The sequence below is a fragment of the Tursiops truncatus genome, chromosome 13 (genome assembly GCF_011762595.2).
Source record: "Tursiops truncatus isolate mTurTru1 chromosome 13, mTurTru1.mat.Y, whole genome shotgun sequence".
Classification (NCBI taxonomy): Eukaryota; Metazoa; Chordata; class Mammalia; order Artiodactyla; family Delphinidae; genus Tursiops; species Tursiops truncatus.
The window spans coordinates 78800051-78872139 of record NC_047046.1 but is presented as its reverse complement, the minus strand read 5'-3'; positions in this window follow the sequence as shown (position 1 = coordinate 78872139).

The following is a 72089-nucleotide window of genomic DNA, read 5'->3' as shown; positions in this document are numbered from 1 at the left end:
AAATATATACTCAGCCATAAAAAAAGATGGAAATTCTGCCATTTCGATAATGTGGCTAGACTTTGATGGCATTATGCTAAGTGAAATAAGTCAGACAGAGAAAGACGAATACTAATCTCACTTAGTGGAATCTTAAAAAAAACAAAACTCAGAGGAACATAGAGTAGCTTGGTGGTTACCAGGGGCTAGGGTCGGGGAAATGAGGAAATGTCAGTCAAAGGGTATAAACTTCCAGTTATAAAATGAATAAATTCTTGGGATCTAATATTCAGCATGGTGATGATAGTAAACAATACTGTATTATATACTTGAAAGTTGCTAAGAGATGAATCTTAAATGTTCTCACCACAAATAAAGTTATAATTATGTGATTATGTAACTATGCACGTGTTAACTAATCTTATTGTGATAGTCATTTCACAACATATACATGTATCAAGTCATCACGTTGTATACCTTAAACTTACAAAATGTTATACATCAGTTATATCCTCAATAAAGCTGGAAAAAACAATGAATATATTTCTGCTTGTAGTTAATCCATAGTGCCTCCAAGCAGATGAAATGACTGCAACCCAAATCTGTGGCCACTTTGTTCATACTTTGTTGTTTTACTTCTCACAGCCTGTTGCTTTGTCAGCTTGCATACTTGTCCCTTCTAGGAGCTTGTCTCTTTTCTGAGGCTGCGTGTTCTCGTCTCCACATCTTTGATTCTTGTGTGCCTAGCACGGTATCTAGCTCATAACAAGGATTCAGTAAGTATTTGCAGATAGCACTGAATGATTCTGTAGCTAAACTCCCAGATTGCATTGAATGATTCTCTAACTAAGCTCCCAGCATAAGAGATAGAGTCTGTTGTGATTAAGTGATTGATAAGCCGAGCAGATGTAGGGAAAGAAAAGGGGATTCCAGAATCACCACCATGTGTACTATGCCACATTATTTCCTCTCACTGGGTTGCCTGGAAGGTTGTTTTACTTGGTGATAGAGTTTGATTCTTTATCCAACTTAGATCTTCTAAATATACACGTTGTGATTATCGTTGAGGTATTAAAAAAAACAAAATCCAAAATAAATAAAGCTTAACTTGGGAGTGCTAAGTCAATTCAAATTAGTATTGCATCTGCAGACAGGGAGTGATAAAGTAAATTCTGAGTACCAACAGAATGTTCTCTGTTTTGTGTCTTTCAACTTCATGTATCCTCTGTTCATCCACTGTGATTTCAAGTATCCTGTCTCTTCAAACAAATCTCCACTGTTTTCCACTCTGATGTTAAATTCAGTTCTAGATTTTTGCATATGTGCTCCATGTTTGAATTTAGTTTAAAAGCGAACTATTAGTTTTGCTTTTTTTTTTTTTCTATGTTGATATGTAAAACTCACCTGACAGGGCTATACCCATTCATGCAAAACCAAAGCATCCACTCTACACCATAAATATTTGGGCGGATTTCTTAAATATGTTATTTTATCTTTACATTTGGAGGCTTTATTTAATCTCTTAATTGGAAAAGTAAATGAAAATGTCATTTTGTAATGTTGATCAGTATAACACTGATTTATTAAGCTAATTTTACAAGTTGTATTTTCTTTTACCCTTTGCTCCTTGGTGACTGAGAATTGAGATACACTGAAGTGTACAAGACAGAAAAACTAAGGTGTAAATCTAAGTGCATTTTGAAGCAGCAATAGAGATAATTCTGCAAGTGTGATGTGCATTGAAATAGTAAAGGCCTCAATTATGTTCAGAGCTACTTCATCAAGCGAATACATTTACAAAGCATTGGAGCCAGCAGGTTGGCTCCTTCTATATGAGATGTCTGAATTATGTTGACAATCTAATAATGCGGCTGAGTAGCTAAAGGCTGATGCAGGCCTTCAGGAGTTAGTAATGTCGCTGCAACATTTTACAACATTAATGGCATCATGGAGATAAATGAGACTAATATAGTTTGAAAATCATCATCTCTCTTGTTTTAAAGAAAGATTTAAGATGTATAAATATTATATATTTATATGCTATGCTTCATCATTCACATTATGTGTCCTAGCAAACTGAGCATTGCATATAAAGTAGAAGAAACCAACTGTGGTAGAAAGTCTTTGTGAAATTCAACTCTTGGAGAGGCTAATTAATGTATAATAAATAGTAAAGATTGATTTCAAATTTGAAGATGATTTTTAAGAGAGAAGAGCATGCACATTTCTTCATTTTCCCCAAACATTGGCTATATCCTTATAAAAACCCATAAAATGATACATGAGAAAGTAATGAAGTGTGGGTGAACACATCCACAGAGATGATTGTACACAATAAGATGCTTATAACTATACGTGATGGTGATTTAAATACAGTCAAAATACTGCTCTATACAGTACCTCAAACGAATGGCTGGTGATTTTATTTCATTCAATTTTAAACAGTAACATATTAAACCAAAGGAGACTTGGTATAACAGAAGTTAAAGACCATTTATTGTGAAGTGCTTTGTATTCAATATTATTTTCTTAACATAATTTTAATACGTATTAAGAAAAAATTCAGTTAGAAGTAATATGATAAATATTATATTTGTCACTTAATCCATTTTAACTAATTACTTATATATTCATTTGCAGAAATAGGCATTTGCTCTGAATAATTACTTTAACAATGCATTGGCTGCAAGTGAAAGATTCTAAGAAAAACAAATACAGAAAAACATTGTCTAGGCATGAGATAAAGTGACATTTTTGCCTTTCAGTTGATACTAAAGAAAGGGTTAATGTGACCATTCATTTTCAGGATCTCATGTTTCTTTGTTTCAGAGGCTGGAAAAAATATATGTCCAAGGGAAAATAAAAAAATGAAAGTAATGAGCCCCAATGGACATCACCAAGGTGATTTGATACTGGGGAAGGAAGTCTGCACAGAAAGGGAGGGATTCACACGATAGCTTGAGCTCTGAAACCTGTACACGGCAAGAGTCGGGAAGCAGTTTGTAGCACCTAGAACTCCTTGGGCATTTTGTGAAAACTTTGCCACAACAGCAAGAGAATTATGATTTATTCTGGAACAACAGAAGGCCACTCACAGTTATCTGGTTCAGAGAGCACTGTCTTATTATTCACGTATTCAGCCATTCAAATAGTTATTGTGCACCTCTTATTTTGGAAGCATTTTTGATCAGATACAGTGAGGAATACAAGGTGAATAATTTTATAAAGTCTGTATTTGAGAGGGACCATATGAACACCAGTCAGTTCTTTAAGTCCAGCCCAATCACCAAGTCTTTGTCATTTCATGAAACAAACTAAAACCAAATTAGTGATTTTTTTTTCACATCAATCCCTCCACCCTTTGCTTCTGATTCACATCTTCTTGTCCTCATTTCCTTGGCATAGGACTTCTAATTTCCATGCTCCTTTTAAATGTACCGACAATGTGGTTTACCCACCTTCCTTGGGAGACTCAGCATACTTGCATGCTTTTTGACTTTGTGTGAACCTTTGTGTTTTTTGGTGTCCTCTGTCTATTTTCAGTTGACAATATCGACAATACTCTGTTTGGACTCTTTTTCAGCACCTGGTAACTAGCCTGTCCCCAGCTAGTTAAAATAACCCTATCAGCTACTTGTATCATAATAGAGGGAATTTGATATTTTATTTCAGATAGAATGAAAAGTGGATTAAAATACAATTTGAGGACACAGATGAAAGAAAAACACAAATGCATATGCACTAAAAGAATAAAATGAAGCCCACAAAAGCATAAACTATGTTTATTTATTTAAATTGAATTACATGTATTTGCTATGCCATGAATTTTTATTCTTTACCTTTTCTTAACCCTGGTTTCCTCTACATTAATTTGGTCATATGGGAAACTTAATATTTCATATGGATATAAAAGCAACTGAGAAGTAAGTGCTGATTAAAAACAGAGTTGAATGTGTTTTGGGAAACATATTTGAGGATTGACATTAAATATTCCAGACTTTTGGGCAGTTTCCCATAACCATAGACAATTTTTGGTTTTAGCATGCAAACTGGAAGAACAAATCCAGCAAAATACATATTTGGATCTTCCTAATTCTTTGGGGGATGGAGTTGTTTTTGAAATCTATAAAACCTTAAATAATCACCCATAGTTACAGAATTTTCCACATTTATTTTTAATTTCTAGCTCTTAATTTTTCCCCCCTGAATGTTAACCATTTCCTGGTACCTTGATTCCTGGTATTATTGTTAACATGCCTTTGTGTTAGTGACAGATTTTTATGGTGATAACTTGAGGCCATAGAAAAAGACCATCTCTATTTCCTGTGAAATTTTTAATCAGCATTTTAAATTTGCTCTGATATAGAGAAAAGGGGCACAGTTATATGATTCATATAATAATCACATTGTAATTAGTTATGAATACATGACTCATGTGGAGAAATATGTATATTAATGTTTAATATATGCTTTTATTTATGAGAGCATCTTGGCTGGTCTTATTTTTCTTGGTAGAAAATATGACTTGGAACAGTGTCATTTATCTCAGTAACAAGACCACACTTTCTACCTGTACCCTATCTTTCTGTTACGGGTAATGAAAACTGGCCTTAAGCAAAATAGGTAAAGAAGAGTAAGTGAAAGCAACAAAGGCAGTCAACTGTCCATTTCCCTCTTAGTTTCCAGGCCCCAAGTGGCTGCCAGGTGCACAGTAGTTGTCCCACGGTGGTGCCTCTCTCAAAGTTGACAGACTGTCCTCCTCCCACATGAATGTACATTAAAGGTTTTTAGTGTTACACCCACAAGTAAAAGTGTAGTTGCCTCAATTTTCACTTCCCATCTATTGATGTCATGGCTTTAGGTACAAAGAAACAGAAGGAGAAGAAAATACAGTTAATACAGGAAGGATTTAATCTCTCTGGAGTCCAGAAATGTCTACGTTTCATTTCTTCCCTTTACTTCTCGATTCACATTTGAATGTTTTTATTATCAGTAAGTCTGCTGATGCAGTAAATATAAAGTCTATTAAGAAATATCTATGTACAAAATCTAGGAAGAATTTCTTCCCTGTTTTTTCTTGTTGGATGTAAACAATGTTCTAAGATATAGAAGTTATGCTTTTCTGATGCCATTGTGCTGAACTTCAGCCTGGGCATCAAGTTTCTTACGGTGTGAAATGTATCAATCCTGTCTACTTTCAACAGGAGAATAAGAAGTATCTAGCATTTGTAGAGATGTGGATGGACCTAGAGACTTTCATACAGAGTGAAGTAAGTCAGAAAGAGAAAAACAAATATTGTATATTAATGCATATATGTAGAATCTAGAAAAATGGTATAGAGGATCTTATTTGCAAAGCAGAAGTAGAGACAAACATAGAGAACAAATGTATAGATACTAAGGGGGAAAGGGTGGGGTGGGAGGAATTGGGAGATTGGGATTGATATATATACACTACTGATACTATGTATAAAATAGGTAACTAATGAGAACCTACTGTATAGCACAGGGAACTCTACTCAATACACTGCAATGGCCTATATGGGAAAAGAATCTAAAAAAAGAGTGGATATATGTATATGTATAACTGGTTCACTTTGCTGTACAGTAGAAACTAACACAACATTGTAAAGCAACTATACTCCAATAAAAATTAATTATAACAATGATATATTGGAAAAAAATGGTCCTTCATAAAACCAGCATTTAAATTCTTACCTAGTGCAGGGAAATTTGATTTACTACAATTTATGTACCTTGATTGCTGTAGGAAAATGTTTACAGAGGTTTTGCTGTATTAAAATTTCATCAAATTTCTTTGAATTTAACTGTAAGGAGAATGTAGTGAATGACGATCACTGACTGACTAATGTCAGAAGGTTCTATATTTGTAAACATATGACACACTGATAAGCCTGTGATGTCATTAATCTACTTGATTCATGTGTAAGTATTAACTTTCTATGTTTCTGATGATACATAAAGGAAATTATTATAATAGTAGGGAAGGTTTTTTGACATCAATCCTAATGCTCAAACAATAGTGAGCTCGCTGGGACAGGGAAAGCTGTTACTGAAACATCATAGATCAATATTAAATATGAAAACAATAAAGAAACACTACTTTGCTTTTTCTTTGTAATCAAAAAAAAAGAAATATCTAGCAATTTTAGGAAGATAAGCAAAAAATCATTTACTATTTGCTATACATGCAAAGGGTAATTTGAATAGTTACATAAGCTACTTTTTAACTTTGATTACTTTACTGATCAGTGATGCTCAGTTTGGAAATTTGAATTTCATAAAAACACATCCTAGACATACTATATATTTTATTTGCTACCTATTCTTTTAAATTTTAATAAAAATGGAAGGAAGGAAGGGAGGGAGGGAGGGAAGGAAAAGATAGTTTGGGCACTTCTTTTTTAAAAATCCTAACTCTATTTCTACTTATAACTCAATAGGATTTACAACATCCAAGAAGACTTTCGCCTTTTTCTGCAATAATGCTATACAGAAAGCAACAATAAATCTCATTGTCTTTTAATAACAAATATTGTATTGATTGACTGATTGATCTTCATGGGGGCAAATGGAGTGGATAGGCTTTATGAGCCATGGCTGGTTAGGTTCAGGTCTACTCCGTATTTCTTTGTGATCTGGGACCACAGGCCCTCACTCATCTACAGGAAGTCAGAGAGTGAGCAAAAACATGTGCTGTCTTCTAAGACCTATGCTGAGAACGGATATAGTTCTGCCCTTATTGTCTGGGCAAAACACAGTCATCAGGCAGCCCAACATCAAAGGGATGAGAGATAACATTCTGTCTCTTGTGGGAGGAAATACAAAGCCAAATGTCAAAGAGCACAGATGGATAATTCCAAAAGAGTGAAGGTATGAAAACTTGCGAACAAGCATCCAATTCACCACTGATTTTTAGGGATATCAGAAAGGCCATCGTCATAGTGAGGTAAATCCAAGCTGAAGTTATTCAACAAATACCAATCGACAAACTTTTCTTAAACACCTGTCTGAGTTAAGGGTTTTGTAATGTGTAGATGTTAGAGTTAGGAAGAGGTATACACCTAAGTTTATTTTGAAAGGCTTATTTTTGGTTGCTTTTGAAAGTTAATATTTAGCTCCTTCCTAGGATCATCTGAAAGGCTTATGGGCTCATCATTCAAACCAAATTCTTGGATTGAGCAGACAAGAACTAAGTTGTTTTCTGTATGTTGAAAGGAGTTTGTTGTCATTAATCAATATGCTTAAATGTTCCAGATAGATGAACACTTAATCTTTCAATCAAAAGAATTATCTTTTAGTTCTTTTTGTATGTGTAACATTTATAATGAAATGCCCTATACATAGCAGTTGCTTAATAAATGTTTATTAGATACAACTATCTTCTTGCAGCAGATCAATACATATTAATTTATACTGCAATGTGTATTATAGTATATTTGAATTTAAATAGATGACATTTTATCGTGCAAAAAAAGCTTATGTATATTTTCTTTTCAAATTATTTTCAAGCACAAAGTTATATTTGTGGGTCGTTACATTGCATACCATATAACTAAATATTATATTTGTATATATATTTACTGTGAAGAAATAATATATATCGTATATACAATATGTATAAGTACTTGTGGGTTTTATATATACATATATATTTTTTAGGTGAAGAAAAAAACTTGGCTTGATTTCTAACACTGATTATTTCAATTGCAAAGTAATATAGAATGGTAATTAAAAGAGAAAAATATTTGTCTTTGTGTTTCCCTTTTTGAATACCATGACTAAAACTACTAAAGTTTATTAAATCATGTATTTTACTATTATCATCAGCGTTTTACAATTATGTGTAATTTTATGTATTTAAACCTTATATTATTTGCATATTTTTGGTTTGATGTCTAACTTAACAGGCTAAGAAAATTTACTGTCATGTAACTGTATTGTAATTGAAATACTCTCCTATGCATCAATAAAACTATTATTTAGCTTTTTTTTTTTTAACATCTTCATTGGGGTATAATTGCTTTACAATGGTGTGTTAGTTTTTGCTTTATAACAAAGTGAATCAGTTATACTATTATTTAGTTTTTACCTTCACTACGCTCCACAACTGCAAAAGATTTCAGAGTAAATAAAACAGTGAAAATTGTCTCTTTTTTTTTTTTTTTGTACACAATGTTAATTTATTTACCACTAGGCAAACATGAATATCCCACAAAGAGCTTTATACGGCAAAACATTTAGCTACTTGTTAGGGTAAGATACTATAATCAAATTTAGAATGAAATATTTGTATATATCTTTTATGAAATGGTAATGTTCTACTAGCCAAGAAAACACACATGGCCAACCTAGATTTAAGAGTTTAATAACAGATCCACTTTTGATGAAAGGAGAAGAATTTAAAATTAATTTTGAAATCTACCCTAGTCTTTGTTGCATTCCTCATGTGTAAAATATCACTTCCATCCAAAGACTTCCAAAATTATCATCCAATTATGATATCAAAATCCCAGATTATGATTTACATTACACACATTATATATATGAAGTTCAGACGGAAAGGAGATGCTTCCAGTGCAGTCTTTCAAGTGTGCTACCTCTTAATTCCCAGTCCTAATAAACTAAGAAACAAATGATCTTTTCACACTTGTAAATATCATGGTGAGACAGTTGGTGGATAACTGTAGTAAACCCTCATGTTTTAAGACATGAAGAATGAGAGGTACATGGAGTCACTGGTCCACAAACAATATGAAATTCCAGTGGCACCTGGTGCCAGGCCCACCTGCTGAAGCAGTAGTAGTGTATGTCACTTCACCTAGTTCTAATCTGTGGGAAGCCATCCCTAGTTCATTGTTCTACACGTCTTTTGACTCTACCATGTGGGATCTTTACTCTGCCTCCTGAAACATCCCATTTTTTCCTTAAGAAATTGCCAACATTTGTAGTTTAATAGCTTTCTCAACAAACTTCCTGCTTGTAGAAAGTTGGCAATCCTGAGGGCCTTTTGAGATTTGATCAATTTCAATTCCTTTTGGTCAAAGCCACCATGTTTCCCTTAAAAACTTTTGTGAGGATATTACCTTTAAGTTTATAATCCATTTATAGCAAAAAAGAAAACAAAAAAAACTACAGTTCTTTTGGAGACCTCTCTCTACTTTGCATGTTTCAACTTTGTGTAATGCCTCTTATTGTAGCTGAGAGGGTGTATTAGGTATTGTATTAAATCTTTTGAAGATATTAATACAGATAGCCATAACTTTGATATTAACTATGGCATTAGTCCTTCTTTTACTTCAAGAATCTTTTACTGACTTGGAGACTAGAGGTGAATGAGAGTTTATTTTCCAGCCCAATAATTTATGCCTCTTCTGTAACTGTTTTAAATTTTTCTTGCAATCTTAACAGTTTCTTCCCTCTCTCCTAAAGTTCTTTATCATATGTAGTTAGGAACATCCAGCTGACACTTTCAATATTCTGCCTGGAGATCTCTTTGGAAAAATCCATGTTTATGAGGTAGATTTTCTATCTGCCAAGCTATTGCAGGTTACAGTTCTGCCAATTGTCTCATGATGACATAAATAAGTTGTCATTTTTTTCCACCCTTCAGTAATAATTTCTGCACCATTTCTCCAGCCTTCTTCAACAGTGTGCTTGGTGATTTTTCATTTTCTGACTATCACCCAGTTCCAAAGCCAATGCCATATGCTTTAGGATTTACAAAGACAACACCCATTTCTAGATAACAATTTGTTCCATGTAGGTTTTCTCTTTGTAAAAAAAAATCTCATAAGTTAGTTACAACAGCAACGTTATATCACAATTATTTATGGAAAAACAACCTGTGACTGCTCTGGCTCATCTGCTTTGTTGCTCTCTGCTGGGTTCGCTCATGCCTCCAAGGTGAGAGAGTGAGCTGGAAGCTGCTGTCTGGTGTTTGGCAGACTTTGGTTTAACTGGGACAGCTTGTTATTTGTTCCACATGGTCTCTCAGTATCTAAAAGTCTAGTCTGGACTTATTAATGTGTTTGTCTTAGGGTTTGACAGAGCAGCAACTGAGTGAGCTCTCATGTCCAAACACTTGTCAAGCCTCTGTGTGATCGCAGTTGGAAAAGTTCTAACTGGCCTTTGAAAGTCATTGCATGCAAGTCATTCCATCGCCAACCTAGACTCAAAGAGTGGAGATGTAGGTTACATATTTTGATGGGAGGGGAAGAATTCATGATAAGTGATAATTTTTAACTCTGCCAATGCATACTTCTGCTACTCTTTTGTTTTTCTGCCCTCAGGAGGAGAAAAGCTTCTCCCAGATATTGGCTGGCCTGACGGGGCAGTGGCAGTGCGCCATTTCCCCAGCTCACCCTAAAAGGGATTGTGTGCTTCCATTTGACTTCTTGCACTTCTTCTATCATGAAGAAAAGCTTTCTTCTGGTAGTTTCTGCCCCCTTAGCTTGGACTCCACAATTTAAAATATGGGAGTGCTAACTACAAATGGGCACCTGCCATCAGCCTCTATAAGGATTAGCTCATGAGCAGCTGCAGCTGCTGACCTTCAACACCCCATGCAAGGAGTTCAGGGTGGAGACCAGGAACGAGGCCCTCTGTGCTCTGGGACAAACTGGAAGAACAGGTCTTTAGACAGATATTTTCAGAAGAAGATTTTTATGAGCCCAACTCTTGCATTTCCTCGTATCTATAAAAGCACTAAAAATCATTAATGGTGACAATCTGCTCCTCGTGACTGGCAGCAAAGTCTCTGCCAACATGTGTGCTTGAGTGCACGTCCCACCCTCACTGACATCATATATAACACTGACCTTTGCCGCTACCTCTTTGGAGCAGTTCCTCAGAGCCATATGAAATGCTGTCTCCCAGGCTATAGTTCTCATTTTGCCCCAAATAAATCTTAACTCACGACTCTCATATTGTGCTCTTTTTTTTAGCTGACAAGAGTTATGCTTTATCCAAATGCAGTGGGAATCAGTTCAGCTAGTTCTGCAACTATCTGAAGTAGACATACCCATTGTACCTCAGCCAACCACAACACATGTGTTGGCTGAGGTCCAGTGGGTATATCTCACATATGTATGAGTAAAAATAAATGTAATGTTATTCTATGCCACTGAGTTTGGAGTGTCTTCTAATGAAACAATAGATGACTAATACATGCACTTTCACTTTGATGACCAGGAAGATACACTGAAGCTTTGACCTGTACTAGTGGATTTATTTCCTTAGATAAGCTGAGAATGTTCATGATGCTTACCTAATTATTTATCTATATGAAACAATACATTTTCTTTTTCATTGATAAGAACTATGTGTTATGTTATTGACAAATGCAGTCAACCTGTTTTCATTGCCATGACTCCGCATATTCATCATGGAACCTGTGGCCAAATCAGTTTTTTTTTTTCTTTTACTGATGAGAGGAATATCACCAATGAATTCTAAAAATATTAGCTTAATATATCTACACTCAGACACCTGTTAATGAAGGCAAGGTCACTTCTAAATAACAAATGGGCAAATTTGGGCCTAATTTTAAGAAGCTTTTATTTCTTATGCAATGTGTGCTTGATGCTTTCGCCTAAATAGTTGCTTCAGTCTTCCAGTTTGGGTATCTGTTAACACTAGTTTATAGCAATCTTTGAAATCAGGACTTTTTTTGACACAATGAAAGTTTTGTTGAGAAAAATTTAATGGAGACTATAGAATGAATAATGATGGCTTCAAGAATTACCTTCAGGGCTTCCCTGGTGGCACAGTGGTTGAGAATCTGCCTGCTAATGCAGGGGACACGGGTTCGAGCCCTGGTCTGGGAGGATCCCACATGCCACGGAGCAACTAGGCCCGTGAGCCACAACTACTGAGCCTGCGCGTCTGGAGCCTGTGCTCCGCAACAAGAGAGGCCACGATAGTGAGAGGCCCGCGCACCGCGATGAAGAGTGGCCCCCGCTTGCCACAACTAGAGAAAGCCCTCGCACAGAAACAAAGACCCAACACAGCAAAAATAAATGAATAAAATTAATAAAAGGCAGAATAGGTGATAATGTGCCCCGAGCACACTATTAAAAAAAAAAAAAAAAAAGAATTACCTTCAGCACATGCTAAACAACCCTCCCCCCCCCCCCACCCCCATGCACTCACACACCAAGACATTCTCACTGGGACAATGTTTAACCCCCAGGAATTAGAAAACGGATAAGCATCTACAACAGTTCTTATATTATTAGCTTTACAATCTGCTGATTCATGTCTACAGTACATGATTTTTCAATTGCATTTTCCTATATCAAGACACAAAAAAACTGATTACTTCCTTGATTCAGTTGTTATATTTATTCAGAGCTCTCTATCTTTATATCTACATTTTCTCCAGATATGATCATTAAAACTTAGAGAATCTATTATTTGAAATAATTACCTCCCTATTTCCTACTGTAAGGGCTGGTATGATATTGAAGGCCCAGGGGTGAAAACTTTTTCCACTTTAAATGAATTCCACTAACACATCCTACAAAAGCTGTTATACAAATTATACTAGACCATATTTTTTGCGTTTGGAGTGATGAGACAGAGTCTATAGAAGTTGATGGCGTCGGAACAGAAATGATTCTTTGGGGGTTTGAACATTGCTTGAGGAATTCCCCACCCGCTCAGAATCAGGTTCTTCAGCTGCTATTTACAGCAAAGCTTATGGATTATCTGGCTATCTCAGCCAAATGGATGGCGACCTTTTAAATATTTCATGGACGTATCACGTTTATGAGAATCCTGAAAAATTATCCTAGCTTCTGTCATTTGCTTTGGTAGGAAATCCAGAGATTGATAGGGCACTGGGTACATTTTATTTTCTTTGGGTGTTTTATTTCTATTCCTTATTTTATTCTGTAGGTCTTACTCAAGCATTTATTTATGAAACAGGGGAGGTAGGAGGCAAGGCTAAGAAGGGCAAGTTTCTGAAGTTTTCTAGGCAGTCCAGCATCTCTGCTGCATCTTGTTATTCTTGCCTTCGTGTAACTGCAGGTGCAGGTTCCCTTTGATACAGTAATTGGATTCGGGAAACTCTCAGGCATGAACATATAATTATTGCTCCTGTTTTCTTTTTGCTCCTCGGACCCACAAAAAGACATCTGGCTCAACTGTACCATTAGGAATAAAGGAAAAAAACATAGAACAATTGATTCAAATTGTAGTTTTTAAATTCCTTATGAATCTTCTTTTCAACCAAGAAGAAACAAAGGAATCTGCTCTTGACAGCCCTTAAGAAACATAACAGGAGACCTAAAATAGAGAATGTACCAATTCAAAACATTTTAATTTTCGAAGTAAAACCATTACACACTTTCATAAGAAATAAAATGGCACTTTAGTTTGTGTGATCAACATGGAATAGAGGGAAATATCTAAAAATGAAATGAAATATTGAAGAATAATCATAGAGCTGGCAATGCTTTTCTGCTTTCTTCTCCAAAATTGTTGTTAGAACTGTTATATCAGCATTTTCAATTTTAAAAAGAAAAATGCATTCTTAAAACGCCACTACTTTGAGGTTTGTTGAGCTGTTCATTCTGTCTTCATGTCAGTGGTAAAACACAGCTAACTGAGGAGGCAGGTGATATTTTCTGATGTTTTCACATGTTCCATTTTTATTATTAAAATGGCACTTTTTAATGTGATAACTAACGGTTAATATAAGCAGATGGAAAATCATGTTTGTTTTTCAACTGGTTACTAGGAAGGATTTTTTTTTTCCTTTTTTTTTAAACCTCTTTATTGGAGTATAATTGCTTTACAATGGTGTTAGTTTCTGCTTTATAACAAAGTGAATCAGTTATACATATACATATGTTCCCATACCAGGAAGGATTTTAATCGCAGATCTAGCATCCAGCAATTAGATATTGAATATCATTTCCATGCTTTAAAAATGTGCATCAACCTGTGTTTACATGACTGGATGTCACGCGGCAGGTTACACACACAGCTTATTGCTTGCTACTGACAGGATTTCAATGATCTATTTGTTTTGAAGTTTTTTAAACATCGCAATGCCTTCCCCACTTTACTCCACTCTTATTATATAACATACCCATTTAAACAATGTCATTTTGGACTTTTAGAGACTATTTTAGAATATTAGGACAAAAGTAATAAGATAATGAAGGAATGAGAAGCAGTATTTTGATATCCTACACTCTGTAACTCATTTTTCCATCTAACCTCAGGTAGAATATAATGGTTATTTCTGGAGGACTGTCAAGGGTTAAGAAGCAAATTACAAATGATAACTTGATTATAAAGTTTTTTAGAGCAAGAACATTATTGCTATAAAGTCTTAGTGAAAAATTTAGTTTTACTTATAATTTTGTAAAGAAAAAATACACACACACAAACCCAAATGACTTTATTCCTACATTTGAATGGAACTATTTATCAAGGCGAGAATTCAGTAGGCTTCTGCCATTGTGGTAAGATGAATGATGAATCAGATGCAAGGCAGGATTCCTTAATAATTTATTGGGTCAGAAGTTATGGTTTTGTTCAATTGAAAATTATTAGATGGGTTTGCCTCAGGCGAAAAGCATAGCGTATGCAAAAGGAAAATACATTAAGCAAACATTCCATGAGTTTAAGCATTTCAAACAGTGTACTGGATAAAGGCCCTGATGCAGTTGTCATTAATTCAGGGGACAATTTTACCTCCACACAACATAATCACAAGATGGGAATTGTCAGCACAGTTCTGTAAATGAGATGTTCATAATGAATAGTCAGTATAAGTCATTACTTTATCCAATGTTCTTCCTCGTGAATGAGGATAAGGAACAGTGCAGAAGTCAAAGCTTGACTTTTTTTTTTTTTTTTTTTTTTTTTTTTTTGGGTACGCGGTCCTCTTACTGTTGTGGCCTCTCCTGTTGTGGAGCACAGGCTCCGGACGCGCAGGCTTAGCGGCCATGGCTCACGGGCCCAGCCGCTCCGCGGCACGTGGATCTTCCCGGACCGGGGCACGAACCCGCGTCCCCTGCATTGGCAGGCGGACTCTCAACCACTGCGCCACCAGGGAAGCCCTGGACTGTAGTATTCGATTCTGAGAACCATGATAATGTGGATTGCATTTTAGAGAAAAGTTAAATAAAAATGTTAGGTAAACTTTTAAAGTAGTCACTAGTACTAAGGGACAAAATATATAGTCCCGACTTACAATGTTTTGATATATAGTTTTTTGACTTTATGATTGTGTGAAAGTGATGTGCACTCAGTAGTGGCCATGCTTTGAACTTTGAGTTTTGCTCCCTTCCTGGGCTACAATCCTCTCGGTGAGTGCTGTGCCCAGCCTGTCACGTGACCACGAAGGTAAACAACCGATACACTGACAGCCATGCTGTACCCAGACAACCATTCTGTTTTTCACTTTCAGTACAATACTCAGTAAACTACATGAGATATCCAACATTTTATTATAAAATACGTTTTGTGTTGTTAGTTTTGCCCAACTGTAGGCTCATGTAGTAAGTTATGTAAGTAAGGTGTTCTGAGCACATTTAAGGTAGGCTAGGCTAAGCTATGATGGTCGGTAGGTTAGGTGTATAGTCACCCCTGAGTATCCAAGAGAGATTGGTTCCAGAGCCACCCTGGATACCAAAATCCACAGATGCTCAAGTCCCTTATATAAAATGGCATAGTATTTGCATATAACCTATGCTCATCCTTCAGTGTATTTTAAATCATCTCTAGGTTACTTCTAACACCTAATACAACGTAAATACTGTGTAATTAGTAGTAAAATACAAATGTAAATTATGTAAATAGTTGCCAAAATCATGCTGGAAATTCGAGTTTTGCTTTTTAAAACTTCCTGGAATTGTTTTCTGAAATATTTTTGATTCACTTGTTGGTTGAATCTGCAGATGTATACCCATGGATACAGAGGGCCAGTGTATTAAGTTCGTTTTCAATTTACGATATTTTCAATTTATGATGGATTTAACAGTACGTATCTGGGGAGTTAATGAAGAAATTCAAGAAGGAAAAAACCTAAGAACAGTAAAGATGCAAAGTTGTCCTTAGAAAGTTGACTTGGGGAAACAGTCTGTTCTCCAGAAGTTTCTTATTTTAAAGTTACCTGTATCTGTGGATACGGGAAAGGAAAAACCAATAAAATTGCAGACTCAGAGTTGACATTTTTCTCAGAAAGTAAACATAGGAAAAGCAGGGCAGATTTTAAATTAACATTTAATGTAATATAGGTAATCAGTAGTAGATACAGCCAATATTGATGTGGGGAAAAATACACTAAAGGACCAGATACATGCAGGTCATCACTCTTTCTTTTTTTTTTTGACGTAAAAATCTTTAATCCAAGAAACAATATTGTGGAAAATGCCTTAGAGAGTCTTAATTAGAGACAATAGCGAATGGAGCACAGTGGCTAAAATAGGGAAGAGCAGAGTATAAAAAAATAACCGAAATATTCCCAGGAACTAATTTTATTCTTAAGCTGTTGTAGCTCTAAAGCCTTTTCAGTGTCTAGAACATAGTTGCTGTGAATCGCTGAATGAATGAGTAAATATCCACTGACAGACGTGGGGAAAGTGCCTGGCAAGCCAATGGCATATGCATGTAAGAGAGTGTGGAAAGGAGTTAGGCAACGTGAGCTGGGTGATTAACTGCAACAGTTTGTAACTCAGGAACAAGAACAACAAAAAAAGCAGAGAAAATCGAGCATTATTGTAGAGTTAGGATATTCTAGTTGGCTAGGGTTTCACAGAAAATACTATGCAAGAGAAATTTAATTAAATATTTTCTTTATAGGATGACATAATAAAAACGTTTGCTGCAAATCTGTCAAATCAGAGGTATTAGAAAAGCTTGGAAAATGTTTTTTAAAATAAATCTTCTGCAGAAAATGGACAAAACCAGAAGCTGCTCTGTTGAAGTGGAGGTGTGGGTTCCATAGCCCTGGTGGGGCTCCTGTTCCTTTCTCACAAGTAGTGGCGATTAATCAGACTCTCACTTAGAATGTTCTAGAACCCTCTTGATCACAGCTGGCATCTCTGCAATCTCATATGAACAAATTTAATCCTCCATCAAGAGTCCCCTTAACCTCTTACCAAACAACAAAAGCCACAGATGTTGAAAGTATGTTTGAAATGCTGAGCTCTTTAGAACTCTCTATATCTACAGACAGAGCAGACATTGTGCACCAGTTTACCTGTATTCGTTTCATGGCCAACATATAGACCTAAGAACCAAGTGTGAATCACAATCAGCAAGATGAGTAAGTCATCATAAACAAGAGAACACTGTCCCCAGTCTAAAGGGTTTAACATCTGTGCATGTTTTGTATAAATTAGGCATTTCATAGAAACTTGGAGTTCAGTGAAACAATTCTCTGCTATGTAAGAACCCAGACAGGGTGAATTCTAGGTTAGGTTTTTATATTTTCATGACTGATGCAAAGTGAACTACATATATAGATTATAGAAACATTTCTTCCAGTTCTGAGACCATAATTCAGAGACTTAATAGCCTATTGCTATATATTACAATTATACATATAGCATTAATATAATATTAGCTAAAAGGCTTGCCATGTAGCCATGAAGTTAAGGGAAATTTTTCATCTGTATTTTAATTTTAGCTTTAAACAAACAACTCTGGGAATATTATTCAATCTATATTAACTAAGACTAATAACCAAGGCCTTCCTTTAAACAAATACTAACGCATGCAGCAGAATTAAATCCAACGACTTTGATTTTTTTCCCTGGAGCTATTGTGAAATTATTTGATCCATCTTTCTTAACATTTTGAATCTGGTCCGTTAAGACTTTGAAAAGGCAGAGAAATGCTGCATTAAGATTAAAGCTTATATATCGAGAAGCAGCTAGCTAAACTTTGAGACGTTAATGCCTAGATGTAATATTTTTATTGTACATGAAGGGAAATAAGCTTCTGTTGTTTCTGACCTTCAGAAGTTGTGCTTTATGTGTAGTTAAAATTAATAAACTCCCATTTGCTGATCAACAAGCGAGGCTGTTTGTGGGAGTCAGTAGAAATAATTATGTGTATACATGAAATTGTAGGAAGGTCTAAACTTTGTACCCTACAGCTAGCTATTCAGCTCTATCCATTACTATTCTACCTTATTCAAATACAGTCAATTATTTATGCACTTTTATCCATCTAAACTAATTAATTTCTGCCCTGTTTTTTTAGCTTACAAATTTGCTTGACCAGTAGAAAAAAAATTTGTTGCTTTAGGTACTGGTGAATTATATTCTTTATTAAAATAAAATTATTTGATGCAGATATTTCTCTCACTCTTCTCAGGTTGTGTCATATTTTAATGATTATCCTTACATACTTTAACATATCATGTCTACGGTCCTTCCAGAGGTGTCATTTTCAGTCTAGACTTTTAGGATATGATGATGCTTGATTGCATTTACTTATAATGAGCATCTAGAAATAGATTTCCACTTCAGTCTTGTAGACCTTGCCAACCAATTAGAAATGAAAAGCCAGAAACCCTGTTACAATTAGTGAACTTACACTTTAGCTAAGTCATTCCTACACACCTTTTATATAATTATCATTATTTTTAGTCTGTCCTTTTCATTCCTTAAGGTGGGGTATCTCAATTTACAATGTAGAAAGTTCAGTGTTTTTTTAAACAATACTGAAAACCATCAAAAATTAACTTAACAGTTTAATAAACAAATATACTCTACTATGTCATTCCATTTGAAAATATTTCTTTCCTAAGCAATTCTTCATTTATTATTATAGTTTGAGGATAATATACTGGTAAGATAATGTTTCAAATGTAAGCATAATTTAACTCATATTTTTAGAAGTTTTAATTGGTTTTGACACTTCTCTGAAGATTCACAGAGATTTCTTAGATATTAAATATCATGTAAATATTAAGTAATGATTATGGCTAATGTGGTATTTTCTAAATGAGGAATATCAAGGTATCTAAGTAATTGATAGTCACTCTGGAAACATGGGCAAAAGCTAAAGGACAGGATACACAATATCATTTTAGCCCTATACATAATTAAAAAAGAATAAAACTGAATATAAAATGTTTCACTCCACCACTCTATCATAGAAGGAATTTGTACTTAGGTTTTTAATGTTTGTTTTAAGAATCAAACGTCTAAAAAAAAAAAAATCAAAAGTCTATTACAATCAATAATGAGTTTTTATGAGAATGAACAGACACATATTTTTCATAGGTCTATGTTTAGCTATGAACTTATTTGAGACCCAACAATCCCAAGACTAGATTCTTCATATCTTATGAAGGATAAACTGCTGTCTTGGCATCCTTCAAACTATAGTTCAAGCTGGAGTGGCCTGCCATTTCTTTCTCCTCTTACAATTAATTCATCCCCAAAATAAAGCTAGAGTCATCACAATGATTTGTCACAATCTATATGGAAAGGGATATAAGAAAGTGGCCTCTGGGATCACATTGCTAAAATTTGAATCCTGGATTTGTGACCTCAGGCATTTAGCCTCTATGATCTGTTTCTTCACGTTAGAAATGGGAAAACAGATACTATACCTATTTTATAGTGTTGCTGTGAGTTCTAAATGAGTTACAATGGGAAAACTCTTAGAACTCTATTTCACACATAAATATGACCTCTTTTTAATATCATCCAAACTCAGTAATAATATATTTACATAGAATTTCACATTTAAACTATTCCAGAGGCTCTGGTCAGAAGTTAATATGAAAATTATATACCAGTCCCTTGTAGATTTTATATACAATTCACACACTCTACATTCCACAGTAATAAACACTGTTCCATCTATTTTTTAAAAGATCTTCTGACAAGTGTTTTGCAGAAAATATTGTAGATTGGGAATAAAATTTTCTTGAATCCTACAAGTCCCTTCAATGTTGATAACATCCTTGTTTCTAGTCAAATAATTCCAAAGAGATCCACATTTAACTTACTTTCTTCTCACACAATTGTGCTATATTGTCTTATTATATATTTATATATGGTCACTGATTGCAAGTCGATACCAAAAATACCAAATAATCTTACTCTATATATTTTTACGGAATTTTTGTTTCCTTCATTAGAAGAGACTGTTTTATTTCTCCCTAAACTTTCCATGCTGCCTACAGATTCTCAGCTGATGACCTTCCCTTATGCTTCACTTAGAAAATACAGGCAATTAGTGAGGAACTAATTCATCTTTCCACTGCCAAACAGACACATCTGCAAACACTTCTGCCCAGACACTTTGACTTTTATGTAGTTCCAATTAAAAGACTTCTGTTCTACATTTCTTCCATTTTCTGGTATTATGGATCCCAAATTCTATCAACTTTTCATAGAAGCCGCTCCAGAAATTATACTCTTAACTCTGCATTATTGATTTCACACTCACAACTAATTCTTCAGGGAAGTGAAATGTTATGATCCCTCTAAAAATTCTCGTTCTACAAGAGGATTATGTTGTTTTGACACACTCATGTATTAGGATTTGCCATGTTACTTTCTTTGGCAAGTGGTATGACAGTGAGAATGATACATGCTGCCTCTTAGCAACAGCTTAAGAGCTATCATATGGTTTGCTTATTGTTGTTTTCCTTCATTATAAGGGGAATGATGACCCAGAAAGGGGATGCTATTTCATCCAGGCTACATACAACCAGGACCATGTATCAAGTATTCAAATTAACACCAATGAGGCAAATTATATATATATATATATATATATATATATATATATATATATATATATATATGAGCTTGAATCTGGAGCCCATGTTCTTAACTTCTGTTCTGAAATATATTCACCATTTTCCTAAAGGATAGAAACTCAAAAGTCACATTAACGTAACATATTCAAAAGTAATATCTAGAGATCACTTCAAAAATTGCTTTTCAGATTGAAAACTAATAATCTCAATCCTCCTAGTTCTTTTGTAATACTAACCAGACTATCTACTTACTGACCTTCTATCATTGAAATCACATTATGAAGATGAGCCTATGCTTCTACTGTCCATAATGTCTTTATAGCTCAATATTGAAAGATAAAAATTCTATATAATTGCTTGAAAATATTCTCTAAACTTGGATGAAATATGATAGTTTTCAAACCCTGATATTTTCAGGAGATCGGTTAATAAAAACATGAATCCTTTATTCATTCACTCATTCATTCATGCGTTCAACACTTATTAACCTTCTACCAAGCGATATATGGCCCTGAGACATATGATAGGAATAAGGATACACAGAAGACACAGTTCTTGCCATTAATTGGCTTTCAGTTACAGGGAGATAAACAGAACTGAAAATAAATTAGTACAATAAAGTATTACAGGTATTCTTAAAGATTCATACACAGGATGGGACATTAAAGAGTGCATCATCAACTCTCCTAGGAGGAAACAGGACATATAAACAGAGTGCTGTTTTTAAAACTGACAGACCAGAAAGGTGGAGTGGTCCAAGAACCAAGGAAAAGTGGTACCATAAGCAAAGACAGGAAATAAATATGAAGCATCCCAGAATGTTCTGGGAATCACAAGCATTTCAAATTATCTAGAGTTTAAATGGCTGTGAGAGGAGTGGTGAGCAGGGGAAACCTTAATTAGAACTTGTGGCATAGATCCCTCTCCATTCTAGGAGATAAATAGATCAAAATTGCACAATAAGTGTATAATTTTAATTGTCTGTGTCTAAGACAAATATATTAATTATACCATGAATCCATGTAAAATAAGCTACTGTCTTCAGAAGCAGCTTTCATGGAATCATCTCAATGCCTACAAGACAAGTGACTTTATGGTGTTAATACTGTAAACTTAAGTCAGTAAGATGAGGGTAAAAGTTTTAATTGCACTCTAAAATTGATTTAATCATAATACTAGGAAAAAATAACACATGACACTTGTGAAGTTCAGCATAGGAGAACAGCATAGGAATAAAGCTATAGCAAAAGAGATTTGGGACATGCTAGGAAGGCCATTTGACACCATATTAAAAAATATCTCCACTCACCCTTGAATAACTTTTTAATTGACTATTAGCCTATTAATTAGGCTGAAGAGTAAAACAATAGACTCAGATCATTACTGTGAAGATAAAACAAAATGAGTTTTTGAAGTTAGGCAAAATATTAGGATAAACTATTTTGCCCAGAGTAGGATTCATTTGTTTTCTTTTGTTATTTGCTTTTATTTTTAAAGTACTTACTATGTAAAATTTAAAACAAATACAAAAGAATATTATAGTAAAGCCCCTTTTATTCATCAACCAGCTTCAATTTCTTTTTTTTTTTAACATCTTTATTGGAGTATGATTGCTTTACAATGGTGTACTAGTTTCTGCTGTATAACACAGTGAATCAGCATATGTCCTCCCTCTTGCATCTCCCTCCCACCCGCCCCATACCGTCCCTCAGGGTGGACACAAAGCACCGAGCTGATCTCTCTGTGCTATGCGCCTACTTCCCACTAACTATTTTACATTTGGTAGTGTATACACGTCCATGCTACTCTCTCACTTCGTCCCAGCTTACACTTCCCCCTCCCAATGTCCTCAATTCCATTCTCTATGTCTGCATCTTTCTTCCTGTCCTGCCCCTAGGTTCTTGAGAACCTTTATTTACTTTTTTTTAGATTCCATATATATGTGTTAGTATATGGTATTTGTTTTTCTCTTTCTGACTTACTTCACTCTATATGACACTATCTATGTCCATCCACCTCACTACAAATAACTCAATTTCATTTCTTTTTATGGCTGAGTAATATTCAATTGTATATATGTGCCACATCTTCGTTACACATTCCTCTGTCAATGGACACTTAGGTTGCTTCCATGTCCTGGCTATTGTAAATAGACCTGCCATGAACATTGTGGTACATGACTCTTTTTGAATTATGGTTTTCTCACGGTATAAGCCCAGTAGTGGGATTGCTGTGTCATATGGTAGATCTATTTTTAGATTTTTTAAGGAACCTCCATACTGTTCTCCATAGTAGCTGTATCAATTTACATTCCCACCAACAGTGCAAGAGGGTTCCCTTTTCTCCACACCTTCTCCAGCATTTACTGTTTGTAGATTTTTTGATGATGCGCATTCTGACCAGTGTAAGGTGATACCGCATTATAGTTTTCACTTGCATTTCTCTAATGATTAGTGATGTTGAGCATCCTCTCATGTGTTTGTTGGCAATCTGTATATCTTCTTTGGAGAAATATCTATTTAGGTCATCTGCCCATTTTTGGATTAGGTTTTTTGTTCTTTTGACATTAAGCTGCATGAGCTGCTTGTATATTTTGGAGATTAATCCTTTGTCACTTGCTTCATTTGCAAATATTTTCTCCCATTCTGAGGGCTGTCTTTTCATCTTGTTTATGGTTTCTTTGCTGTGCAAAAGCTTTTAAGTTTCATTAGGTCCCATTTGCACATTTTTGTTTTTATTTCCATTTCTCTAGGAGGTGGGTCAAAAAGGATCTTGCTGTGATTTATGTCATAGAGTGTTCTGCCTATGTTTTCCTCTAAGAGTTTGATAGTGTCTGGCCTTACATTTAGGTCTTTAATCCATTTTGAGTTTATTTTTGTGTATGGTGTTAGGGAGTGTTCTAATTTCATTCTTTTACATGTAGCTGTCCAGTTTTCCCAGCACCACTTATTGAAGAGGGTGTCTTTTCTCCATTGTATATTCTTGCCTCCTTTATCAAAGATGAGGTTACTATATGTGAATGGGTTTATCTCCGGGTTCCCTATCCTGTTCCATTGATCTATATTTCTGTGTTTGTACCAGTAGCATACTGTCTTGATTACTGTAGCATTGTAGTATAGTCTGAAGTCAGGGAACCTTATTCTTCCAGCTCTGTTTTTCTTTCTCAAGATTGCTTTGGCTATTCGGGGTCTTTTGTGTTTCCATACAAATTGTGAAATACTTTGTTCTAGTTCTGTGAAAAATTCTATTGATAGGTTGATAGGGATTGCAATCTGTAGATTGCTTTGGGTAGTATAGTAATTCTCACAATGTTTATTCTTCCAATCTGGGAACATGTTATATCTCTCCATCTGTATGTATCATCTTTAATTTCTTTCATCAGTGTCTTACAGTTTTCTGCATACAGGTCTTTTGTCTCCTTTGGTAGGTTTATTCCTTGGTATGTTATTCTCTTTGTTGCAATGGTAAAAGGGAGTGTTTCCTTAATTTCTCTTTCAGAGTTTTCATCATTAGTGTATAGGAATGCAAGAGATTTCTGTACATTAATTTTGTATCCTGCTACTTTACCAAACTCATTGATTAGCTCTAGTAGTTTTCTGGTAGCATCTTTAGGATTCTCTATGTATAGGATCATGTAATCTGCAAACAGTGACAGCTTTACTTCTTCTTTTCTGATTTGGATTACTTTTATTTCCTTTTCTTCTCTGATTGCTGTGGCTAAAACTTCCAAAACTATGTTGAATAATAATGCTGAGAGTGGGCAACCTTGTCTGTTCCTGATCTTAGTGGAAATGGTTTCAGGTTTTTACCATTGAGAACGATGTTGGCTGTGGGTTTGTCATATATGGCCTTTAATATGTTCAGGTACATTTCCTCTATGCCTACTTTCTGGAGAGCTTTTATCATAAATGGGTGTTGAATTTTGTCAACAGCTTTTTCTGCATCTGTTGAGAAGGACATATGGTTTTTCTCCTTGAGTTTGTTAATATGGTTTATCACATAGATTGATTTGTGTATACTGAAGAATCCTTGCATTCCTGGGATAAACCTCACTTGATTGTGGTGTATGATCCTTTTAACGTGCTGTTGGATTCTGTTTGCTAGTATTTTGTTGAGGATTTTTGCATCTATGTTCATCAGTGATATTGGCCTGTAGTTTTCTTTTTTTGTGACATCTTTGTCTGGTTTTGGTATCAGGGTGATGGTGGCCTCATAGAATGAGTTTGGGAGTGTTCCTCCCTCTGCTATATTTTGGAAGAGTTTGAGAAGTAAAGGTGTTAGCTCTTCTCTAAATGTTTGATAGAATTTGCCTATGAAGCCATCTGGTCCTGGGCTTTTGTTTGTTGGAAGATTATAATCAGATTTTCAATTTCAGTGCTTGTGATTGGTCTGTTTATATTTTCTATTTCTTCCTGGTTCAGTCTTGGAAGGTTGTGCTTTTCTAAGAATTTGTCCATTTTTTCCACATTGTCTATTTTACTGGCATATAGTTGTTTGTAGTAATCTCTCATGATCCTTTGTATTTTTGCAGTGTCAATTGTTACTTCTCCTTTTTCATATCTAATTCTTTTGATTTGAGTCATCTCCCTTTTTTTCTTGATGAGTCTGGCTAATGTTTTATCAATTTTATTTATCTTCTCAAAGAACCAGCTTTTATTTTTATTGATCTTTGCTATCGCTTCCTTCATATGTTTTTCATTTATTTCTGATCTGATCATTATGATTTCTTTCCTTCTGCTAACTTTGGGTTATTTTTGTTCTTATTTATCTAATTGCTTTAGGTGTATGGTTAGGTTGTTTATGTGAGAAGTTTCTTGTTTTCTGAGGTAGCATTGTATTGCCATAAACTTCCCTCTTAGAACTGCTTTTGCTGCATCCCAGAGGTTTTGGGTCATCGGGTTTTCATTGTCATTTGTTTCTAGGTATTTTTTGATTTCCTCTTTGATTTCTTCAGTGGTCTCTTGGTTATTTAGTAGTGTATTTTTTAGCCTTCATGTGTTTGCATTTTACAGATTTTTTCCTGTAATCGATATCTAGTCTCATAGCATTGTGGTTGGAAAAGATATTTGATATGATTTCAATTTTCTTAAATTTAGCAAGGCTTGATTTGTGACCCAGGATATAATCTATCCTGGAGAATGTTCCATGAACACTTGAGAAGGAAGTGTATTCTGTTGTTTTTGGATGGAATGTCCTATAAATATCAATGAAGTCCATCTTGTTTAATGTATCATTTATAGCTTGTGTTTCTTTATTTATTTTCATTTTGGATGATCTTTCCATTGGTGAAAGTGGGGTCTTAAAGTCTCCTTTGATTGTTTTACTGTCGATTTCCCTTCTGTTAGCATTTGCCTTATGTATTCAGGTGCTCCTATATTGGGTGCACAAATATTTACAATTGTTATATCTTCTTTTTGGATTGATCCCTTGATCATTAGGTAATGTCCTTCTTTGTCTCTCATGATAGTCTTTAATTTAAAGTCTATTTTGTCTGATATGAGAATTGTTACTCCTATTGCTACCACACTTATCTGGATCATAGCTATTTCTCATGTGGCCAATTAACACAGACTTCTAATAGGTCATCCTTCCCTTACTGTGCTAAAAGAAGACAGCCAAGCAGAAGTAATGCTACTCATATGCATAATTGTTATATTGTATCTAATTTTATTATGAGGTGTGTTTTTTTAAAATGTAAGTTCTTCAAAGAAGGGAATCATAATTTCAATGGATTTTTACAGTATATCCAGTGTTATCTTTCAAAATACATAAACATGATTATGGCATCCCTTTACTTATGAGATTACTCTTATTTTATATTTGCCATATTATTAAACTTTTCAGTGGTTTTTCACAAAGCCCAAACTTTTTGATATGACTTACAAACCCCCATATATTCTGATCTTCATCTATCTCCTCTGTTTATTTGCATTTTACTCTTACACACAATGTTCCAGTCCTAATACCCTTCCAGTAGCTTTTATGAAGTGGCAGACCACACCCCTTTAATCTACCACACATATAGATTCTTTTTCTATTGGTTCTGTTGCTCTGGAGAACTCTAACTAACACACTGACTACTGAAAGAGAAGTGTTGTGTTTTTTTTTTTTGAATAAGCAATGCTGAGAATTGAAATTTTAAGTCAGTACTTTAAAATATTCTGTACCTGTGCTTGTTCTGTTATTTGAGGTCAAACATAAATATAACACTATTTGTAAAATACATTACTTCTCAAAATTTAAAAATGTCAGTTTCTCCACAGTATTTATACATTAATATTTAAGATAACCTACAATTAATTTTTTTACTTTATTTATAAATATGCCTGCATTCTTATCAAGATATTACTTTATCGCAAATTAACAAGTTGAATGGCAAAAATACACAACTTTTGGCAAATGCATATGCTCCCTATAAATATTGACTGATGCTGATATTTTCGGTGAACTACATATAAATTTTTTTTCAGAATTTTAATGTCAACATTTTTTTCAGTTTTAAAACATCACATTGAAATGAGCACATTTGCCCCTAAAATTTTGGGTGCATAATTCTAGGCAAATTTATGTTGATTGTCCATGCAATCTCCTTAAGCTGAGTTTATTGACTTATTTCTACAGTGGTCCACAAATTTTATCCATGTTATCCAAACTCTTCTATGATAATTGTCCCAATTTTGTCATTCACTTAAAATGATCCTCCTTATGAAATTAAGTCAAATATACAAGTTTTTTTCTGGTTCATTCAGGGGTTATTCAATGGATGTTCTTGAGCCTCAGACAGACCCCTCCCTCTTGAGCCCTCATTTTCTCCCTGTTATATCAACTGCATGCTCTGTGAACGTCTCCTTTTTAATTAAACTCAGCAATTATGCTCTGTTGCCTTATGCTAGGAACACCTTTACCCTAGATCAATCCATCCAGGTAGCTTCTCTATAGCAAATCCAGGACTGATGAAGTCTACTGGAAAAAATTACAACGTCTCAGATTTGATCTCTTTATCAGTTTCCTAACTCAACTTCAACTGAGCCCTAATTAGTGCTTAGAAAACCTTTTGTTTTAACTGTTTTTTCTTTTTTTCCCCATCCTCTCCATAGTGATGTTTCAAATATTTTTCTTTTCTTTTTCTTTTTTTTTGAACCTATGGCACTGCTACTCGTGCATAATTTTAATGAACTCAATCTCTACTTCAGTAACAAAAATATAAACCATCAAAAAGAATTTCCCTCAACATTATGCCAACAACCCTAAAAAATGATCTTAACCTATGCCTTTGCTGTTCTCCGAATGTCAGACTCTAGTGGACAAGGAAAACTTCCTATAAAATAGGGGTTATTCTTCCCCTAGTGCTGGGTGTTACATCCACCTTTCCTCCTCAATCCGTGGAACTCAAATATATTGTAGAATAGGGAAGGAGGAGGGAGTGACAATATTTACATACATCCTCCGTTATTATGAAACAAGAGGTGATCCAGAGAGTGTCTTGTGAGAAAAAAGCATAGAGAATGTCCTTAAAATTATCGAAGGCAGCAGCATCCTATTTCATCCAGGCAAAAGATTTTGATGATGTTTTATGCCATATCTCTTTCAAAGAGAAGACAGTTAACACTTTTTTGAAAGTATGTTGGAAAACCCCATCTCTCTGTTTTCATCATTCTCAATATTGAGAATGCTTAGGGCACATTCTCAGTCATCCTTGTCTCATCTGGGTTTTAGCTGCACGCTTGCATTTTTTTCAAGCAGGTATATGGGGGGTTCCCTGGTGGCGCAGTGGTTAAGAATCCGCCTGCCAATGCAGGGGACACGGGTTTGAGTCCTGATCCGGGAAGATCCCACATGCCGCGGAGCAACTAAGCCCGTGAGCCACAACTACTGAGCCTGCGCTATAGAGCACGTGAGCCACAACTACTGAGCCCGCATGCCACACCTACTGAAGCCCACGTGCCTAGAGCCCGTGCTCTGTAACAAGAGACGCCCCCGCAATGAGAAGCCCAGGCACCACAACGAAGAGTAGCCCCCTCTCACTGCAACTAAAGAAAGCCTGCATGGCAACAAAGACCCAACACAGTCAGAAAAAAAAAAAAAAAAAAAAAAAGAAGGCATATGGATAATTTTCCACTTTTAATTCCAACAGATAAATTATGAATCTTCAAATATCTGATAGAGTTAAGGTGATGCTTTATAATAATTTAACATCTTTTCAGACTTTAAGAAGACTAATTATTCATTGATTTTGCCAAAGTATTATTGGAAACTGAAGATTCCTATTTTCCACTTACATAATCTTACAGCACACTCTTCTGTCAAACTGTTTATTCCTATCATATACTTATTATATTTAAATTAACATAATAGGAGTATATGTATATATTATGTGAAGGAAATTAAATAGAGATATGTGCTGTAGGTTTAGAAAGAACAAATTAAAACAGCTGATGTTTAATAGTTGATAGATGATATTAAATCACTATGATATTAAATTTCTTTTGGGTACATTTAAAAATTTAAACAGTTTCATTGGCTGACACCAATATGATCAAATAAGTAACAATGTTGAAAATAATAGGAGACATATTTCTATAAAAGTAATGATATATATGAAAATTGTTGAGAGTAAATCCTAAGAGTTCTCATCACAAGAAAATTTTTTTTTCTTTTCTTTTTTTGCTCTGTCTTTTTATTGTTTCTATATGTGATGATGGATGCTAACTAAAGACTGGTAATCATTTCACAATATATATAAGTCAAACCATTATGCTGTACACCTTAAATTTGTACAATGATACATGTCAGTCGTATCTCAATAAAGCTGGAAAAAGTTTAAAAATATAGTACAAGGGTGGGCAAAGATTTCTGTGTAGCACAAGATAGTAAATATTTCAGTTTTTCAGCTGCATAGAATTTTTTTGCAAATTCTCTTTTTATTTGTTATTGTTGTGTGTTTTTATACCACATTTAAAGGTGTAAGAACATTCTTAACCTATGGGTCATAGAAAAACATGCTGTGGGCCAGATTTAACCATGAGTTTCTACTCAATACAGAGTCCAGAAACAGGCTCAGGCATGTATGATCATTTGATTTTGAGAAAGGTTTAAAGTAGTTCATTAAAAAAATTTTACAAGTACTTCTACATTACCTAATACAGAAGAAAATTCCTTCTACATTAAGCTTGGAATATTTCTAACAGTATCAATGTTTTTGCTTTTTCATTTTTTTTAATTGAATGGACTATCTATTTGATTTCATTTAGGGTTTCACTGCATTTGTTTTAAATTACATAGATTCATTTATTGTTACAATCAGATAGTGTTTTTCTTATATTGTAGAAAATAAATTTTTACTCACATAAATCATAAATAAAATCACATATTGACTGCTCCTTGAAAACAGTTTGAATGTGTTTTCAAACTATAATGTTTTGAAATTTGAGGAAAAAGATGTGTGATAGCACATATTTGTTATGATCATCATAATCATACTGAACTTTTATCTACTATGAAATAATTGTAGATTTAATCAGCCTACATCATTATTACCTATAGACCTCACAATTAAAGCTATTAAACATATGCTATACGATATAAAGTGCTACAGATATTTACCCATTCTAAGACTTGCATCACATTTAAGTGAGGAGCAAAAAAAACATATAAATAATGCTTACTTCCACTCAAATACTATACTCACTGGGAAGAACAAACACTTATAAATTTATAATCAAACTTTGTTTAAATCACAAATATCTTGTGGCCTTTCTCTCTATGAATTGTAAATTGTAAAAGGTAGACATAATTTTTTTGAAAGTCTATGTAAAATTGGAATGAAAATATTTTTCATGAGACCCATTTTGTATTTGGGAAATTCACTAACTTTTGCACTATTCTAATTTATTTTTATATGTAATTATTTTAAGATAAAATGCTATATCATGATTACTACAAATTTCCTTTGTTCTTATGTGTGTCAAAGAAACCTTGTAAAAGGCACATTGCTTAAAGTATTTTAATTAAATAGCAAACACATATAGCATGTTTGGTAGATAGTACTATAATTGGATGGAAAAACATCAATATTTTGCAGTTCCGATAACATGTCTTTTTAGACAACCATATTTAAAGCAGTATGACAGCCCTGTCTTTCTTAAAATTTTCATTAATAAAAAAATTAAGCTCACTTTGCTGTATAGAAGAGAGTGGCACAACATTGTAAATCAACCATACATCAATAAAAAATAAAATTCAAAAAAAAAGGGTTAAATTCATGTAAGAATGTTTGTATCATGCCTGGGCCTTGCTGAAAAATTGAAAATAGAAATAACTGAAATACAATTAATCAAAATGAATCTCCAGCTTTGCCAAACTTAGACTCTAACAATTAATAGGGAAAGAGAGGGAAACTGTCCCAGCAGGCAGGTAACACTTAGCTGATTGCTACTTTGATGGCTACATATGGGGTGGGCGTTCCTGAGACACCAACAATAACTAACAACTAATTCTCATTATAAGCTAACCAAGAAATATTCCAAAGCAAGAAGTTATGAAAATACCAAAAAATAAAGATTTTTAGAAACCTTACTTATGTTTTCTAACATTTCCTAAACTGCCTTTTACTCACACTTTTTTCTGTTTCCCATTGTTCCTAAAATTAGATTGAAATATCTTTACGATTATAGGCTGTTGTTTATCTTTCTATGAGGTAAATATTTTAGTAAAAAAAAGGCAATAGAATCATAGTAGGAGAAATATCCTATAATTTCACGAAGTGTGTTGATAGGAATCAAGAGAAGGTGAGGGTTAAGAAAACAGCACTGCCCACCTGTGTAGAAGTGAATTCACCCTTCCCCCAATTCACTTTGTGTGTAAACCTATATAATAGATTTCCTTGGGCATTTTCTCATCCAGAAAATCAAAATGATAACTGTATACAATTCATAGGTTTGTCTACAGATAGAACTACCATATGACCCAGCAATCCCACTACTGAGCATATACCCTGAGAAAACCATAATTCAACAAGAGTCATGTACCAAAATGTTCATTGCAGCTCTATTTACAATAGCCAGGACATGGAAACAACCTAAGTGTCCATCATCAGATGAATGGATAAAGAAGATGTGGCACATATATACAATGGAATATTACTCAGCCATAAAAAGAAACGAAATTGAGCTATTTGTAATGAGGTGGATAGACCTAGAGTCTGTCATACAGAGTGAAGTAAGTCAGAAAGAGAGAGACAAATACCATATGCTAACACATATATATGGAATTTAAGAAAAAAAAATGTCATGAAGAACCTAGGGGTAAGAAAAGAATAAAGACACAGACCTACTTGAGAATGGAGTTGAGGATATGGGGAGGGGGAAGGGTAAGCTGTGACAAAGCAAGAGAGAGGCATGGACATATATATATACACTACCAAACGTAAGGTAGATAGCTAGTGGGAAGCAGCCGCATAGCACAGGGAGATCAGCTCGGTGCTTTGTGACCGCCTGGAGGGGTGGGATAGGGAGGATGGGAGGGAGGGAGACGAAGAGGGAAGAGATATGGGAACATATGTATATAAATAAGTGATTCATTTTGTTGTAAAACAGAAACTAACACACCATTGTAAAGCAATTATACTCCAATAAAGATGTTAAAAAAAATTCATAGGTTTGTGTGAGAATTAAGAGTGTAGATGCATGAGAAAATTCTTAATAGAGTCATCACTGAGCAAATATATCCTTTTTTGATTCAGATTTATATTACCATAAAGTACATATTAATTCATTTTGTTATTACTCTTTTTCTTTTGAAATAGAGTATCAAGTAAGACCTAAATGACAGGTGAAATAAGATCTAAGTAAGATCATTCAAATTATTTTAGTAACCCTCCTTAACAAATTCTATGGTCATGAAAGTTATGGTTTTCACTGTACCTGGGCTATTCCAAAGTATTTATTACAAAAAATACTATCTGAAGTGCTTGAATCAATCACAGAAAGTTTGTAATGTGCTCGTTCAGACAGAAGGATGCAGGGGGAGATTTGTCTCCTAGCAGTATGTTGGATACTTAGGACTTTGAGGTCAACAGTTCGTCAAAAGAAGTTTGGGAGAAAATAATACAAGAAAAACAGTATTCTGGAAAGTTATCTTTGGGATAATATCACCTGGAGATTATCCTGGTGAAAATGACATTTTCCTCACACTTCTTTGTCTCTCTGTTTCTGGGATAAATAGAAATGATATTTTGACATCAGCAGTTAACATCATAATAATATTGCCAAAAAGAAAAACTGAATGCAGAAATGCACTCTCCATAGGAAGAAACTGATGCCAGCAACATGCATGCTGAGAAGGTACAGACTGTATGGAAAGTAACAGTTATGAAGAAATCAAATAGTAATACCTAATATATGGGGAAAGATTATGTAACTCCTGTCATATTTCCTGTTTCTCTCTAGAAGTATCCAATGTCCTATTTGTTTATTGCAATTGATAAACTGGGCTTGATTGGAATAAAACTAAGTTTAACTTGGAAAAGGTGGGTGTTTGTATATTACAATATAAGAAAATGTAGTTGTCAAAATAAAAATGCTGAACAACAGCATTAGTCAAGCTACAGTTAACATGGATTTATCTTCCACATTATGATTCTGCATATTTTCTATTGATTTATTTAGTATTCATGCAGAGACCTTGAAAAAAGATTCATTTTGCTGATGGATGTTGGGGGTGGAACTGCATCAGTGCACAGAAAATGCATTAACTGATATGATAATATAGTCATAAATGTAATAGGATTCATTACTACCAAAAAAATAGTGCTATGATGCCTACGAACTTTTTCTCTAGTTTTCAAAATGTGTATTAAATAGAGAGTCCACCAAGGTTTTAAACCTATAGAGATTTACATTGTAGTCAATAAATAAACTGAAATTAATCATCTCAAAAGGCAAAGAATTATTTCTGTTCTGCTCTACATGATATCCTTTTTATTTTTTATATGATTAAGATGTAAAACAAAATAAAGTGTGTGTGTGCAAACATGTACCTCTATGCCTACCTATAGTCAAACATCTATACAGTATTTTCCTTGGCACGCAGTTTGAAACATTCCATTGGAAAACTCTCACCTACATTAAAAAACTATGATACAGCTGTTTTAGTCAGGGTTTTCCAGAGAAACAGATTAGATAGATAAATAGATAGATAGATAGATTCAGACAGATAGATAGGTAGATAGATTTATTATGAGGAATTGTCTCATGTGATTACTGAGGCTGAGAAGTCCCACAATCTGCTGTTTGTAAACTGAAGATCCAGAAAAGCCAGTGGTACAATTTGATCCAAGTAGGAAGGCCTGAGATCCAGGGGAGCCGATGGTGTAAACCCTGGTTTACAGAAGATGAGATGGGATTCCCTAGCTCAACAGTGAGCAAGTAAAAAGGGGCTGCTTTCTTCTTCTTCCATCTTGTGCTCTAATCAGAGCCTCAAAAAATTGGGTGAGGCCCACCTACTCTGGGGAGGGCAATGTACTTTACTAAGTCCATTGATTCAAATCCTAATCCCATCCAGAAAAACTCTCCCAGACACACCCAGAAATAAAATAATGTTTAATCTGGGCACCCCAAGGCCAGTCCAATTAACACATAAAGTCAACCATCATACCAGCTATACTAAATATTTGGCATTTCAAGAATGAGTAGATTTTCCTTCTATGATCATTTCCCCATTTTCTTTTTTGCATTATATTTCTTATTGCTTTAGCATGAGTATTGGGGTTAAACTCAGTTTTTGTTTGTATGTATATTTTCACCTTTGACTTTGAAAGATAGTTTTTCTGGGCATGCAATTCAGAGAAGACATTGAATTTATCTCAGTACTTTGAACATATTGTATTACCATCTTCTGGCTTTAATGTTTCTTGTTGAGAAAATTATTATTCTAATTGTCTTGACTTTGTAATTGTTCTCTTTTTTCTCTGGTGGCTTTAGGTTTTAAAATATTTCCTTCAGTGTTTGCAGTGTAAATAAAATGTGTCTAGATGTATATTTTATCTGCCTTAATTCAAACAACTTATGTCTTCTGGATTTGTAGCATCGTGTCTTCTTCAATTCTGAAAATCCTTGTCCATTTCTTTCTCCCACACTGTCTGTCTCCAATTTCCTCTATTCCCTCTCCTTAAATCCATTTTTCAGTTGCATGTTAGACTTTCATTTCTTTCCCTACCTTTTGATTCTGGGAGTTTCTTTATGGAAGTTATTCGTGTACGAAGTGTCTCGGGATCAGTTCCTTTACTCTGCAGGCCTCTTGGGCTGGTCTTTGATATTCTGTCCATGATAATTCTCAAAATTGATTGCTTACTTTTGTCAATAGCCGTAAGTTTTCCTTTCACTTGATATTTGGTTAAAATTCACATGTGTGTGTGTGTGCACATATGTGTGTGTAAGCAGTTCCTTTGCAGATTTTTCTTTCTTTCCTTTGAACTTCAAATTATAGAAAATAATCTTTAGTGTAATTTATCCCCTAGCGCACTTTTTCTTTTTTGAGCCTGGAGAAAATTTCAGGAATTTTCATTTTCCGTCCCGTCTGAATCAGTAATCCTGTACAAAAATTTGGCTTTGTTGTGATGGCTGTGATTCTGCTTTTTCAACTGTTTTAACTTCAGTGACAAGTACAGTTCCTGCTACATGTAGACAATCAATACACTGTATCAGATTAATGAATAAATTAATGAATAAGGGAACACATATCTTTCTGATTATATTGTAGTATATATACTTTGTGGAGGCTGTTGTTTACATAAGAAAGAAAAATGATTCATTAATTTTACATAAGACATGGTAAATATACTGGCAATAACTTCTGGTTGTTTTACTTGATTAGTGGTGATTATTCATATTTTCCTTGATACACCAATTTTACAACCCATCAAAAATATTCTAATCGTTGTCATTTAAATGAATAATATGAATGACATTGCTTTTGGAAAACTACAAATTTATCTTATTTATCTATGCTTAGATTAAATGCAACCTGATCAAAAATAATGAAGAAAATACTAAGGTGATATTTCACTGGTCTCTGAAACATTTTTTATAGTGTCTATTAATTGCTGCCATAGTATTTATTTTTAATTGAAGTATAGTTGACTTATAATAATATATTATAATAGTTTCAGTTGTACAAGCTAGTGATTCAACATTTTTATAGATTACAATATTATTGACAATATTCTCTCTACTGTACATTACATCTCTGTGATTTATTTATTTATTTTATAAATGGTAGTTTGCAGCTCTTAATTCCCTTCACCTATTTTGCCCATCTCCCAGCCCCCTTACCCTCTGGCAACCTCGAGTTTGTTCTCTATATCCCTGAGTCTATTTGTTTTGTTATGTTTTTTGTTTTGTTTTTTTAGGTTCCACATATAAGTTAAAACATACAGTATTTGTCTTTCTCTGCCTGACTTATTTCACTTAGCACAATACCCTCCAAATCCAGCCATGTTGTTGTAAATGGCAATATTTCATTCTTTTTTATGGTTGAGTAATAATATTCCATTGTTTATATATAGGACATCTTTTAATTCATTTATCTGTTGATGGACACTTAGGTTGCTTCCATATCTTAGCTATCGTAAGTAACGCTGCAATGAACATTGGGGTGCATATATCTTTTCAAATTAGTGTTTTCATTTTCTTCCGAGAAATACCCAAGAGTAGAGTTGCTGGATCTTATAATAAATAGTTCTATGTGTAATGTTTTGAGGAACCTCCTACTGTTTTCCATAGGGGCTGCACTGATTTACATTCCCACCAACAGTACACGAGGGTATCTTTTATTCCACATTCTCATCAACTCTTGTTATTTGTTGTCTTTTTTCTGTTGGTTTTTTCTTGGGTTTTATCTTATTCTTTTGTTTGGAATATATTCCTCTGCCTTTTCATTTTGTTTGATTTTCTATGTTTGTCTTTATAAATGAAGCAAAACAGTTATTTCTCCCAGGTGTGCCCTTGTGTAGAAGTGTCTCCTACAGACTACATATGATGCATGGCTTTGGAGCCAGCCAGAGCCTGGTGCCAGCAGGGGCTTCTCCCACGGTGTGTTGGAGCTGGAGTTGGGGGTGGGCTGGAGGATGTGCTGGGGCAGCTGCACTTTTCAATCTGCTGCCTCTGTGCTGAAACTGGGAGCAAGTAAGCTTGTAGGCAAGCCCTTTAAGACTGAGTCTTGGTTTCCTCCAGCTCTCCAGCTCTCCTGGTCATAAGCCTTGCTGATTTTCAAAATCATTTAAGGGGGCTCATCTTCCTGGTGCCGGACGCCAAGGCTGAGGTGTCCAATGTGGGGTTCAAATCCCTTGCTCCTTAGAAAGGACCTGTGAGTCTGTGATATCCCCTTCCTCTTTTCAATCGTCCCCCAGGAATGTGGGTCCTGAGTAGGCTGTTTGTCTCCCCCTCCTACCTGTCTTGATGTGTTTTTTTCTTATATCCTTAATTATAAAAGAGCTGTTCTGCTAGTCTTCAGGTCATTCCAGGCTTGTTCTATACGTATTTGTAGTTTTGGTGTGTCCCTGGGAGGAGGTCAGCTTAGGGTCTTCCTACTCTGTCATCTTGATCCCACCTTCTGCCATAGGTAGTCTTAAAATATCTCTTTATGAGAAATATGTGGGACTTTTCTTATAGTTATTCACAGTAAATAATTTTTAAACATTTTAGGTTGTTTGGGCATTATTGCATTCTCTATTTGTGTGCAGTTCATGTGCTCCTATACTTTCTAATCATTTTTTATTAAAATAATATCTGGCTTTTATCTTTTACTGGGAGATATTGATGTTATTGTCAGTTTGTCTCCATGTATTTCAGGCAAAGCTTCTGGTTAAGAAGTAATATTCCTTTATTAGTCTCTGCTAGGATATCTGAACATAGATGGACACCTGGTGTGACACAATAGACACTTTCATTTAAGTCAAAGTGGAAAAAGCTCTTTTGGCTGAGAAAAAAAATATTTTCCTCACTTTCAAAGCAACAACAAAAAAGGAAATGAATTTAATGTGTAATTTTCTTTGTGAAATTTATTTCAAATTACTCATCCTTAGTCATAAATTGAGCTTATTTTGTGGCTTTCTTGTTTTAGTCAATGGAATATATAAATATATCAGTATAAGAAATTCACAATTTTTCTTTTGGCAGTTATTTCCATGTACTACTTCAAAAATTCTTATGAGTAAGGTCTGCTTGCTTATGAATCAGATGATAAATGTATTTTGCCTAATGTCCACCCTATACAATCATGAAATCTTCAACTTAGAAATGGATTAGTAGTTATATCATTTAATCTTCCATTAGTTAAAATAGTTGCTCCTTTAAGATTCTTTTCAAGCTATTATTCAACCAACACTTCAAGTTAAGTGGAAATTTTTCTTTTATATGGCAACATGATAAATATCCAATAAATGCTCTGACAAAAAATGTGCCTCATATTTTCTGCTGGTTCTTAACCAAATTAAGCAGTAAGTGGTCACATTCTGTCAGTGAATGATTTCAGTCATAGTGCATAAATTCCTCTCCATCTTTAAGTATTTAATAGACACAAAATCAGAACATTGCACATTACTATTGGAAAAAATATCATTACAAATTTATTATGAAAGCACACACTATCTTCTTCTTACTCCTTTCCCAGATATTTTGAAAGAAATAGATGTTCATCATTTGTTTAATATTAAAATACCCATCAAATTTACAGCACAATTGATCAAGTCATATTAAGCCATGTAAATTACATAGCTACATTTATTTATTTTTCCTCCTGGTGATCCATCTTGCCCACCTTGCAAAAGCATGTGTATTTATGTTTCACCCAAATGTATTCTGCAACATAATAGGGAAAAAATATTTCTCTACCAACTTACATCATTAATAAATGATTTTAGTGTGTCTTTCTAGGAAGTCCATTTTCATTGTTTTGACCTATATATAAATTACATGCAGCTATTAACTAATGATCATGTTACTGAAGGTGCATTAGGGTTGCTGAATCCTCTATTTTTAATTACAGAAATTAGTTATCTTAACAACAAGCTTATTAACACTTACCCAGAAATATTCCCTCTCCACTCTAACTATTTGAAACTTTAAAGTAGACACTATTTGAATGAATCAAAGAGAAATGCATGCAATGCAAAATAGAATTTTTTTACTATTGTGGATGGTAACTAAACATTACAGGTCTAGGATTAGTAGTACATTTAATAACTTATACTAGTATTATTTTTCTTTAAAAATATTTACAGACATTCTATTTATTGATAGTAAAAGAAAAGGTTCACAGCCATCAAACTATTTTTAAGTTCATGTTTAAATGAGCCCTGATACTGTATTTGAGATTTCAATTGCTACTTTCTCAAAATTTCACATGATAAAGTTGTATACCATTGACATATTTATTTCCTAAAATATATTTGTTGATGCCAAATGGGAAGTTAGCATTGTTGAAATGTCAAATATTTTTTGACTCTAATATTAACTTGTGAAATTCATTACAGAAAAACTCCATAGAATTCCTTTTTTTAAAACTCTTCGTTAATGGCAGGAGTATCCTATGCAATATTTTCTTCTAACTTTTCAAAAGAAAGAAAGAAAGAAATGTATTAATTATTGGAAGAAAAGTAAAACAACAAATGAATGCATTTTGGTATTGAAAAGTCATGACTAGAATCATGGACAGACCCAGATTGCAATGAGTATGTATAATATGTAAAGCAGGATGGGTGAGATTGACAGTATAACTAGATTGAGTTGAGGAATATTCCATTCTGGAAAATCAATAAAAGATTATCATCAATAAGGTAAATTTTTCAAAAAAGTTAATTACAACATGAAGTGCTCTGTAAATTTAGGACAAGAGCTTCAAAGCAGAACGCTGAGATATTTAACTAGATAATTTATTTATGAAAACAAAGCAACAAGATAATGTCTCCACATGTTAACTTATTCACAGCAACTGGCTTCTGTAGTTTGTCCCAAGGTAATTTAAATACTGCTCTCTAATGTAGAAAATCTTAAAAGTCAGAATTCAGTGTAAACACTGGATATGGAAAAATGGAGTTTGTCACAGGTAACCCAGCTTTCTGGGGAAATACAGGAATCATTACCGGATAGAAAAATCACTGACACACATTGAAGTTAAACCATCCATCACCAACTTCCTTCTTTCTTCCCACAACATCACCAGGATCAGCGCTTAGTCATCAGAATCCCGCATTTAGTGCTGACTCAGGGGTAGAAGTAAAATGTTTACATGGGGTGAGCAAATTAACTCAAATTACCAAATCTTATTAATCTAGCCATTTATCCTTAAGTTTGACTAGTACGTTTAAAATTTTACCAAATATCAGAGCATAACAAAGAATGAATTTAGGAAACAAAACCACAAAACCTAACCACTCATATTAAAAAAAAAAAGTTGATACAAAAATAGAAGGAATATTTTAAATATAATTAGTCACATCTGAGACATCTGAGATATGTCTAATTGGAGAAGAGCAGGCAGCTATGAAAAAACACATATCTTTGAAAACTAAGAATAAAAAGTAATAAAAATGGAGAAGTCATTATCATAATGCCCAGAGAAAATTCTTTTATCTGGGGATTTGCTTCAACTTCTAATTTCAAATAAGCCTCATTATTTTTCCAATGAAATTTTTACATACTGTGACTGCTAGGCTAGTAGTGCAGAGCCACTGGTTTTGGAAGCACATATTTTGCAAGCAGGTAATTGGGTATAATTATCTGAAGTGCGATACGTTATGTTAGTTGCAGAAACCATGTTCATTGACTTTGGGGGAAATGTCAAAGATGAGTGGCTAGATCATTTTATGCACAGCAGCTTGTAAATCAGCATACACTTAGACTATAATTGAGCCTTCTGAAGTTGATTTCTCCTTCTACAAGGTGGGCTGATTTTATATTGCAGAAGGCATATTAAGAGGACAGTCCACTGCCTAATAATTTGTCTATGAAGTAAGTTCTTAGATTTCGCATGAACAGTCATGAGGGTGGAGAAAGCCATCAGTGAGTTTGTGGTGGGTGGAATTGACTGAGGCAGTGAAATCATATCCAAATGTAGAATAAACAACTATCTCGCTGATGATGAAAAATAAATATTGAATTTACTATACAAGTAATAGGCAATCGTAGGACTCTTTGTTGTTTGAAGCCCAGTAGGTGAAACCACTTCTTTTTTCAGGGACTATTCCAGAGCAGTGCTGTCCAAGAGAACTTTGTGTGAAGACAGATGTGTTTATACTGCATAGTCTTATACAGTAGCCAGGGGCCAGCTGTGACTTTTGAGCATTTGAAATACGGCTAGTGTGATGGAGGGACTGAATTTATAACAGTTTTTCATTTTAAATTATTTAAAATTAAATAGCCAGGAATAGCTCCAAGAAACACCTGGGCTAGCAGAGGATGGAAGAGGCAAGGAAGGATTCACCATTAGAATATTCTGTGGGAAATGAAGCCTTGCCAGTGCCTTGATTTTGGACTTCTGGCTTCTAGAATTGTGAGAGAATAAATTGTTCTTCTTTGAGCCATCAACCTTGTGGTCATGTGTTACTGCAGCCCCAGAAAACTAATACAGATGGCTTCAGTGTGGAATTTGAAACTGGAGAAAGGGGTAAAAAGGGTCAGAAACAATGAAGCATTCATTCATGACAGAGGTCCAGTGGCACCATCTAACTTCCAGGTCTGAGTGGGTGGCAGCCGCATTACCCTCATCAGGCTGTCCTTGTCCTGCGATTTCACTGATGTTCTGAAACCTAGTCTCTATGGTTGCCATCCTCATTATAAGCGTGTTTCTTCAATCTTCCCATTAATTATGTGAGTTACCCAATATGATCTATCATCTGGTTTAGGTTAACCAGAATCTATGTCAGTCATCTACAACCAAGATCTAATACCTCAGTGGCTTTGAACACTTTTCAAAAGCTCATTAAGTAAAACTGTATACATTTTATATTCAAATAAATAAATAAATTTATGTGCTTTTTATCTCTCAAAACTTGAGGTCATACAAATAACATGTATCTCAGAAATATGATGCCTTTTTCAAAAAAAGCATATGATGAGTTGTCCTTTTGTCTAGGGAAAAGCAGAGAAGTGCCTTTTTTCATACTGAGAATTATGATCGCCATTAGAAAGCCAGGAGTGAAAACATAAAAGCTGCCACAATAGAAATGTAAATTGAACTGAAATGCTTCTTTTGTCAGCAATTCAATTTTAAAATTATAAACAAAGTAATCTGTGAAAATGTCATATATATTAGGATTCTTATTTAACAATGACTGTGATTTAAAAAGCTTATTGCATTAGAGAGAAAAAAGCATCCTTCACACTGTAAAAATTTAACATTCCAGTAAGCTGTAAGAAGTATTATTTCACATTATTGTAGATAATTCATATATTTTAAAAGTATTTCTGTCTTAGCTAGAATTCAGAAGCTGATTGGGCTAAGTGCACATTTTCATTAATTTCCTAGTCTAATATTTTAAAATCCACTTTCATGTAAATGATTTGATGAAATAAATTGCCCTGAAATATCCAAAAAAGTTATATACCTCATTCAGTTTATAGAATATAAATGAATGTACAGCTATGTTTTCATTTATTGTACTATTTCTGCTTTTTTTGTATAGAATTTTCTTTTTTTCCCATATTTCATATAATTATAGCTCTGTAATATATTAAAACATCTTTCAATATATTTCAGTCACACCACTTTTTCATTCTCAAAATTACAGAACTGAGATGAGCATTTTCCTTTCTCCTTTGTTTTTCTTGCATGGTATACGTTCTCTATTTTTCTATAATTATCTGCATCTATCTTCATCTGTGCAGTGATCTATACTTAGCCTTGCTATGAAATGATGGAGTATGTTAAATTCAGTATTTGATAACTGTAAGATATGAATCTATCTTTCTTGTTTTTTTCTAAGTGTATGGTTGTCTCATGGTGAAATGGTCTTGTTTTTATCTCACTCTGGTGTGGTCACAGAATGGTCTCATCTGAGGTTGGTGTTTTGTGAAATTATCTGTTTTACATGTAAAACACCTTGGTCCAGGTGTAAGTATCCACACAACCACAAGCTGAGAGCTGCCAGGGTTTATTTTCCTATTTCCTTATCTTCTGCTAGCTACATCCTTTACAAGGGGAGAAATGCTCATATGCGAAGGTTGCCATGGAAATGTCCATCTGATTTTTATACTCATTGCATTTAGATAATATCTTCCATGAAATGTATATGACCAACTGCTACAGTTGTGGCCATTCTCCATCTCTCAGGGTGAGAGGCTCCAGCACACAACAGCATGCAACAACACGTAAGGAGATGTATTGCTTTGAGGTATGTTCTGGATATGTGGAAGGTGCGTGGGACAATACACACTCTTTGTAATATAGGACAATTTGGATATTTATCCATGCATTGTATTCATGTATTTATTTATTTTCTCATTCACACACTGCTTTATTATTAGGTATGAGTTTTGAATCATATTACTTTGGATATTTTCTGATAGTATTGGTAGTTTCTTTTAGGACATTCAAGTCATGGTACCTTGGGATATGAGATCCCCAACCCAATTAGGATACTTCATTAGGACATATCTGTAGTAGAAGACAGTGCTATTACAGCCCTCCCAAAGACATAAAGAAAGAGACCCATTTCACCTCTCTGCCTTTATTTGTCTGTCCCCCATTAGATAAAAAGTCCACTTCACCCAAGGGACAACCTCCACGGGAAGTGACAATGGGCAAGTCAATGTCATCCTTGCAGTGATACAAGGAAGTTATATATAGTCCCATACTTCATCTGCTTGATGCAGATAATAATGATTATGCTGATGCATTAAAAAAAGAAAAGCGGCAACAAAAAAGGGAAAGACATATAGAATATTCAGTATAAAGAAAGAAGGTAAGATGTACAAGTGACTGCAATTATATATTCAGGCACTTAGATAATCCACACTTAGTTAAGAAGAATAATTCTTCTAACCGGACATTTAAACTTCATCAAACAGTTTATCACTGAGTTGTACTAAGGGCAAAAGTTTGAGATTTTTTCCTGAAAACTAGACAGATTATCTATAAATTACCTGAGAGAAAATTCATTTCAGTTGGGAGCACAAAGAATCTAAGAGCATTAAGGCTTCTGTTATGACAAAATAAACTGGATGTTGAAGTTTACAAAGTTGGAGATATTGCTATTGGAGCTGAGAATGAAAAAAGTTAAGCTGAACAATTAAAGGAAAATCATGGTAATAACACTCTACTTAACAGACATCGTTATTATTGTTGGATTTGGGAGGGGGCTAAGTATATTCATTGTGTTTGCCTAACTTTAAAAGGATTTAAAGCATTTAAGAGAATCCAGTATTTGTGACTATATAAAGAGCTAGACCTGTGGAAAATTTAATTTATTAAGTTTACAATCAGTTTTAAATGCTTTGGAAAACCTAATTCATCATATACATACATTTTTAAAATTTATTTGTGTAAATAATATTTGAGTATTGATAGGTCATATCTAAATAGCAATGACTTTAACATTAGGCAAATTATTAAAAAGGGCAAATATTTCTATTCCTGAAATGTTTTCAGAAGATGTATTTTTCACATTAGTGCTACTTTTTTGCGGTACGAGGGCCTCTCACTGTCGCGGCCTCTCCCGTTGCGGAGCACAGGCTCCAGACGCGCAGGCTCAGCGGCCATGGCTCACGGGCGCAGCCGCTCCGCGGCACGTGGGATCCTCACGGACCGAGGCACGAACCCGTGTCCCCTGCATCAGCAAGCGGGCCCTCAACCACTGCGCCACCAGGGAAGCCCAGTGCTACTTATTCTTGACCTTGATTTTGATTGCATCGATTATTGGACCCTTTTACATTAGAGAACCAGCAAGAATATTTTCTCAGGCACAACATGATGAATTTCAGGCATTTTAAAACTTCTCCCAATTGTTGTCTTTATCATTCTTTGTCACTCTATTATCATAAACTCCACTCCCTCAAGTGGGCACTTTTTTTTTCTTTTTTCTTTACCATTGCTGGGACTCCATCAAAAGGAAGAAGGGGAATTGTTTGAAAATAATTTTTAAAATTAATCTTTCAAAGAATAAAAGCTAAAGCTTTTTTTTTTTTTTTTTAAAGAGAAGAAATTCATTGGGTAATTACTAAGGGGAAGACTTAGGACTTTTTAAGTGCTAGAAAGGGGAAATTCAGGATGACTAAGCTAATTAAGCATTCAAAAATAGCAGTTGGAATAAGATAGAATTAGTTCTGTGTATACACAGCTAGTTAAAACAAGTCCCTTTGTTCACTGGATAGAAAAGTGTTTTCATTACGTGCAGTAAGAATCTGACATCCTGAGGTTACCAAAAGTCAGTGGTCCTTATCAGCTCCACTTTATTAGAACCTGTTGTGAAGAAACATGATGTGAGTTTTGATATCTCCTGGGCAAGAGCTGCTGTAATTGGAAATGTTTACTTTATGATCCCCAGCCTTTGAAAAGCAGTAAAAGAAAAATAAAGCTATGTTTCATCAGTTACTTGGGTCCTTTATATATTAATTTCACAAAGGAAAAAAATACCTGAGCTTTGATTTGGACTCAGAAAGATCTTATGTGCTTGGAGTGTGGAAAAAAATCAACTGATTAGAAGCATATGGACATTGATGATGACGATGATGATGATGATGATGAAGATGGTGGTGGTGGTGGTCTCTTTAGCATGTGCTTAGTGATAAGCCCTGTTCTGAGATCTTTGCATATGTTGACTCATATTTTGTCCTTGGAGCAACCTTGTGAATTGAGTGCTGCTATTTTCTCCATTTTGTGGATCATTAAACAAAACATAACAATACTGGGTGGCTCCCCTAGGTTGGTACAGCTGGTAAATGGCAAAGGCTACTCATTAAATCTAATTATATTAAAACGAGAGGACAGAACCTGTATCCAGGGCCGGCAGCTTATTAAGAAAAGAGATCACCCAAGTTTTCATGATAATAAAGACAATCAGTAGTTTATCTGTATGTAGCATTAATACTGAAAACATATTTTAAACTATTTTAAAACATAATACCTATGCTAGCTTCTACACTATCACTTTTAACTGAGTATATTTCCTTTAAACTATGCCTACTAAATGTTTGTTTTATAGGCAAATCTTGCATAGAAATGTTATCATTTTTATAATAAATAAAATTAAAATAATTATAAAAATATTTAGTTCCAGAAATGTTTCCCTCCTTAAGATAATACCCCTTTAAGCAGAAAATCAAAGGTACTAAATTGAGATCTGAACCTTCCATTGATAAAGAGTAGGCAAAATAATTTCTTGAGAAAAAAACCAGAAAACCCCCCATAAATTTATGTGTTAGCTGGACTGTTTAAAGCAGGTCACTGACTAAATATGCATGAGAAATTAACACTAAAAATGTCATTATTTTCAGAATGATCTCTGATCCTTAACATAGCAATTTAAAATTTGCTTGTGGTAATTTAACAAATGGGTTGACTCTTCTATTTCAGGTAGTTATTGTTCAAGTAAAAACGATCTTAAGTAAAAAAAAAAAAAAAAAAAAAGCGCAAATCTAGCCTCACTCTGAGTCATCACATACATTTCAGGACTTCAGTTTAGATCAGTTTGGTATTTTGCTGGTGGCCATGTGTTCTGTGGTTTCTGAACTGAGATAGGAAGCGGGTGTGGAGGGCAGTATACTGCTCCTTCCAGCTTTTTGTAGAATAACCAGAAAAATAATATTAACAGATGTATCCAAAAGATACCAGAAATCTTGCTGAGATGAAGGGAACCATGAGGTTGAAGCCGACACAGCAGAAAAAGTGAGGGACCTGAATTTCACCAGATGGCGCCTGTCTACTGTTTCTGCTCAGGTGTAGCCCAAACCCAGGTAGCTGCGAAGGGTATCAGAAATGGAAGAAAATCTGGTGAATACCCAGGTGGAAGAGACAATTATAGAAATAGACAAAGACTCAGAGAGAGTCTGGTGAAATAAAAGGTGCCCTTGAAAGGGAAGGAGCACACAGTTAGGCTCAAGAAAAGAAACAGACTTAAAATAGGAGCCCATAGAGGCACAGTTAATCTGTGCCCCATAATTTTAAGGATAAGAGCAAGGTATTTTTGCCTTTTCACTAAGGAAGAATAGCAACCCTTCCTGGAATTAAAAATGATAATACCTCCCTAGAAACCATGTGATCTCTCTTGAGATCACATAAACTATGCAGATGGTGTTTTCTTTAGCTAAAACAGTTGCTAATTCCACAAGTAATGTGAAAACACAGGATTACCATGTCCAAAGAAATTGTTAACCTAAAATTACTAAAAATTGCTTGGATGAAATGCCATTTAGTTAAAAATACATGAATGGCCCCTTTCAGGTATTTTTGTAAAATTTGGATTTTATAAAATTATATACCATATTATTGGATCCTATCAGCAGTGTAGCAAAGTGATTGTGTTCACTTTCTGAGTTAATTGTGCAGATACAACAAAATGGGAATTGGGGACCATGGTGAGTTTTAATTGATGCAAACAATGACTATTTCCAATAAACTTTCTATGCCAATAATTGCTAAATTCTGTATTATTTTATGTAAAAGTTAAAATGTCCATGTAGGGGCTAAATATCTGAAAGTCATTTGTTACATTAAAAGACATCTAAACACAATTCAAACGGAAACTGAAACACAATGTGTTAGTTAAAATATCTTTTAGGAGTTTGTCATTTTGGAGTTGAAAAAATAGTCTATAAATATTGAACTTCAGTACTCTCCCCATTAAACTCTTTCTAGTTTAGTAATGGGCTTCTGTCAACATCCAATGCCAATGAGCATGAATATTGTAGGACAATTTTTTTTCAAGTTATGTAAAACCTATCTCCTCATTCAAGATATTTAAACTGAAGTTAATGGGACAATTTTAAGTGGCTTGATTCTGTTACAGGTTGTGTGTTCCTACTGTCATTGTCTAAAGAAAATATTTCATTGTTTAGGTAGTAAAACAAATTTGTAAAATGTATTGTATGACAGACAATTTCTTTATGTTTTTCACATCCTTAACCATGCTGGAGCAGTTGAGGAAAGAAATAGGATTTTAAAGAATAGATTGACTAGACTTTGTGTATTAGTCAGCATTCTCCAGAGAAGTAGAATCAATAGGCTGTATGTATATACATATACATCTATCTATCTATCTATATATATAAACTGTTCACACAATTACGGAGGCTAAGAAGTCCTACGATGTGCCATCTGCAAGCCAGTGGTATAATTGAGTCCAAGTCTAAAGAGCTTCAGACCAGGAGCACCAAGGGCAGAAGAAGATAAATGTCTCAGTTCAAGTAATCAGTCAGGAAGAAAAATGGGCAAATTTCTCCTTCCTCTGCATTTTGTTCTATTCAGGCTCTCAGCTGATTAGATGGTCCCCACACTAGGGAAGGCAGTCTACGCTAGTGAGTTCACTGATGCAAATGCGAATCTCCTCCAAAACACCCTCAGAGACACACCAGAAATATTGTTTAACCTGAGTATCCAAAGGCCAGTCAAGTTGACACATAAAATTAGTCATCACTCTCTGTGACAAGACGAATTCAAATTTGGGTAAGCCACACCATTTATCCTAATGTTGTGGGCAGAAAGCGCACCACAGGGGGCAGCGCTGGGTGGAATTCTGATCAGTCTTCATTTACCCTTCTAGCCTTCTTTAATTGCCAGCCTTGCAACTTTTGTTCACCTGTAAACAGTTTCCAAAAGTTACCATGTCCTTGTTTGCTTTTACTGTAGTCAAATAAAGTTTGGGGGACAATTCCCTTCTGCCTAAAATGTGCTTTATTATTATCTCCTGGGTTAAATACTAGACATTTCACTACTTAGCATAGGCTCCCTTATCTTATTGAAACTCTTTCTGAATCCTTCAGGTAGAACTAAATGTTCCATCCTCCATGGTCCTGTAATACCTATAAGTACCGGTAATGAAACATTAGTTACATCTTAGCTTTTAATCTCATTTTTATTCCTACCTCCTGCCTTAGGAATATATGTGTGTGTGTGTGTGTGTGTGTGTGTGTGTGTGTGTGTGTGTGTGTGTGTGTGTATAGAGAGAGAGAGAGAGAGAGAGAGAGTTCAATTTTGGATACTCAGCACTTAGGAAGAATTAATTAATATTTAGTGAATATATAAAGAAATGAATAAAGAAGCAAAGGAAATTAATCACTAAGCTAGCACAAATGAAACCAAAACAAAATCAATCAAATAACAAAGGACAGTAAAGATAAACTCGGAGGTACAGGAATTTCTTTACCAAAAAGAAATACCTGGAAATTTCCATTCAAGAAAAAGAAAAGAGTAAAAGATGGCACAGAAGGGAGAATCAGAAATAGAAATCACAAAACATTTATGAACAAGTATAAATAATGCTAAATGAAGAAGAGCAGAGTGGGCATCTGAGATAACATAGGCTGTAAGTGAGCCCGTGTGATAAACTGATAACGTAGGCTGTAAGTGAGCCCGTGTGATAAACTGAATGGATGCTACTATCTATATAAGTTGGAGGAGGAAAGTTTTGTAAAAAGAACTCAACTGCTTCTTAATCGCTAATTAAAACTCAGAAGGGTACTTTGAGACAAACTTTATCTTAGTAGGATAGTGTTACAGGCTATGCAAGTTGTAAAGGGTTACTTTCTGCTACACGAGATCAATGAAAGGTGTAACTGCTGATGGTGAACCAGATCCATCCATTTAATAATGCTTCCCAGGAGACACCTGAGCTGCATTACACTGAATAAACTGCTTTGGGCCAGGGGAACAAGTGGGACAACAAAGGGAATTCTTAAGGTTAAAAAATAACTAATAATAGAACACTTTCAATATATGAAAAAACAACTTGCATTTGAGGAAAATTGTCCATAACAGTAGACGGGTCCTCTGGGAAGAACATAAGTGACAAATTCCTTTACACTAACATGTAGCCTCTTTGCTCATGTATGAGATCCTTCAGGTACACACACAGGTACACACAATATAGAAATATAGAGCCACATAGACCTAAGTTGAATTCTGATACTTAGTACCTGAGCAAAAGACATAATATTCTTCATTTTGTTGTCACATCAGTAAAAATGCAACATTAGGAAATATCTTGCATGGTTGTGGTGAAAATTAAGTGAAATGCTGTATGAAAAATGCTTACTAAGTGTGATGAAATAATGAGTGAAATTTATAGTAGGAGGCTAGCAAATATTAAAGTGTATTAAATGAATTCTCCTTCTGCTGCCATTTTTATTGACCTGTGAGAGAGGCTTACTTGTCTCACTCTTTAGTGCCTCTCCTCACTTAGAAACCTGAATCCTGAGAAAGAAAACATACAAACTTTATAGCAATGGCAGATTTTAAAACTTTAAATTCAGTTTATGATGAAGAAATGTTGGCACATTGTAAATATATATAAAAAGCAGTCATAATCAACATGTAAATTGCTTTCTATGAGTCCACAAATCTCCAATTCTTAATTATTTCGTGGACATTTTGTGACAAGTAGAACATAAAAGAAGAATTTATGGAAATTGAAAAAGTCTTGCATTATTATTATTACAATAAAAGACTCTTTTGATCAGTAAAGTTATTTAGTTTCTGAGAGTATTACAGATGAGAGAAATTTAAAGAACATGTAAAACATGGCTAGACCTCTGAACCTTTTAGTGATAAGCTATTATTTTCACTTATGCTAATAGACAACAGAGGGAATTTAGATATGATATACATAGACTTCAATATTATAATGAACCTGAAATTATTCTCATTGTTTCAATGTCATCTGTCAGACTGGCTGCAGTAAAACGGAAGAATCAATTGCTGAGTTCTGTCACAGCAAATCTTTGTGCTTCAAATAAAACAACAAACAGAAGCAGAAATAACAGCGCATTATTAATACAAGAGGTTTTTAATCAGCTAAATTTAATTAGACAGCTTATTATATGTCAAGGCCCTAAAAGACCAGGAGAGCCTTTGGAACCAGACAGTTGGCTCAATTTCTTTGTGTGAGTAACTCTTCTGTTTTATCTGCCCTTATTTGCTGGTTTGGGTTTTGGGTCCTGATACTGTTTCTCACCAGCTAACTTTGTTGTACACTCATACCCTCACTTTTTCCTAAATCTCCCAAGATTTAATTGTGTAGAATATCCTTATTGAAATTTATGGGTATAACTGGAATGTAATCTTACCCCATTCAATAAACAACTTCAAATTCAATGTAACCTCTAAATTTAGTTGCCATTTTTGGATGCACAGTATTTCTCTCTCTTGTTTGTTCTTCAATATTTCTTAAAATCTTGGCATGCTTTTCAGTGCTTCCTTTTTTTACTGGGTTCCTGATACCCTCTTTCTCCTTTGCTTCTCCCAGAATTCAGGATTATTCTTATATTAATTTACTCCCTAATCATTTCTCCATACACATAATCCAAACAGAATGAAAATGCTAATCCCCACTATATACTGTCTACCTGAGAAATGCTTTAAATACAAAAATATACATGGGCTGATGGTAAAGAGATGGAATAAGATATACCATGCAAACAGGAATCTTAGAGCTGAAAGGTCTAAATTAACATCAGGCAAAATAGACTGTAGGACAAGAAATATGACTAGAAACAAAGATATGTTTCATGGTGTTGAAAGAGCCTAGGTGCTAGCCAAATGCATCAGTTATGAATGTACATGCATCTTGTAACAGGGTTTCAAAATATATGAAGTTAAATCTGATAAAATTAAAAGATACTTAAACAATTTCTCAGTTATACTCAGATATTGCAATATGCCAATCTGAATAATTGAAAAAAAGATTAAAAAATCAGCAATGTTATAGAAGACTTGAACACACTATCATCTTATAAAACATGTATAAAGTGATCCATCCAACCACAGCCACTGAATGCACATCCTTTTCAAGTACGCATAGAATTGTCCAAGGAGATAACATATGCTAGGCCATAAAACAAATCCCAATGAATGTTAAAAGGATTGAAATCTTACAAAATGTATTACCTAATCACAAAGGAATTTAACTAGGAATCAATAACAGAAAAAATTTTAGGAAATCTCCAAATATTAGGAAAGTAAATATAAAATATATATTCAAATAACCTATGTGTCAAAGAAAAAAATTACAAGGATTATTAGAAAATATCATGATTAATTTCAACATATTTGAATTTCTGTGATGCAGCTAAAACATTTGAGGAAAATTTATAGTTTGCAATGCTAATATTAGAAAGAATGTAAGATTTCAAATTGATAATTTAAATCCAGAGACATTTTATTAAAGCTGCAAGATATTAAATATAAGGTAAAATCCTTAAGGCAGCTAGGCAAAAGATCAAACAACATGAATACAAAAGGAACTAGACTAACATCAGACTTTTGAAAACCAACATACCAAGCAAGGCAACAACAGAACAATATTTTAAAATATGAATCAAAGAAGGTGTGAACCAAGCATTTTATGTCAAGTCAATCTTTTCTTCAAATATCAAAGTTATGGAAGACAGGATTTAATATGTAAGTACTTAGGGAATGCTGCATCTATCAGTTAGATTCACGCAACCAGATGATAATTGGGAAAAACTAAGCAAAACAATGATGGTTACCATTTCTAACCTTTTTGTGTCTTATGTGTCTATAAATGGACACATATAACTAAAGAATATGTGACGATGAAGGTGCATGACTAATTCTCAAATGTTATATATTGAAATAAAGTACAAAAAATGCAACTAAAATGGAAGAAGAAATAGTTAAAGAGAAAATTAGAAAAAATTCATTTGTGTATGCGTAATAGATGGGTTAAAGGATATCATATAAAATGTATAAACCATTTAGCAGTGCTCAGTGAGTAAACAGGGAACTAATGACATTAAAAAATTATAAATATAAAGGTAGATCCAGAACACCAATACAAACTATCTAAATTAAAAATAAATAAATAAATAAAAGAGAATGCACATCTAATAGAGGGAGAATCATAGAAAATATCACTAATGAATCATGAGAAATATACATAGGTATAAAATATTATAATTATCATATAGGATATATTATATATAATACATAACATGTACAATATATTATGTAACATAGTATTATGATACGTTAAATACTATAATCATATAACACTATGACAATGTTGAGAACAAACATGTGAGTTAGAAGAATAATTGTTAATGGGCTTAACCCACACATTAAAAGACAAAAATTTTCAATGTGGCTTACAAAACAAAAACTACAACAAAGTGATTCAGAAAGGCTGAAACATAAGAGGATAAATTCTACCAGGCATATGGAAACAAAGAGAGAACAGAGGTTCTGGTATCTGTAAAAGTGAAAGTCAAGCTTTAAACAATCAAGCATGAAAAGAGCACTTGTTAAGGTGGAAAGCCCAGAATCCACAATGACAATATAATATGTATCAATGTTCATGTATAAGTTAATAAAGCAACCACCTTTTTATATAAAAGCTACAGAAAATGCAAGAAAAATAGATAAGAACCCCTAATAACAAAATACTTTAGTACAGCATTCTCAGTAAAAGAAAGATCAAGTGGACAAACAATAAATAAGGAGATGAAGGATCTAAAAACAAAAAAAATAAGGTTGATCTTATTGATTTATTATATATGAAACTCTACCCATGATAATAGAGAATGCACATCCTTATAGAGGGCCTGTAAAATATTCAAAGAATAGAGCTATGTGTCCCACGTGAGATCCAACATCAGGAAGCCTGCCAAATGAAGTCCATGTACAGCCAAGATGCTATATCTGTAATACCTTCTCCCTCTACTCCAACCAAAAGCAGCTGAGTGGAGAGTGAGGGACAAGTGAAAGAGTAATCCATGCTTTCCACTCCCTAATGGCAAGTCTTTCCAGTTACAGATTAAGCTTTAACCTGAGGGAGGTTAAGAGAGTTAATTGAAATATTAAATAGACTGAGCTATCATTCTTTAATTATAATTTCTTAATTATAATTTAGTTATTGATATTTTTTTAATATTGGAAAATTATAGAATATGCGTGAAGTAGAGTACAAATTTAAGACACAGGAAAGGGAAATACCTAGTATCTTGTTTGAAGATAGTTATTTGAGGAAAAAGAGAAACAATGTATATTTCTCTCTTGAGTTTAGAATGTTTCACATATTAAAGCATTAAAGCATTTCAAATAAGGAAGTAGGAAAATAATTTTGATTTTTGTGAGAAAATTCCTAGTTGCAGCTTGACAAATGATGGAGGTGAAAGAGTTGATATGGAAAACAAACTAGGAATCTAGCACTATAGTACATGTATATGTATATATATATATAATATATATGCATATAGTACATATATAGTATGTATGTATATATATATATATATATATGGTTGGGTTGTAAACCAATTAATCACATAAACATGGTATAGAAAGAAGAGGACAGATATTAAGAAGTAGACTACAAATTGTGAAAATATTCACAGAAGTGAGAAATTTTTTAAAAGTCCCTTCTGACTGAGGTGCATGGTGGTACACCTAGCTTTCTTTGTGTTAGTTCAAGGTGACTGGGTCTCATCTAGGAGGAGATATTGAGGAGTTGAATACATGTGTCTGGATGTTAAGGAAAATGTAGGTTGAAAATAAAGGTAAAGGGCTTAAGATTTCGTAGGTCATAATTAAAGTGCAGGGGTTGAGTAATTCATACGGGAAGAGTGTATGAAAGTAGAAGAGAGAAGAGTCAGGTAGAAAAGCCCAACTGTACTCTCAGTAGTCAATGCTTAATAGTAGTTTATTTAATTTTCAATAAGATAAGCAAATGATCCTTTCTCTCCAAAGATATTATCCATAATGTATCAGCATACAGTTCCACACATTAATAACTGTTTTGTTTTCTCCTTTTGATATTAATTTTGGCAGCATATAGTTCAGCTTCTAGAGTTACCTTAAATAACTTTTGCACATTTCAAATGAAAATTTTTCCAAATAATATTTATTTGCTTTATTTTGAATTAGTTTATGTCTTACTTTTTGAAACTATAATTAAATTTAAATTTTTCTATTTTGTTTTCTTCCTCTGTTTGTAGAAAACATATCTACCGTTTATTTGGGGACCTAGTAAAATACACTCAAATATATTTTGCTGTCAGGACTTTGATTTTTAAATTATAATTCTTATAATTGAGCATCTACTTAGGGTCTACATAGGCTGGATGTTGCTACCTATACCTCAACTTGGAAGTAAGCAGAAAACATATTTTTAAATGAGTCAAGAGAGTTCTAAACCATTTTCAATATATTGTTACACACGGTTTCCTTCAAAGTCAGTAAATTATATTAAGGTTCTGTGAACAATACAGGCTCTGGGGATAAAATGATGGTTTAACTCCTATCTTCAAGATACTCACATTTTGCAAAGCAAAGAGACAGAAACGATGTAACAACTAATCTACTTTTCACTGAATAATTCTATGCTGTGAAAATCCAAATTTAAGAATGTCTAGATAGCTAGGTGAGTCTTTTGTCTTATGTTGTTTAGACAAATTCAGTAACAAATGTTATATATCACAGAGAAAACACAAAGCTTTTAATGCTCAGATTTTTTTTTTTCCTCGAACAGAGAATGATGAGGTGGTGATATGGGAGTGACAGGGGTGTAAAAATTTTAGGGAAGATTTCCCAACAGAGATAAAATTTGTGCTACTTTTTCATATGTACTGTTTTCCCTGCAGATGTCGAATATGGCTGGGATTTGGAGAGTAAAAGTGTCTGGAAAGAAATAACTCTTGTTGCAGGACTTACTACAATTCAGAGGTGAAGATCTCTTGGGTATTTGAGACTGGGAAATCTTTGGTTAACTTGTGATTAATATACTTATCCCAGGAAAGCTAAAGGGGAAATCCTGGTAAGGCACTCTGAGTTGTCTACACTTTGTGGTACCTACATTTATTTATAACATTAATAATTTCCATGATTCCCAAAGTTGCAGACTATCAGAATTTAGAAGGCAGAACACTACCCTATAGTTCTGTTTATAAGCCTCCATTAATTCAGTCTCAACCAACAAATAGGGAGAGATGTGGATGCAAGTCTCAAGCATACTTTGCCTTGGTTTCCTTTGTTTCTTCAAGACCAAATAGTATATAAATAAGTAGATAGATTATATATATATTTTAGATATGTATATGTATACACATGGGTATACATATATAAAATGTATATACAGCAATTGACTTTAGTTTCTTTCTCTACTCAATATCCTCTGTTTCTAATAATCACCAATAGAGACAGCAAACATATGAATAAACTAAAAGGGAATCAAATGGTTAAGCACAAAATCCAAGAGAATTGGGAAATGGTAGGAAACAAAGTAGGGAATGAAGTTGAGTCATATCTGAAGAGTTGTTTGACAAGCATGGAGATTACACTCAATCTTACAAGTCATTGAAAAGTTCTAAGTAGATTTGCGTGTCATTAATTTCATTTTGTGGGAAGTTTGAAGGATATATTAGGAATTGGGGTGAAAAAGATTAACCTGTTTCTGGTGCAGATTGATCTCTTAAGACTAGGCAATTCAAATATAAGAAAATCAAGATCTTACATGATCAAGAGAAACTTGCATTATTTTTATAAACAGAACGAACTAACATTACTGTATAACTAGAAATAAAGAATAATTGCAGAATTTTTTGTCCTCTAATTTCCACACCACAAGTAAGTATTTAAGTCTAGGAAGATTTGCTAGTATGTAAGATTTTAATTTAAAGACAAAGTTATTGCTCTTAATCAAAGTAAATTTAAACCAGCCTCAGCAATCCAAGTGCTATACCTCACTTGGGCAAATTTTGCCAAGTGGTCTAAATTGTCCTGGAATTCTAAGAAGGAAAAACAGCATACCTCACGATTTATTACTATTAAGCACAGGAATTTACATGGTGCACGCCCACGCGCGCGCGCGCACACACACACACACACACACACACACACACACACACACACAAATAAAAAGATGATGGGACTTAACTGTGAGCCCTAGCACCATCTACTTCAAGTATCTTTCCCTTCAGATAGGCAGTGGTATCACACTGTGTTTCTAACACAGCTGAAATATTCTGTCAGTTCTTCAGCTCTAAACCACCTACACCACTTTTACTTAGATTAATGAGGAAAGCTCACTCAATGAGCTCTGCTTAGTATTTTGATCTGACAAGATGATTTCTATACAGTGGATATGGGATTAGCTGATTTATGGTCCTTAATTTTTCAACTACATTATCTACAAAAGAAATAATTTCAGTTGAGTATTTTGAGTGAAGTCAGAAAATGCATATACTTTTTTTACTGAATCTGCATGATTTTGATTCTCCTAAAACATCCTTCGAAGAGTTACCAAGTTGACACTGTCTTAATCATTTGCTAAATTTTACTTTTTTTTTAGGAAGTAAGGGGGAGAATTTTTTCCACAGTTGATTTACCCCTATCATGGAAATATATTTGTAAGTTAGTGAAGAGAGTTATGTATTATTAAAAATATAGAATTGTTTCCATAATTGATTGATTCAAGGAAAAGTGTTCCTAAGTCTTTCTCTTCAGCTCAGAAGAAATACTAAACTTGGGGGTACTTTCCCCGAGTTGACTATCTAACAAGTCTACTACTTTGTAAATGTACCTATTACCTATATTTCATCACCTGAACAACAGCAATAACATTATGCCTCAACCTAACAATGAAATGTACATATAACTAAAGACTTGCTCTTGTTCTTCTCCCAAACAACAGACAAATCACATTTAATTGTATAATTCTGTAGGTGTTATTCACATTTAAAAGCTCAATCACAACTCCCCTTTTATATCCTGAAATTACTGATAAAAACAAAATTTATATCATTTAATTTATATTTAATTATATTTAATTATAAATTGTGTAATTTATTGCCTTTTAAAAATTTTTTTAAAAAAATAAATTTATTTTTTGCTGCGTTGGGTCTTCGTTGTTGCGTGCGGCCTTTCTCTAGTTGTGGTGAGCAGGGGGCGCTACTCTTTGTTGCGGTGCACCATGCTTGTGGTGGCTTCTCTTGTTGCGGAGCATGGGTTCTACGCATATGGGCTTCAGTAGTTGTGGCACATGGGCTCAGTAGTTGTGGCGCACGGGCTTAGTTGCTCCACGGCATGTGGGATCTTCCTGGACCAGGGCTCGAACCTGTGTCCCCTGCATTGTCAGGCAGATTCCCAACCAGTGCGTCACCAGGGAAATCCAATTTATTACCTTTTTTTTTTTTTTTTTTTTTTTTTTTTTGCGGCACGCGGGCCTCTCACTGCCGTGGCCTCTCCCGTTGCGGAGCACAGGCTCCGGACGCGCAGGCCCAGCGGCCATGGCTCACGGGCCCAGCCGCTCCGCGGCACGCGGGACCCTCCCAGACCGGCGCACGAACCCGCGCCCCCTGCATCGGCAGGCGGACTGTCAACCACTGCGCCACCAGGGAAGCCCTATTACCATTTTTAATACAACTTGCTTTAGATAAGCTAGTATAGAAAACAGAAAAGTACAGTTGATATATATCATTATATACATCTAAACATGGCATATATGCAAGACTTCTCATTTTTCATTTCTGTGGCTACAGTATTTGGTATTTATGACTTGCTTCTCCAAAAATCATGCCATGCTCTCTTTGCCCTCACCCAGTGTTACAACTTGTTTTGGTTATTTACCTGGACATATGACTCACTATTTTATTCATGAAGGAGCTGTGCAGTTAGTGTGCCCTGTCTGAACTGAGTTGCTGTAGACTTCTATTTACTTTTACCATTGAACATGGTAGTACGTAGAGACACCCAGGTAATTCTCTGATTTCAGATATATTCCTCCCTGCTCTTATGGTGTAGTAGTCCTCTATTTTCCCAAAATAAACTGGATTTATCAATCCAGTGAGTAAGACCTTCTCTACTGTCTCACTGGCACAAAGAGCCACATTAACATGATGACTATCTCCACTTGCAACTCACTGGAAGTTCACTGTATACACCATATATATATATGGTGGTTCTTTGGGCAGTAATATATTTGAGCCAGCAAAGCCACATTTTTATAAGTATATGAGGGGAAATAGCCAAAAAGAAACCCCACTCATGTCAACCAATTGTTTCCCACACACATGGATTCTAGCCATATACAGATCACCTGTTCTGAGTATATATTGCAACACATAGAAAAGCACCCCAGTTCTACAAGGTGTTGTCACATAGCTAGTGCCATAATTGGATTTTGAATAAGTCATCCTGCCTTTTATCAGGACAGATACTGCAGGGTGATAGAATACATAGTAAGATCAGTGAACCCCATGAGTGTAGGGTCATTCATTCCTCACCTCTTCTGCTGTGAAAATAGTTCTTAGTTAGAAGCAATGGTGTGTGGAATATAGTAAAAGTGACTAATATAAGTTTACAGGTGGCACTGGCGGAAGAAAATCAGTATAACGCTTAAGCGCTTATTCCAGTGAAGAAGAAAATCACTGCTCCTGCCATCTGGAGAGCTCAGCATTTCTTATCACTGCCGTCAAGCTGGAGCTCAGCAGGTGTCATGGCCAGATCAGGCTCAAAAAGGTTAAGTCCATTTTCTTGAGCCCATGCAGAACTTCCATCCTGCAGCAAAAAAAGCTATTAGCCTTTTTCTCCATTAGCCATTGAACTTCACTCAATAGCCAGCGAAAGCTGACTGACATTCACAAACCAAATTGGTCTACTTATTTAGATTGATCTATACAGTTGATGTCCTTTGTGAGCATTCTCATAACACACAGATTTATGACCATTCTTTGTTCATCGTCCTGGGATAATCCCACATGTTTTTATAACTCCTGATACATAATTCCTAGATATCTTTCAAGGCAGCCTCCCTCACCCCCAGACCTCTAGCTATTTTCATTAGACGAGTTTAAGCCCTCAATGGCTCTTTGTTATTGCACATTTTAAATAATTTAAAATAATTTTATCAAATACCTTGGAAAAACTCAGGATTTTAATCTCTTCTTCAAGAGCTATAATAGAAAATTTTTAGTTTTATTTATTTATATTTATTCTCAGATATTGATATGCTTCGATACAATTGTAAAGCATATCCAGCTTTGTTAGCTCTGAGTTCCTATACTATCTTTTCTTATTTCCTTACAGCCTACTCACCTTTGTAGCTACTTCTTTTTATGTAAACTCTCTTCAAATTTTAGAAATTTGTATGTGATCTGTTTCCTGTTGGAAACATGACAAACACATACAATTCCCTTTGGTAAGATTATTAATTCCATTTATTTATTTAAAATATTAATCAATTCTTATATCCTTGGCATAAATATTATTTTGATACATTACCTCTTATATACACTATTAGATTTGATTTGCTAATATTTTGTTTAGGATTTTGCATCTATACCCATGAATATAATAGCCCTAAAATTTCCCTTTTTGTTTTAAAAGTATAATTTACTGTTATAATTATGCTGATCTGATAGAATGAAATATTTCTTCTTTATTGTCAAAAACAGTAGAAAACAGAGAGCAGTATGTCCCTTAAATTTTATAGAACTTGACTGTAAAATTATATGGGCTTTTTAAATTTGGGAGATATGATATTTAAACACTACTTCAATTTCCTTAATAGTTACAGTACTATTGAATTTTAAAATATTTTCTGGAGTCAGTTATTTTGAAAAAAATACATGTTCTTGTAGTGCTTTGTTGGTTAGGTTTCAGTTTTCGATTCATTGGTGCAGCTACTCATAGTACTGTCTTAATGTTGTATCCTCTGTTTTATGTCTTTATGTTCTCATTTTCATTCATACATTGCTTATTTGTTTCTTGTCTCTTGATTCTTCATCAAATAATCTTTCCAAATATTTACCTCTTGTTAATATTTTCAAAGAATCAATATTTGGTTTTGCTGATAGTCTCCACTATTTGGTTTTTTAATCTCATTAACTTCTGTCTTCAAATTAATTATCTCTTTTCTTAGCTTATATGGGATTTCTCTATTGTACATTTTCTAACCTAAAAAGAGGAGCACTTAATTCATTACTTGTAAGATCTTTTTTCTAATATACTAATTTAAAGCTAGAATTGCTCTTGAAGTACTGGTTTTGTTCTATTTCATAAGTTTTATATATAATGTTTTCATTATTATTCAGTTGCTTTTATACTGCAGTTTAAACTTTATTTTATACAAATGAGATTTTTTTCAAATTTTATTTTTCAACTTTCTCTGTGTACTTTAAAAATGTGTATTCTCAATTTGATGAATGGAGATTTCTGGATAATTTCTTTAGGTTAATAGTTTTAACTATGTCTTTCATATCAATACATCATTTATCCTCCTTGATTCTCTGTATTTTTGATCACCAATAATCAAAAAAGTGTAAATTACACACAAATTATAAATTTTACTAATTCTATCAATAAATTGTCTACTAGTGGCACAGTTTCTAGTGACACTATCCTTAATGATATTTTATATCTTAAATCTATATTTCATTTGTTATCAATCTAGCTATTCCATAAATAATTTTTTTCTCCAGTGGAGGCATTTATTTTTTGCTTCAAAATCAAGGGGAAAATCATTATTTTAACTAAATTAGGAGTAGCTCTGATCAAGGCTGGATTGCAGGTTTAGTTTTAGTTCAACTCTGTTTTTTTTATGTCTTGAGGATAAGATTTGTCCCAAGTATTACTGATTCCTCCCATAAGCAGGATTTTGGACCAGAGGATTTAAAAAGAAGTTTCTGCACACCTAAGAAAAGACTGATTTTTCTGTATTCTTGGTAACAATTAACCAAATACCAGTTTGAAATTCATTTAACTGATTAAACCAGCATCTCAATAGCACAGTTTTCTCACAAACACAGCTTAATTATGGCAGCCCACCTACCAGTGACAGACCTGTACATCTGAAAGTCAGTCAGGCTTTTGTGAAGTCAGCAAAAGACTCACTTTAATGTCTAAACTTTGAAATTCAGCCATTCAGCAACTTCTACAATCTAGTGATCTTTAACTGCCAATGTTCAATCAATCTGTAAAACATTCTATTCTCAAAAAAACCCTCAAATCCTCAAACTCCATGCTTCCCCAAACCCCTGCTTCACTGTGCCTAATGTTCATAGCATACACTTGCTTAAGTAAGAAAAAAATCCGTTTTTGTTTCATCTGTCTCTTCCTACAACACTTGTTAAAGTCTCTCCTTCCAATATTTCTACTAAGCACCATGAGAATACACAGATCTCTTTGCAGATCAGCCACCAGCCTTCTATGCTGCCTTACAATTTGCAAAAGCACTTTAAGGAACTTTTTTTTTAAATGGATCTTTATTGGAGTGTAATTGCTTCACAATACTGTGTTAGTTTCTGTTGTAGAACAAAGTGAATCAGTCGTATGCATACATATGTTCCCATATGCCCTCCCTCTTGAGTCTACCTCCCACCCTCCCTATCCCATGTCTCTAGGTCATCGCAAAGCACCAAGCTTATCTCCCTGTGCTATGCTGCGGCACCCCACTAGCTAACAGATGGGAATTCTACAGAAGTACAGAAGAACAAACAGTACAGTATTAAAAGTTCTCTGTTTTCTTGCAAATTCATCAGAAGCCTCTGTGTGTGACAGACTTAATCATCTGTCCACCTGTGCCCAGATATGGCAATTGGGCTACAGAATGGAAAGCAAACATTTGTCTCTGGTCCCCTAAGAGAGTCTCTTATCTTTTGAAATTTAATTCTCTTACATTTCTTTGCATCCTCAGATACAAAGTGGTTTACTAATTTTGTCTAGTTATTCCTGCAGGAGCAGTGGACTGTATCCTATTTGTTAAGAGGTATCTTTGTCTTTTAACTGATAAGGCTAGAATTTTACTTAAATTTTCAAAACTATTGCTGGTTTGGACCTTTTTTTCACAACTAAACTTACTATTGCAGTTTGATTTATTTTTTAATGTCTTCTAAACTCTTTAAATTATATTTTTAAATTATATATCTCCGTCCTAATAAGAAAATAATTTTAGCATGTCCTCAGGCCTGTTGTTCCAACACTACAATTCCAGCATTATCTATACTTCCATCTAAATGTTAAATAGACTTTAATTCTGGGTCATTATGGCTGTATTTCCCCTTTTCTTCCTCCATCTTAGGTATTCTTTTAAAGACAATAAGCCATATACCAAGTTACTGTCATCTTTATCTGATACAGGTCTTGCAGCATGCTCTGACTTTGCTCTCTTCCTTAACTGTTTTCATCCAAAACTGTTTTCAATATGGTTGTCTTTGGGGTGCATTTCTGGAGACTTTTCTGCTAGACAATATTTCTAACATGCCTTTGCATTTGAATGACAATTTGGCTGACTATTCAACTCTAGAGCCTAAGAGCTCTGTTTTATTCCTTAACAATTTCTGACAGATTTTCTGTTCGTCTCTGGTATAGGACTTGCTCTTTCCTCTTCACTGAGCATCAGAGTGTGTGTTTTACCAACAGAAAGAGTCCTGCACCACAGTACTATGGAAGAATTCTACAATATGGAAAATAAGTTGGCAATATATATGTTTTAATTATTTAATAATTCTATTTACAAAGCTAAAAATAGTGGTAATGAGTATTCTTTTCAACATTAGTTATAAAATGTCTAGACTTTTAGTGCGATAATATACATTTTCTAGAATGCAGATTTTGTACAAAATGCACCAATTTGAGATTCAGAAATGTCCTAATAGAAGCACACTTTTATATTTAGTGTGTCCAAATGTTGATAGGACTGGACTAAATGAAATGCTTAGGGCATTATTTTTGTTTAATTTTGTTGGCCATGAGATATCCATTTTTGTTAGTCATAACATATTTCCAAAGTAGGGACAGAGATAAAAAGGGAATAGGAATAGAAAATAAAACCAAAACTTCTATCATTCTAATGAAAGACAGGAAAGGAAGGCACAATCGAAACATCAAAAAGTAGGAGGTAAAAAGAGTATACAGATATTGAAGAGATAAGTTAAAAATTAATTGGTTACCCTATTTATAAATAAATCCTTTTGCCAATGAAAGATGTAAATTATGAGATGTGGTATTTGATAGAGTCACACATAAAACTTAAGCATAAAAGAGAAATGAATCTTAAGTGATAGAATAAAAGTGATCAAGAAGAGGGAGACCTTCAAGATGGCAGAAGAGTAAGATGCGGAGATCACCTTCCTCCCCACAAATACATCAGAAATACATCTACATGTTGAAACAACTCCTGCAGAACACCTACTGAACGCTGACAGAAGACCTCAGACCTCCCAAAAGGCAAGAAACTCCCAACGTACCTGGGTAGGGCAAAAGAAAAAAGAAAAAAGAGAGACAAAAGAATAGGGACAGGATCTGAACTTCTGGCGGTAGCTGTGAAAGAGGAAAGGTTTCCACACAGTAGGAAGGCCCTTCACTGGCAGAGATGGGGAGTGGGCAGTAGGGAAGCTTCAGAGCCGTGGAGGAGAGCGCAGCAACAGGGATGCAGAGGGCAAAGTGCAGAGATCCCCGCACAGAGGATCGGTGCCGACCGGCACTCACCAGCCCAAGAGGCTTGTCTGCTCCCCCGCCAGGGTGGGCGGGGCTGGGAGCTGAGGCTCGGGCTTTGGTCGGAGCGCAGGGAGAGGACTGGGGTTGGCGGCGTGATCACAGCCTGAAGGGGCTAGTGCGCCACGGCTAGCCGGGAGGGAGTCCGGGGAAAAGTCTGGACCTGCCTAAGAGGCAAGAGACCACTGTTTCAGGATGCACAAGGAGAGGGGATTAAGAGCGCTGCCTAAACGAGCTCCACAGAAGGGCATGAGCCACGGCTATCAGCGCGGACACCAAGAGACGGGCATGAGACGCTAAGGCTGCTGCAGCCGCCACCACCAAGAAGCCTGTGTGCGAGCACAGGTCACTATCCACACTCCACTCCCGGGAGTCTGTGCAGCCCGCCACCGCCAGGGTCCCGTGACCCAGGGACAACTTCCCCGGGAGAATGCACGGTGCCTCAGCCTGGTGCAACGTCACACTGGCCTCTGCCCCACAGGCTCGTCCCGTATGCATATACCTCCCTCCACCCGGCCTGCGTGAGCCAGAACCCCTGACTCAGCTGCTCCTTTAACCCCGTCCTGTCTGAGCAAAGAACAGACGCCCTCAGGTGACCTATATGCAGAGGCGGGTCCAAATCCAAAGCTGAACCCCAGGAGCTGTGCGAACAAAGAAGAGAAAGGGAAATGTCTCCCAGCAGGCTCAGGAGCAGCAGATTAAATCTCCACAATCAGCTTGATGTACCCTGCATCTGTGGAATACCTGAATAGACAATGAATCATCCCAAATTGAGGAGGTGGACTTTGGGAGCAAGGAGATATATATATATTTTTTTTTTCCCTTTTTCTTTTTTTGTGAGTGTGTATGTGTATGCTTCTTTGTGTGATTTTGTCTGAATAGCTTTACTTTTACCATTTATCCTAGGGTTCTGTCTGTTGGATTTTTTTGATTTTGTTTTTGTACAGTTTTTAACACTTGTTATCACTGGTGGATTAGTTTATGGTTTGGTTGCTCTCTTATTTTTTATTACTTTTTAATGTATTTTTACTTTTAGTAATTATTTTTTATTCTTTATTTTAAAAACTTTTAATTTTATTTTCCTTCTTTCTATCTTTCTTTTTTTCTCCCTTTTCTTCTGAGCCATGTGGCTGACAGTGTCTTGGTGCTCCGGCCAAGTGTCAGGGCTGTGCCTCTGAGGTGGGAGGGCTGGGTTCAGGTCATTGGTCCACCAGAGACCTCCCAGCTCTATGTAATATCAAACGGCGAAAGCTCTCCTAGAGATCTCCATCTGAATGCTAAGACCCCGCTCCACTCAACGACCAGCAAGTTACAGTGCTGGACACCCTATGCAGGACAAATAGCAAGACAGGAACACAACCGCACCCATTAGCAAAGAGGCTGCCTAAAATCATAATAAGTTCACAGAAACCCCAAACACACCACCAGACGTGGACCTGCCCACCAGAAAGACAAGATCCATCCTCAATCACCAGAACACAGGCACTAGTCCCCTCCACCAAGAGGCCTACAGAACCCACTAAACTAACCTTAGCCACTGGGGGCAGACACCAAAAATAACAGGAACTATGAACCTGCAGCCTGTGCCAAGGAGACCCCAAACACAGTAAGTTAAGCAAAATGAGAAGACAGAGAAAAACAGAGCAGATGAAGGAGCAAGGTTAAAACTCACCAGACCTAACAAATGAAGAGGAAATGGGCAGTCTACCTGAAAAAGAATTCAGAGTAATGATAGTAAAGATGATCCAAAATCTAGAATGGAGAAAATACAAGAAACGTTCAACAGGGACCTAGAAGAAGTAAAGAGAAAACAAACAGTGATGAACAACACAGTAAGTGAAACTAAAAATTTTCTAGAAGGAATCAATAGCAGAATAACTGAGGCAGAAGAACAGATAAGTGACCTGGAAGATAAAATAGGGGAAATAACTATTGCAGAGCAGAATAAAGAAAAAAGAATGAAAAGAACTGAGGACAGTCTCAGAGGCCTCTGGGACAACATTAAATGCACAAACATTCGAATTATAGGGGTCCCAGAAGAAGAAGAGAAAAAGAAAGGGACTGAGAAAATATTTGAAGAGATTAGAGTTGAAAACTTCCCTAATATGGGAAACAAAATAGTCATTCAAGTCTAGAAGTGCAGAGAGTCCCATACAGGATAAATCCAAGGAAAAACAGGTCAAAACACACATTAATCAAACTATCAACATTTAAATACAAAGAAAAAATATTAAATGCAGCAAGGGAAAAGCAACAAATAACATAGAAAGAAACCCCATAAGGTTAACAGCTGATTTCTCAGTAGAAACTCTGCAAACCAGAAGGGTGTGGTAGGACATATTTGAAGTGATGAAAGGGAAAAACCTACAACCAAGATTACTCTACCCAGCAAGGATCTCAATCAGATTTGACGGAGAAATTAAAACCTTACAGACAAGCAAAAGCTAAGAGATGCAACACCACCAAACCAGCTTTACAACAAATGATAAATGAACTTCTCTAGGCAGGAAACACAAAAGAAGGGAAAGACCTACAATAACAAACCAAAAACCATTAAGAAAATGGTAATAGGAGTATACATATCGATAAATGCCTAAATGTAAATGGATTAAATGCTCCAACGAAAAGACATAGACTGGCTGAAAGGGTACAAAAACAAGACCCATATATATGCTGTCTACAAGAGACCCACTTCAGACCTAGGGGCACATACAGACTGAAAGTGAGGGGATGGGAAAAGATATTCCATGCAAATGGAAACCAAAAGAAAGCTGGAGTAGCAATTCTCATGTCACACAAAATAGACTTTAAATTAAAGACTATTACAAGAGACAAAGAAGGACACTGCATAATGATCAAGGGATCAATCCAAGAAGAAGATACAACAATTGTAAATATTTATGCACCCAACACAGGAGCACCTCAATACATAATAAGGCAAATGCTAACAGCCATAAAAGGGGAAATTGACAGTAACACAATCATAGCAGGGGAATTTAACACCCCACTTTCACCAATGGACAGATCATCCAAAATGAAAATAAATAAGGAAACACAAGATATAAATGATACATTAAACAAGATGGACTTCATTGATATTTATAGGACATTCCATCGAAAAACAACAGAATACACTTTCTTCTCAAGTGCTCATGGAACATTCTCCAGGATAGATCATATCTTGGGTCACAAATCAAGCCTTGGTAAATTTAAGAAAACTGAAATCGTATCAAGTATATTTTCCAACCACAACGCTATGAGACTAGATACCAATTACAAGAAAAAATCTGTAAAAAATACAAACACATGGAAACTAAACAATACATTACTTAATAACCAAGAGATCACTGAAGAAATCAAAAAATACTTAGAAACAAATGACAATGAAAACACGATGACCCAAAACCTCTGGGATGCAGCAAAAGCAGTTGTAACAGGGAAGTTTATAGCAATGCAATCCTACCTCAAGAAACAAGAAACATCTCAGATAAACAACCTAACCTTACACCTAAAGCAATTAGAGAAAGAAGAACAGAAAAACCCCAAAGTTAGCAGAAAGAAAGAAATCATAAAGATCAGATCAGAAATAAATGAAAAAGAAATGAAGAAAACAATAGCAAAGATCAATAAAATAAAGCTGGTTCTTCGAGAAGATAAACAAAATTGATAAACCATTCACCAGACTCATCAAGAACAAAAGGGAGAAGCCTCAAATCAACAGAATTAGAAATGAAAAGGGAGAAGTAACAACTGACACTGCAGAAATACAAAGGATCATGATAGATTACTATAAGCAACTATATGCCAATAAAATGGACAACCTTGAAGAAATGGACAAATTCTTAGAAAAGTACAACCTTCCAAGATTGAACCAGGAAGAAATAGAAAATATAAACAGACCAATCACAAGCACTGAAATTGAGACAGTGATTAAAAACCTTCCAACAAACAAAAGCCCAGGACCAGTTGGTTTCAGAGGCGAATCGTATCAAACATTTAGAGAAGAGCTAATAACTATCCTTCTCAAACTCTTCCAAAATATAGTAGATAGAGGAACAGTCCCAAACTCATTCTACAAGATTAGCATCACCCTGATACCAAAACCAGGCAAAGATGTCACAAAAAAAGAAAACTACAGGCCAATATCTCTGATGAACATAGATGCAAAAATCCTGAAAAAATACTAGCAAACAGAATCCAACAGCACATTAAAAGGATCATACACCATAATCAAGTGGGGTTTATCCCAGGAAGGCAAGGATTCTTCAATATATGCAAATCAATCAATGTGATACACCATATTAACAAATTGAAGGCGAAAACCATATTATCATTTCAAAAGATGCAGAAAAATCTTCTGACAAAATTCAACACTCATTTATGATAAATACACTCCAGAAGGTAGGCACAGAGGGAACTTACCTCAACATACTAAAGGCCATATATGACAAACCCACACCCAACATCATTCCCAATGGTGAAAACCAGACCATTTTCACTAAGGTCGGGAACAAGACAAGGTTGCCCACTCTCAGCATTATTATACAACATAGTTTTGGAAGTTTTAGCCACAGCAATCAGAGAAGAACAAGAAATAAGAGAATCCAAATCAGAAAAGAAGAAGTAATGCTGTCAAAGTTTGCAGATGACATGATACTGTACATAGAGAATCCTAAGGACACTACCAGATAACTGCTAGTGCTAATCAATGAATTTCGTAAAGTAGCAGTATACAAAATTAATGCACAGAAATCTCTTGCATTCCTATACACTAATGATGAAAAATCTGAAAGAGAAAGTAAGGAACCATACCAATTTACTATTGCAACAAAAAGAATAAAAAACCTAGGAATAAACCTACCTAAGGAGACAAAAGACCTGTATGGAGAAAACTATAAGACACTGATGAAAGAAATTAAAGAGGATACAAACATGGAGAGACATACCATGTTCTTGGATTGGAAGAATCAACACTGTGAAAATGACTCTACTACCCAAAGCAATCTACAGGTTCAATGCAATCCCTCTCAAACTGCCAGTGACATTTTCCACAGAACTAGAACAAAAAATTTCACTATTTGTATGGAAACACAAATGACTCCTAATACCAAAAGCAATTTTAAGAAAAACGGAACTGGAGGAATCAGACTCCCTGACTTCAGACTATAGTACAAAACTACAGTAATCAATACAGTATGGTACTGGCACAAAAACAGAAATATAGATCAATGGAATAGGATAGAAAGCCCAGAGATAAACCCACACACATATGGTCACCTTACCTTTGATAAAGGAGGCAAGAATATACAATGGAGAAAAGACAGCCTCTTCAATAGGTGGTGCTGGGAAAACTGGACAGCTACATGTAAAAGAATGAAATTAGAACACTCCTTAACACCATACACAAAAATAAACTCAAAATGGATTAAAGACCTAAATGTAAAGCCAACACTATAAAACTCTTAGAGGGAAACATAGGCAGGACACACTATGAAATAAATCATAGCAAGATCCTTATTTGACCCACCTCCTAGAGAAATGGAAATACAAAATAATACAATAATAATACGAAATAAACAAATGGGACTTAATGATTCTTAAAAGCTTTTGCACAGCAAGGAAACCATTAACGAGGTGGAAAGACAATCCTCAGAATGGGAGAAAGTATTTTCAAATGAAGCAAATGACAAAGGATTAATCTCCAAAATTTACAAGCAGCTCATGCAGCTCAATATCAAAAAAACAAACAACCCAATCCAAAAATGGACAAAAGACCTACATAGACATTTCTCCAAAGAAGATATACAGATGGCCAATAAACACATGAAAGGATGCTCAGCATCGCTAATCATTAGAGAAATGCAAATCAAAACTACAATGAGGTATCACCTTACACCAGTCAGAATGGCTATCATCAAAAAATCTACAAACAATAAATGCTGGAGAGGGTGTGGAGAAAAGGGAACCCTCTTGCACTGTTGGTGGGAATGTAAATTGATACAGCCACTATGGAGAACAATATGGAGTTTCCTCAAGAAACTAAAAATAGAACTACCATATGATCCAGCAATCCCACTACTGGGCATATACCCTGAGAAAACAATAATTCAAAAGGAGTCATGTACCACAATGTTCATTGCAGCTCTATTTACAATAGCCAGGACATGGAAGCAACCTAAGTGCCCATTGACAGATGAATGGATAAAGGAGATGTGGCACATATATACAGTGGAATATTACTCAGCCACAAAAAGAAAAAAAATTGAGTTGTTTGTAGTGATGTAGATGGTCCTAGAGACTGTCATACAGGGTGAAGTAAGTCATAAAGAGAAAAACAAATACCATATCCTAACACATATATACGGAATCTTAAAAAAAATAAAAAGATTATGAAGAAACTAGGGGCAGGACAAGAATAAAGACGCAGATATAGAGAATGGACTTGAGGACATGGGGAGGGGGAAGGTTAAGCTGGGATGAAGTGAGAGAGTGGCATGGACATATATACACTACCAAATGTAAAACAGATAGCTAGTGGGAAGGAGCCGCATAGCACAGGGAGATCAGCTCGGTGCTTTGTGACCACCTAGATGGGTGAGATAGGGAGGGTGGGAGGGAGACATAAGTGGGAGGAGATATGGGGATATATGTATATGTAAAACTGATTCTCTTTGTTATAAAGCAGAAAATAACACACCATTGTAAAGCAATTATTCTTCAATAAAGATGTTATAAAAAATTTTAAAAAAAAGAAATAAAAAGTGATCAAGAAAATAATCAACTGGAAGTTCTTATAGCTGGATTATATAAGCCACATAAAAATTAAGGAAGCTCTTTGGTGCTGAGCAGTTAATATGGCTATAGAAACAACAGAGAAACATGATACTGGACTCTCAGAAAGGCCAATTTCATATCATTTCTTGGAAATGATATATGTGTGTAAGATTATGAGCGTGGGCCCTCGGCCATCCTGCCCATATTAGAATCCCACCTCCATCTCTTCGGTGAGACAAGTCAATTCTCTGACATTCAGTTTCCTCTTTGGTTAAACATATGTGTATTTATATTTGGAAATGTATGTCTACATTTATTATTAGTTATTTATTGTATTAGTCAAGTTCCAAACAAGAGATAAAAACCGAGCAGTACATTGCACAGAGATGGTTTAAGAATTATTACCTGTACCAGGGAAGAAACTATACCTGTGTGAAGACAACACGAATGACTGCTGTGGTGTTGAGGAAGAGGAACATATGCCCCAAAAAGGAACATACTTTGACACAGGCTTCCCTCCCAGTGCTCTGATTCAGACCTCATTGTAGAAGTTGTAGTTGTGGTCCTCTGAATGGCAATGTAATTTCCTGGGTTTCCCAGGCCAGAAGTGGTCCACAATTTGTGCAGGTTAGCAATGCTGGTGAGGGTGCATGAAGAAGGAGTCAGAGAGCCTGCAGCCACTCGCCAGCTGGGTGGTTTGGGGTCTAGAGGTACAGTAGCTGCAAGGGAATGTGTAGGCGTGCAAGATGACTGAGGTCGGCAGCCAGTGTGAAAATAAGTCAGGGTGTTTGAAGCCTGTTCATTGCAACTCAAGGTCTAAGATGTAAATCTGTGTCAGAGGTTTGTGGCAAGGTGGAACCCAGAGAGTAACTTCCAGTTTCCCCATGGTGCATCCTCTGTAGGATGAATATAACCC